General features: G+C 37.1%; 6 protein-coding genes across 6 annotated transcripts; 3 read left to right on the top strand and 3 right to left on the bottom strand.

Annotated features, from left to right (window-relative positions):
• Nucleotides 1–38,957: 38,957 nt before the first annotated feature.
• LOC148298035 (uncharacterized) lies at nt 38,958–40,387 on the bottom strand. Its single transcript, XM_088250429.1, has 2 exons — nt 39,304–40,387; nt 38,958–38,995 (listed from the first exon to the last, which is right to left on the bottom strand). Exons 1-2 carry the CDS (start codon nt 40,385–40,387, stop codon nt 38,958–38,960), a joined length of 1,122 nt encoding a protein of 373 aa, XP_088106555.1.
• A 3,345-nt stretch (nt 40,388–43,732) lies between these two features.
• LOC110766440 (Protein kinase superfamily protein) lies at nt 43,733–47,542 on the bottom strand. The gene is made up of 10 exons (XM_021969772.2): nt 47,099–47,542; nt 46,638–46,808; nt 46,252–46,502; nt 46,009–46,141; nt 45,862–45,925; nt 45,684–45,780; nt 45,438–45,540; nt 44,657–44,775; nt 44,474–44,563; nt 43,733–44,321 (listed from the first exon to the last, which is right to left on the bottom strand). Exons 1-10 carry the CDS (start codon nt 47,268–47,270, stop codon nt 44,160–44,162), a joined length of 1,362 nt encoding a protein of 453 aa, XP_021825464.1. The 5' UTR covers nt 47,271–47,542; the 3' UTR covers nt 43,733–44,159.
• Nucleotides 47,543–54,107: 6,565 nt separating this feature from the next.
• LOC110766418 (uncharacterized) lies at nt 54,108–55,254 on the top strand. The gene has a single exon (XM_021969750.2). The coding sequence runs from the start codon at nt 54,268–54,270 to the stop codon at nt 54,805–54,807; it is 540 nt and encodes a 179-aa protein (XP_021825442.1). The 5' UTR covers nt 54,108–54,267; the 3' UTR covers nt 54,808–55,254.
• A 1,926-nt stretch (nt 55,255–57,180) lies between these two features.
• On the top strand, nt 57,181–58,359 carry LOC110766388 (uncharacterized). Its single transcript, XM_021969709.2, has one exon. The coding sequence runs from the start codon at nt 57,376–57,378 to the stop codon at nt 57,916–57,918; it is 543 nt and encodes a 180-aa protein (XP_021825401.1). The 5' UTR covers nt 57,181–57,375; the 3' UTR covers nt 57,919–58,359.
• A 3,398-nt stretch (nt 58,360–61,757) lies between these two features.
• LOC110766419 (uncharacterized) lies at nt 61,758–65,221 on the top strand. Its single transcript, XM_088246498.1, has 4 exons — nt 61,758–62,351; nt 64,013–64,075; nt 64,298–64,429; nt 64,580–65,221. The coding sequence occupies exons 1-4, from the start codon at nt 62,013–62,015 to the stop codon at nt 64,835–64,837; spliced, it is 792 nt and encodes a 263-aa protein (XP_088102624.1). The 5' UTR covers nt 61,758–62,012; the 3' UTR covers nt 64,838–65,221.
• A 1,743-nt stretch (nt 65,222–66,964) lies between these two features.
• Nucleotides 66,965–71,029, bottom strand: ALF4 (aberrant root formation protein). Its single transcript, XM_021969708.2, has 13 exons — nt 70,682–71,029; nt 70,435–70,584; nt 70,257–70,329; nt 69,940–70,115; nt 69,776–69,835; nt 69,465–69,609; nt 69,288–69,347; nt 68,920–69,185; nt 68,737–68,808; nt 68,465–68,542; nt 68,160–68,360; nt 67,431–67,482; nt 66,965–67,272 (listed from the first exon to the last, which is right to left on the bottom strand). The coding sequence occupies exons 1-13, from the start codon at nt 70,904–70,906 to the stop codon at nt 67,052–67,054; spliced, it is 1,779 nt and encodes a 592-aa protein (XP_021825400.2). The 5' UTR covers nt 70,907–71,029; the 3' UTR covers nt 66,965–67,051.
• Between the last annotated feature and the right edge of the window lie 586 nt (nt 71,030–71,615).

Genomic DNA, 71,615 nt, shown 5'->3' with positions numbered 1-71,615 from the left:
TATTTCTCCTTTTCCATTCCATAAACCCAACCTTCATGACCTTGGGTGGGTTTTGATCAGATTCAGAACTTGGGTTTTGCTCACAACACAACAGAGCCACCAACCCTAGAATCTTTGTTCCTACACCGTATAGAGGAAATGGCATCCTCTTTTAACTTTAAACCAAGCCAGAGTCTCCACAATTTCTTCTTCGTCACGTCTCTATGACTATACCAATGATTGTGGTTGCAGATCCCATGAAGACAGATCCCATCAAAACCCCTCCTTTTTTTTTCTTCTCTGTCTATTTTCTAAAAACAGACCCCTAAAAACTTTTTACTGATAGGGAATAAAGGCAAGCATAGGTTTCAAAAGTTTTTACTGATAGGGAATAAAGGCAAGCATAGTTTCATACTGCTCATTCATAAGTTGATATAGATGTATATATGGATTGGTCAATCAAATTTGATGCTTCAAAACTGAGCTGCCCCACAAATTTTACCTGCAAGTTGCAACCCCTTTTTTGTGCTTAATATAAAGAGCTTAAAGCCTCAAGTTTTTGCAACTTATCAAACACATAAACACTACAGCACAAATACAAAACAGAGAGCAAATTGGTGGTAAAACTGAGCAACTCAAGTAAGGAAAATGTCATCAGTCAACCCAGAGCCAGAGAAGGCAATGAAGAAGAAGCCAAAGATTGCATCTGTGTTTCCAGCAAAGAGGACGTCAGTGAAAAAGATGATGTTTGATTCCATTGTCCAATCTGTGTCCTCTTCTCTCCCTCCTCTCCCCTGTTCATCAGATCCCAACAAGACTGATACCATATCATAGGACTAATTGTGTGTTTTACAATCAAAAATCAATAGAATTGTATATATACCAAATAAGTCCTTGCGATGGTCATGTATCAGAATTTGCCCTAATATTATTAAAAAGGGCATGTAATGTTTTCTTGTCTATGCTGTGTGTAACGAGAGTTTTAATTATTCATTTCTAATCAATTGCCCAATTGATATATAATGTTCCTAATTTATGTATTCAAATCGAAAATTTTTGAGGTATTAATTCATGCATGTGGTTGCCAATTTCAACTACTTGGTTATTAAAGCTATTTATTTATCTAAAAAAGAATATTAGCAAAAGAGAGGGAGGGGGGAAAGGTTTAGGTTCGGTTCTTTGGAAATTAAAAAGATGATTATTAATTTATTAGCATCTGCTGGGACCGTCAAATGTTAGAAATATTATGAGTGGTGATTTCCCCACTCCAATTTTATCCATTTACACTCCATTTTATAACTAAAAAAGAAGTGTAAGTGGATAAAATTGGAGTGGGGAAATCATTACTCAATATTATTCGTCTTCTTTTTTATTCTAACGCAAGTACACTTTCTTGCAACAAAAAAGAAAGTACGCTTCTACCTTTGACGCGTGTCCCCAAACTAAGTGATGCATTTCCAACAACCTTTCCTTTTGGTTGGGTACCGTACGAGATTAAGGTTTCCTTTTTTTTTTCTTTCTTTTTTTAAATAAAAGACGATATAGAAGTTTATTAGAGCAGACGGACAAAAAGAATACATAGGAAAAAGATGGTGAGGGGAGCCATTTCAAGCAATATGGAATACATGGGCAAAAATTTCTTAGCGTCTTAAGCTAGTCAAAAAACTAAAACGATCTGAAGAATATTGAATGCGTAAATTTTAAATACATGCAATTATTAACAAATTATATGATATTAAGTAAGTTCACGTAAAATTAAGACTTGCAATCCATATTAGAAATGAAATAATTGAACACGATTATTGGCGAAAGTGAAAGCTATTGATAAATTGAATTATAAATTTCTTACTTAAATATTTTGACGTAAAGTAAACTAGAACTCGTAAATACATTGATTGACAACATTTAAGATCAAAATAACAACTTACCCCTACCCTTTAGAAAACCTATGTGCTTAAAACAAGGTGCTCACTTTGGGAAATCCTGGTATGGTCTCAAACAAAGTAAAATATATATGACAGGTTTTAATTGTATGGTTTGTTGGCAAACATGAGATGAAAACTTAGTATGGTATATTTATTTGTGAAGCAAGCAGAATATGTTACTGTCCAAATACTATTTTGTCTTTCTATGATATGGGAATCAAGCATGATTCTATGAGATTGGGGTATGTTCCCCTGGGGCCTACAGAAAATCCAACATGACTGGAAATGACTGGCATCTGCTGTACAGGAAGAAGAATGACTAAAAGACTTTTAATTATTTTATTTTTACTTTTTAAGAAAAATGACAGTTTTCAAGATTTCCCCTTAATTTCTTAGATTGCTATATTCTTGGAAAGTGACTTCCAGTTGGTAACAATTATGAGATGGTCCAAGCATCTGTGGGCTAGCAATTTAGTCGTCTTCTTCTTCTCAATGCGAATGCTCTGATCTTCTGAAGATTTCCATGTCTGTTCTAAACCAGTCAAACAATTTAATAATTCATGTGGACTTGGGTCCTGGGAATATTGCATGGCTTTTTTTTTTGGGCTTGTCCAATATAGGTCCCTACGATTTCTATTTCCTAGACATATACCGATCATTCTATAAATCTATGTGTAAAACCCAATTTCAAACTTAAATGACCAGTAAGATATAAAAGGTCGTAGTATTCCTATGTTTTTACATCATTGCCATCATATTTCATATTTTATTTATAATTAATTCCAAGCATTTCATTAACTGCTACAATTGTAATTAAAACTCCCTATTAATAGCATATCAATCACCCCATTTCTTTTGGTTGCCATTCCCTCTAACATATCGCCCCCTAAAATTGCAAACCAAAAATATATATATGTAAATTACATGTCTAATAATGTACATATGAAAAATATAAATATAAATATATAGGTATATTATTTACCAATTTTTTTAAAAAAAAATAGGTCAGTTACTTTGTAATTGATATTTCCGTACATTTTTCATAAATTAAAAATAGATACACAATAATTTATAGAAAATAGGTGCGTTGTATAATTGAAATTTATACACATTTTTTTATAAATTAAAAATAGGTACATTATACTAGGTAAATTGTTTTACTAGGTAGTTGCGTTGTATAATTGAAATTTATGCACATTTTTTATAAATTAAAAATAGGTACATTATTTAGAAGAAAAAAAATAAGTTCATTATATACAGGTAAATTGTTTTACTAGGTATACATTATTAGAGAGAAAAAAAATAGGTACATTATTTAGAGAAAAAAATAGATACAAAATTTAGCGAAAAAATAGGTTCTATATACTAGGTAAATTGTTTTACTAGGTACATTATTAGAGAAAAAAAAAATAGATACATTATTTGGAGAGAAAAAATAGGTTCATTTAAAAAAAAAAATTGTTTTCATAAAACAAACAATAAAAAGATGATCAAATTATTTTTCATAAAACAAGTAATAGGTGCTTTATTTAGAGAAAAAAAGAGTACATTATTTAGAGAAAAAATAGGTTCATTTAAAAAAAAAAAAATTCAAAAAACAAACAATAAATAGATTATCAAATTATTTTTCAACATAATTAAAATGTACACTATTATTCATAAAACTATAATAAAATGGATTACTAGTCGTATAATTCATAAAAGGAAAACAACATTAATTTCTAAATTCAACATTGAATTTAAATTACTAATACGTTAAATAGATTACTAGTCGTAATTCATAAAAGGAAAACAACATTAATTCAAAAATAGATTACTAGTCGTAAAATACATTACTAATATGTTAAATAGATTACTAGTCATAATTCATAAAAGGAAAACAACCTTAATTCAAAAATAGATTACTAGTGGTAAAATACATTACTAATACGTTAATGTTGAATTTAATATTTAATTTCAAATAAGTTTCCAAATTAATTCCTACATCCATTACAACCATTTGGTGATCTTTCCAAATTCAACGTGTGTTATTAATTACACCCCCAATAACACATTAAGTCATAAATATGGGTAGTTTTGGAATCCGAAAAATATAATAAATCAGATTTTTAGTTATATTAGGTAACTTGCTTAGTTGGATCCTAGTCATCGGGTATTATTTGAAAAAATTGGGTATTTTAAATAGAAAACTAAAGGAAAGGGTTGTAGGTGATTTAAAAAGAATTTTATGGGTCTAAGCTAAATTTACTATTTTTTTTTTTTAGGTAAAATATTGCATGGCTTTCAGTTGACTAGCTAGGTCCAGTCGTGCAGTCAATGCTCTCATGGTCTGAATGCATGCAGTGACAGACCCATATAGGCGCAAGGCTGCATCTCCTCTTACTGGAAAATTCTGTGGAAAATTCTGTGGAGAGGCCGGACGCCGGAGTATGCCCTTCTTATCTGAGATGTGTTGCAAGGCCTTTCAAACGAGGAAGATGACTTGGGTTTTTTTCATTTTTCTGCAGTGCAAACAACGTCGTCTTCGCATTGCTTTTGTTTCCTTTTAATGAAACGCGCAGTATTGATGCAATTATGCCTTTGGCAAATTACTACTTTAACCTTTTTATTATGCTCCAACTAAAAAAACCTTTGTATTATTATCCCATGATCAATTAACAAATCTCTCAGAGCTTTCTCCGGTGCAAATTTAAGTATTCATAACGTCTTGAAGATGACAATTAGTATTTATATTTGATTATATTAAACTGGTGTACAAGGACGAGGTTATGAAGTCCAAAATGAGTATCCAATCAATCCTTCATTGTTTATATCATATAAATCGTCTGGAAAAATCCTTGGGCTTATATTTTAATGGGGTTGCTTTGATTTTGTACAAAGTTTCCTTCCTCCATTTTAATAAAACATATAAAATAATATCACTATGATTATATGCCTCCTTTAATTAATGATTAGTGCGGGGACTTGAATATAACATGAATTTCATTTGACTCAGGTCCACTCTTGTCATTCCATGAATGAATACATGAATTCAAAATGAACAAAATTGCACTGTAATTCCTCAAATTACCGAAAAAAAAAAACGTGAATTGGGAAAAGCACTAGAGCATCCACACGGTGAGCTGCAAAATTTAACATGTGGTTACTACTTCTAGAAGGTGTAGACTTAAAAGTAGGCTTTGGGTCTAAAAGCACTTGAGGTCATGATTAGAGGGTTTACCCACCCAAAATAATAAGGTAGTTGTAAAAAGATAAACCTGGTTCATTGTCTAGGCTTTGCAAATTTTCTTTTGTTATTCTTGTCTCGCCTTCCTTCTTTGCCCCTCCCCTCCCATTTCCCCTTTATCTTACTTTATTATTTTGTTTTGTGGTGTGGAAGTAGTCGTCGTGAAACACTGACGTCGCCGTCTTTTAACCCACATGCACAAGAATTTGACTCAAGTTATCATTCTTCAACATAGGTTTTAGAGCTGCAATGACGGGAATATGTTGGGTTGCGATGGGTTCATGTTTAGTCAGTATGACACTATAGCCTTAGCCGGTATGACGCTATTTCTCTCTTTAGGTTGCTCGTGAGGATGTAGAGCGGTGGTCCTTCTTTGTTTGTTTGTTTAATAATTTTCGACTTTCGATACGAATTTGTCATTTATGCCGTTGCGCTGTGGATTTGAATTGTAAGTTGTAGGGGTTTTTTTTTTCCAGCAGCCAGATGAATGGGCTTGGGTTGCTGTAAAGGATGAATAGATGAGATTGCCCCTGTTTCTAAGTTCAAAGACGGGGCTCCAAGAGAGTTTTGAAAGGAGTAGTGGCAACCTTAGAAAACACCTTGAATTCTTTCCACCAATACACCAGATGATCGTGAAAAAACTAGTGACAGTATGGCTTGAGGAGCTTGTGGTATGGGAGCTAAGCCTTCACAAGTTTAGCAATTTGAGAGAGAGATAAAAGCATGAATTCCTTTCAGGAGGAAAAGGTTCAGGGTGGAGAAAGGAAGATTAGGAGGACTTCTATCTCAGAAAGAGAGAAAACAACGATGGAAATAGAAGATGGGGTGTCTAGAGTAAATTTCAGTTTGCTTGACAAAGCTTGGTCGTGCTCTGGAATGGTGTGTTTTTCTAGGTAGAGGAAGCTCTCTTTTATAGGCATTTGGAACCCTAATTTCGTCGATCCTCCATTTCCACTTTTCCTTTGCTTCTTTCCAATTACCCCCTTCTTGTGAAATCTCTTCAACCAAAGTGCCTGGGTTAAAGGTTTTTTTGGGGTTCCAAGGTTTTATGCGGCTGGACCTCCTCATAGGGATGAGGCACCACCTTCTTTCTCCCTTGGTTTTCAAATTAGAGTTTGCAGAGGAAAAAGAGAATGGATAGAGTCGTTTGTCCAATGGGTATTCCCCCTACACATATGGATTTCCTTTGGTTCTTGCAATGGCTTCTTGTTGGCTGTTTATGGAGCTTTGTCAAGGGTGGAATACGATGCCAGATTTTTAACAAGGATCTGGGCTGGGCTTTGTTCACAGGTATTGGGTTATTGGTACTCTCTTTTCCAGCGGCTTGTGTGTTTTCGTTAAGCTGCTGGAAGTAGCCTATTTGCTTTGGGTGTTTTAATTAACGTGGGATTGCCTAAGTGCTACAGCAGTCTATGAAATGTTCTCCTAAGGCATTGGATCCCATTTTTCCCTCTCTCATGCTAACCCATGTATTTGGACCCGGGGAATGGGCTTGAGTTTTAGTGCTCCCGGCCTAAAACTTTCATTCCTTGGACCTTCAATGGGCCCTACGAATGCTTGTACCCATCCATACCACAACCTTCTCAGCAAGCCCCGGGTAATTACGTGGCTTGGGCCCACTTGAGCTTGTAGCATGGCTTGACGGCATTGCGTGTTTATTTATCGTGCTTATGCTTGAGTTTTATTGCGCCATAATAAGCCATGATCGGATCAAATAGCATTGGATAGGTTGGTGAGCGTGAATTTATAAAGCCGATGCATTTTTGGCCCTTTCGCGTATGCTTGCTTACTTGACACATGACCCACGACTTATGTAGGTGTGTCCTACAATTTCTCTTTATGCCCCGATTGGGCTTCTTTTGCGATTAATTATTTGTGCTGGGCCAAGAATAAGCTTGGGCCTAGCCCTTGGATTTTTGGGCCTCAACATAAGTTTAAGTAGGCGTGTTTTTTGTTGCTGAATAAGGGATTTTAATCAGTTTGGGGGTTGTGCGTGATTCTCTACATATTAATTCAACTTGTTGTTGCGTTTGGTCACTGGAGAAGATTTATCCATATTTGGAACCATAGTGGCTTTGTACTTGTTTATGTTCCTCTTATCAATAAAATATTATCGCTCTTTATAATCAATAAACAAATCTTCTTTTGGTAAAGAAAAATGTTTAAGTATAAAAAAACTCTAGCCGCTCTCTTCCTTTATAAGTCCCAAAGGAAAACTATATAGAATGGGGGAGGAGGAAGAAGCATCATTGCCCCTCCTCCTCCTCCTCCTCCTCCTCCTCCTCTCTTCTCGTATTTTCCTTCGGGTTATTGAATAAGTCCTGGGCGGTTTTGAATAAGAAGCCCCTTGTGAATATTTTTTCTGAGCCATGCTCATATTGAAGTTTCCCATCACCCCTTTAGGCTATGTTTTCAATCAAATCCTTTTCCCAAAACCCGCTATCTAACATTGCTCATGTTCTCTAAATTTGGTTCATTTAGGCTCAAGGGTTGCTTTAGGGTTTCAGTCATGTTAGGTTTGTGGGTTTTGTTTGGGATTATGGTCAATTGTGGTGATGTGGGCTTGTATTTTTAGTGCGGCTTGTGTTCGCTTTAGTTTAGTTTTTAACATGTTAGTGTGTTGCCCTATTGGGATTGATACTTTAGATGTCATGTTGATGTCTTTGATTGTATTGTTGAAGTTTATCTAATAAAGCTTATCTTTAATAAATTTAAATTTAAAATTAAAACTAACTGATATAGAGAGAAGGATCCTAACTTATCTAATCTAGAACTTTTATAATGATGAAGCATGAATTTTCGATCCTTCAACAAAAAAAAAAGTTTATATTCTAAGCAAGATATATACCATCTTTGCTTGACAAGTATGAGTAGACGGTAGTATATATGTGTTCAAGTTGTTTGCAGGATAACGAGAAATTGTAGAATGGTACAGTGTCGCCATATAAGCTGGTGATATTTCCACTCAAAATTCTCCAAATGTATAATTTATTGACAATTGGACTCACCACTCATTTTTACTCTTAAAAAATAAAATTAAAGAGGATAAAAAAACTTTAGAAAATGAAAAAGAAAACCCCCCCAAAAACCACATGCTTCATTGACGAACCCCCCACCCACACCCACACCCACACCCACACCCAAGGGCGGACCCAGAAAATTTTACAGGGGTGGATTAGTATTTTTTAATGGGAGATCCATTATATTACCTTTTTTTTCTTTAGGTTTACATGGTTTTTTTGATGAGGGGTTTACATGGTTAATTGGCTACAGGCTATAGGTTTTTTTTATATGTAAAAAAAATGAGTGGTAGCAACTATTCTTCAATTAACAATTTTTAAATTTGATGGGAGTACACATAGACGTAGGGAGTGCAGTCATCTAGATCTACAATTGCACAATCACAAGCTACAAGAATTCAATAAAACCTAGAGACAACTAGACTATATAAAAGCAGAGATCAAGTAATGAATAGATTAAATTAGAAAAATGACAAGTCATCAATAAAATCATAGCAAATAAGAAAAAAATTCCCAAAATTTAACACCCAAACTCTAAATCATAAAAGACTAACAATAACAATTGAAATTGGAAATTAAACAAAAAGTAAGTGAGAAACTTACTAATATTAAAGAACCCATTGGATATAGGTTGATACAATTTTAAAGAGGAGGAGACCTACTACTTCTAAGCTCTCAAGTTCAAATACAAAGTTATAGCTTACATGGGTGGGTAATAGAAAAACATGATTTTTGATGTGTGTGGGTGCCTCTAGAGATGAAATCTTACGGTTGTGATAGGCTAAATTCAACAACAAGGGGTGGACTATTTTTAATTAACTCGGGTTTAACTTATAAAATTAATATTAAATTATTTTCACCTCCAAATTTAGCACTAGGCTGGAGCCCACTCTAGCCATGCCTAGATCCGTCCTTGCCCACACCCACCATCTACCATGACTACTGCGTCACTCTTTCATAATTAATAGAAAATTTTTGATTCGGCTATTTATACATGTTGAATGCTATGCAACCAAGATTGGATTCCTATTCACCTACCTTATTTGCTTTTTTCTGTCAAACATCTCAATCGCCATATATCTTGTAGGACTTTGGAAACTTATCATATTCCTCAAAACCTTCGTATGAAATTATTGGATGAGGGAAAATAACTCTGAATTTAGCTCAAAGTTGAGAATTTAAGAGGGAAAATTGACAAATCTCTTGTTTGGCAACTTAATAGCGGAATTTATTAAATGATGAGGATAGGCTTCATTCCACAATTTCCATAGTGTCATTTACAAAATTCTGTCATTTACATAATCAACATACATAAATCCAAACACTGAAATCTTCAATTGCGATAAATCGAAATGATGAAAATCTAAATTCCGTTATTTTAGAATTCTATGCAATTTTCATTTTCTTCATCCAAACGGAATGTTAAAGATCATAAACCCACCCCCATCAAATCTACAATCTAAACCCCTTGAACCCTAAACCCATAATAGAGAGGGGAGGGAGTGAGACTTTTTTTTTAAAATTATAATTAAAAAAATGATGGGCAGCCATGGCAGAAAGTGGGGAGGAGGGGCTTTGGCGGCAAGCTCAGGTAAAGTGGTTGTTGGGGATTTTCATTATTATTGAGTTTTTTTTTTCTTTTCATGGTTTTAAATTAAAAGATTGAACTTTAAAATCCAACTGTATAAAAAAAAAAATCTTTAAAAAGTTATACACATGTTAAATTTTGAATGGAAGTATCACCAGATGACGTGGTTGTGTTTATGAGTTAATTGGCCTTTTCCGTCCATTTTTACAGGACGAGTTGGATTGGACATGAGCTCTTGCCGTTGTTTAATGGTGGATTAAGTGTGTCAAGTAATGAGATTCTGGTATTGGACGTAAGTCCAAAATAACTAAAACTCAATAATAATAGGTGTATGTCATGTTGCTTCACTGCCCCTAAGGAACTGTTTTCTTGACGAGGACTAAGTTTTACTCCCAGACGTAATATCATCGTTGTCCAAATTTGTGCACATACTAATTGTTCACACTAGGTAAGATTACTGCAAATGCATATATATTATCTTGGTTCAACATTGGCATCTCTCGTTCCCTTTATTCGAAAGAGCTAAAGACCAGCGGCACACCTTCTTTCCCCTTTGGCTGTTGTTGCTGTGCAAAGTTTTGATCAATTGGTGTTGGCCTTTCAATTACAATCCAAGCCAAAACACACACAATTTGCCACCTCCTCATTGTCTCTTGGAAGCTTTTTTTGTCCCTTCTCCACAGACTTTGAGAGTCGCGCCACAATGTACCTACCTAATCCACTCTAATACCATGATCGGTTGACAATTCTTTGTGGTTACTAAGATCCTCTATTGTCTTTGATTATTATTATTATGATTAGTTTTTTTTTCTTTTTTTCTTTTTGGTGAAGATTATTAATTTAATTTCTTTCTTTATGTGAAAAAAGTAAGTTAAATGTATTTATTGGTATTATGTCATGTCTTAATTATTTTGACTCCAAACTTTCCGTGTTACACATGAATGACGAGGACGCATACGCGCAAGAGCTAAGAATACTTTCTCCTAGAAGAAGACACGGACAATGTCAAATCCATGGCCCGCCCAAGCCTTTAATATAAGACTTATACTGCTAGGTAATTGAAGGCCACCAGGCAAATGACCCATCCAACCCTTAAAAAGACCTTAATTTGTACAGTCATGCGATTTACACAGTTTACATATTATGTTTACACTCTCAGTTTATCGTTTTGAGCTTTTATTTTATTATAGAAACAAAATATGCACGATGAAAAATTGGAATAGGATTACTTTTTCTACATTGTAATTCTTAGCAAGGGTGGGTGGGTTAAGGGTGTGTCCCTAATGGTCAGCCGGTCCACAATGTTTCCTTGCTTCCTTTTGTTGTGTAGTTTCCTAAAAATGCTCTATATAAACAGTTGCTGAAAGCCTCCATCACATTCTTGCAAACTCAACAACCACATAACCATAATCCATTGCAGAATTTTAGAAGATAACCAAAGTGGTGGAAAAGCTGAACCCATCTGAGGAAATGAAGAAGAACCCAAGTAAGGAAGTGGTTGCAGCAGGCAACAAAACAACATGCTCTAAACCAAAGACTTCAAATTTCGCAAGTGTGATTCCAGCAAAGAGGAGGTCAGTGAAGCGAATGATGTTTGATTCCATGGTCCAATCTATGGCCTCTTTTTTTCACTCTCTCTCCAACTCCAAGTCCAGTGAGGCTACAACCAAGAACACCAGTATCATATTTCCCAACCCATCCCAAAATTAATAATGTCTTTGTTCTCAATCTCAGGCTCAGGTATTGTTCTTGTTGTTGTTGTCACCTAGCTAGACTCAATTAATCCATATAGATATGGTCATGTCTCAAAATAATTATCGTGTCATTTTGAAATTCTTGCAGTATATTAGGATGTCTGGGTGGACATGTTTACTGGTTTCTAATTGTCTGTACTTGTCTTAATTTAAGTGATTAATTATTTCACAAAACAAAATTTTCCAGAGGCATATGCATTGACAAATAAGGGTATAGATTAATACTGGGGTTGCCAATTGCAACTATTTGAATTATCTACTAAGAACCTTACATTTGAGAGGTTATGAATATCTGCTACTAGGAGATGGTGTATATGTCAAATTCTTATTGCATGGTTAATCTTACATAGAGCGCGTCTAAAGTGAACATCCATAAACTGTTAAATTTAGAAACCAATGGAATTTGTTCGATTAGAATCAAAGGGCTAAACCGGTCAGAACCCATTTATTTGGCTGGAAAAAGTTTTTGCTTTGATAGTTAATATTCCTTGAATGAGCTTTGATTTCACAACCGAAATCTCTTTGAGCCAAACCAAAAGAATCTCAATTTAGTCAGAAAAGTTACAAAAATATATGCCATGTCCACGTTAGAAGCTACCTCACCTCAATCTTATACATTGGAAGAGATTCAACTTTAACCTATTCTAATTATAACTCATTAGTCGATCATGTGAACATGGGAAAATCAACGGAAAACAGAAGAAGATTGAGTATGTGTGCTATTTAGGTCTACATAAAATCTGGAATGAAAGGTAATTGCATCTGTGCAAGGACAAGGCTCTGCAGTTCAAGATGAGTATCCAATCAATTTGTTCGAGGATGATGTGTGTGGTCCTCCCAAGATCTTTTGATAGCCCAAAGTCCATGTCCAAAGAAGAAAAACACGGAAAATCTTTTGCTTTCATTGTTTTAAGATCACATAAATCTTCTGCAAATCTTTGCCTTCATTGTTTTATACGGTCACACAAATCCTCTGCAAATACGGTATCTTTGCTTTCGTTTTTTTAAGTCATACAAATCCTCCGCAAATCTCTAAAGATTTCTAAACGACTCTGGCTCTGTGGCCTAATTCACTACTAACTGTTGTTAATTGACTTTGCGCCATTTTCCAATGTCCAACAGGTCAAACAATATATGATTGTGCGAAAATATGATTTGAAAAGCTTATATCCTTTGAATAATGATTTATGTGCATCGGAATATTATATGATTTTCATTTGACTCGGGTCCACTCTTGTCTGGTTTGAATATCTGCATTCTGAATCGGACAAACCTCCATTTCCTCCAATAAACAGAAAAAGAACAAGTCAATTGGGAAAAATGTCATTTGCCATGCCGGTAGCTAAGGGTGATGATAGGGCTGCAAACACTGTTTTGCCCTTACTGTAGAGGAATCCTGTTTTCATCCCACCTAATTAACTAAAAAGAAAATGAAAGAAAACTCAACAAAGTCTAACCCAATGAAAAATACTCTTGCCTTGTAGATAAGTGTTCTCAGGTTCGAACCCCATAGGCTATGTTAGTGTGTGTGAAACTTCTCTTTCCCTTGTGATTTAGATTATCGCTTATATTCAAAATCATAATAATAATAAAAGGAAAGGAAAGTAATTCTACTCTATTCACCCACCTCTTTACATCCCTTAAACTCATGAGCATGCCCTATATATAGGCAACAACTCTCTTCGCGTAGGCGACTGTTGGGCTTCGACGAAGAGGAGGACGACAAGGGAGTAATTCAGTCTTAGAGAGACTTTAGGAAGCAGGCAGCTAGAACAATAAGCAGAGTTTTATAATCTTCAGCCAGCCCAGAATGTTTCCTTACATCTCTTTGTGTAGCACTAATCCCAAACATTTACCGCAGGTGGGCCCAACCCAACTATAGATATATATGATTTGTTAATCCGAAATCATTTAGTCATCCAACAATAACACAAGAAGTAGACAAATGTTTTCATTAAAATAATAACTTTCTATATAACGTGCTTTAAACCAAAGATTTCTAACTTTGCAAGTGTAATTCCAGCAAAGAGGAGATCAATGAAGCGAATGATGTTTGATTCCATTCCATGGTCCAATCTGTGGCCTCTCCTTTTTCTACCTCTCTCCAACTCCAAGTCCAATGAGGCTCTAGCTCTACAACCAAAAATTAATGGCTATGTATGTCTATGTGTTGCCCATGACCTTCAATGTCCTTGTTTACATGTTTGTACTGTCTTAATTAATTAAAGTTTTAACTTATTTCACAAAACGAAATTGCCAGAGATAGATTCATGCATATACTGACTAAAGAATAAGATTCATGCACATTGTCAGAGGTTTTTTTTTTTTTGGTGAAACATTGTCAAAGGTTATTAAAGTCAGCTAAATGGAGATGGTGATAAGTCAAACATAGGGCAGCTCATAGATGGCTTGGAAGCCAACATATTATAATAGAAAATATTGACATTTCCAGAAGAGGGTGAAACAAGAAACAACATTGAGTATGGTCACCTAAGATCTAGACAAAATCTAGCATGAGAAAATAAAATAAGCTTAATTACACCAATACCCTTTGAATTTGGAGGTGCATATGCACAGTAGATTTGATCGAAGTTTCAGGGATATTGGTGTAATTAAGCCAATAATATAGTATAAACTCCCAAATGAGCCTACAGTAATTTTTTTGGAGGATATTATAAATTATAATTTGTCACCCCCCCCTCCCCCCACCACAAAGATCTTTTAGTCAGCTCAAGTCCATGTCAAGAACAGAGAAAATGTTTGCTTAATTTGTTTTCAATGTTTTAAAGTCATATTAATCATCCTCTGCACTTTGCTTTCACTGTGTTAAAATACCATATTGGGGATCAATTCACTAATTACTGTTCTTATACCCCTTAAATTATTGATTAGTGTGGAATTAGAATATTATATGAATTTCATTTCACTCGGGTCCCCCTCTTGTCTGGTTGGAATTAAGATTCAGAATGAAGAAAGCCATTTCCTCCAATCACAGAAAAAGACAATTGGGAAAAGCAATTATAAATTTATTCTTAATTTACTTCTTCATGACAGAGGGCTTATAAGTTTTTTTTTTCTAAAAAAAAATCAAGCAGTTGCCTGATTGAATATATGTGAAAATTAATCTGCATTTCTTTAATTCCTTCACCAAGCAGGAGGCTGATTGAAATATTTTTGGAACTTCTACTAACAACTATAAGCATGTTATTTGTCTTGGCTTAATAGCAATTTACTGGAGGTATGGGATAAACAGGAGAGATCAATAATTCAATTTGAGACATGCCATTTGTTTCTAATGACGCTGAAGATCAAGAAAAAGAAAACCTTTCTGGTATAAAAAAACCAAGCGGCTAACAAATCATATAATTTCAAGGGGCCTTCGGCTATAAAGGAAATAGTCTCAAAAACAGTACATCTAAGGCCCCAACCTTGTCTCCAAGAAGGCCGGAAGGCCCACAAACTAAACGTGGGCATCAGAATCGAAAATGGTAAACCAAATTGAATCGGGCCTAAAAAAACTTAAAAAACTGTGTTGATTAGAAAGTCTTAAATAAATCAAAAATCAAAATCCATTCAAGCAACCAATTGAACTTCGATTTCGCCACCGAAAATCCTTCTAGCCAAACTAAAAATTCCTCAATTTTGGTCGGTAAATTTACAAAATTTATGCCCTGTCATCTTACATAGGTTTATAAGTTGAACATAATTGCACAACATAATAATGAAGCTTCTAATAAAAATGTAAGAATTGCATACGTGAGTTAGGAGAATAGGTTAGGGCAGTGAAATCTTTTGAGCTTGTCTCACTTGTGCTCTGCTTCTCTCCCAGTTTTGAGAGTCGGTGGCAACTTCCCACCCTTAATGGGTGTTTCTCTGAGCTCTGTCTCAGTAGTTCAGGACTTTATGCCCTTTCAGTTATGTTGTTTTTGTTTTCTCCTTCCTCTCCAACCCCTTTTAACCCTAGATCTCACATCAATCTCCAACCTTTTTATTAGTTTTTCATCCTCTTTCACCCCTTTGGTCCTCATCCCCCAGATCCCCCCCACTCTCACCCATATCACTTGCTCTACTTCTCTCCTTCCTCACTTGTTCCCACCTCAATCCAAGCTTGCAGCTATTCATCCTCTACACGTGTGTTCGGGTCTTATTTGGAAGATTGGTAGAGTTTCAACTCGGGTGCTCGCACCACCACCTTCCACGAATTGGTTCTTGTTGGTTCTGCTGGCTTTGGGCTGGTTTTGGCCTTTGGTTTCGTCTGATGCATGGCTGTTGTTCCCTTGGATTCGAGTTTGGGTTCGATGGGTGCGAAGTGTGTCGCAGTGGAGTTCGCTATTGGGGTTTTCTTGGTTTTACGTTTTTCCAATTTTAAGGCTTTGTTCCAGTGGTTTTGGGGTTGTTGTTTGTTGTGTTGGTGTGGAAGTTTGTTGTTTTGTTTTGGCCCTGGTTGGTTGTTGTCTGCTTTCTGCTTCTCTAGCTGCAGGGATGATGGCGGCTGCTCTCTATTGTTTTGTTTTAGTTGCTAGGGTTTTGTTTGTTCTGGGCCTTTTGATGTTTGCTTTGTTTGTAATCCTTACTTATGAATGAAAGTCCACTTTGACCCAAAAAAAAATAATAATGAAGCTTCTAGAGGAGGGAGACCGTGTGAAAATAGTTGAATAGAAAATAAAAGCATTTTTAATGGGGAAATGTAAATTCGAGAGTGTAAAGTTACATTTACATCATTTTTATACCTCGGGGTATGTAAATGTGGTTTTTCCTCCAATGAGTGAGATGAAAATTTAGATTTTGATACATTAATTTGTTTTTTGGGTTAATTTTTGTTGTGTGTTAACTATTTTGTGGTATTTAATTATATTGTGTTAGCTTCTTTTTCTTCTTTTTTTCAAACAAGTCAACTTAAATTTTTTTAAATTATGCATTAGAGAGTATCCGACCAAATCTTATACACCTTTAGATTGGAGATGCTCTATGAATCCCGCATTAGTAGAAATTAGTATACAAAACCGTATATTAAATTAGATTGGATTTAGACCTTGCTAGCTTCATATAAAAAGAAAATAATAATTTAGTTATATCAAGACAAGACCCAAAGGACAATGCCTTGGTCTCAACCTTTACTGGATAGAGGAACCTTTAGGGCTCGTTTGGTACACAGGATTGGCTTGGACTGGCTTGGACTAAATTTAGTACCATGTTTGTTTTATCTAATCCTAGTCTTAGATGGGATTGCTAATACCGGGCCCACCAAAAACACCTCCTTAGGAGGGGACTACTAATCCCATGTGAAAAGGGAGGATTAGCTAGTCCTAATGCTCACCAATGTATAAAATGCATATATTATATTGTAAAATTAATAACATATATTATTATTATTAAACTTACTTACACATATACTATGATGTACATATATACATGTATATACACATAAATATATCATATATGTATATATGTATATATATACATACACATATATACATATATAATATATATAATATACATATACATATATACATGTATACTATTATTATAATATACCCATATATACATATACATATTAATATTATAATAATAGCATATGTGTATATATGTAATATATATTATATATTATATATTATAATACATATATATATATACGTATATATATATATATATATATATATATATATATATATATATATATATATACATATATGTGTATATATATTATACCCATGTATGTATTATAGTATACATATACACACATATATACACATATACATTATATATGTATTATATATATTGTAATATACATATATACATGTATATACATGTGTATATATATATATATATGTATGTATGTATTATACCCATGTATATATTATAATATACATATATACACCTATATACACATATATTATATATGTATAATGTATGTATATATATGATATATATATATATATATATAATATAATATACATATATACATGGGCATACATGTATATACATATATACACCTATATACACATATATTATATATGTATAATGTATGTATATATATGATATGTATATATAATATACATATATACATGGGTATACATGTATATACATGTATGTGTACATATATATATACATATATATATATATATATATGTATTTTATAATATATATATATATATATATATATGTATGTATGTATATACATGTATGTGTACATATATATATACATACATATGTTCATATTATTTATAATATACATATATACATGTATATACACATACACGTCACATATATTATAAAATACATATGTACACATACATAATACATGTATTTATACATATATACATATACATAGATAGTTTTGAAGGAAAAAAAAATAAATCTAGTCCTAGTCCAAGCGTACACCAAACGCAGGATAAGTGTTATCCAACTTAGACCAAGCCAAGACAGTCCCTAAGCATAGTCCATGCCAAGACAGTCCTGTGTACCAAACAAGCCCTTAGAGCCTAACCTTTTCTGGATGGACTTGGACTGGCTTTTTTCCCCCACTGGATGGGCAGTGTAAATTCTAGGCCCTCTTCTATCCATCTACAAGAAAGAGATAAAAATGTGTGCCCAACAAACTGTGATTTATGTGTTGCCTAACTTTTAACACAAATTGTTAGTCGACTAGGTTCACAAACAAAATGTCCTTTTCTATAAAATGTAATTAAAAAAAGAAGTTTTCGATTTGGATGTATGAATTGAAAATTACATAGAATTCTAAAATGACGGAATTTAGAATTCTAAAATGCCGGAATTTAGATTTCCATCATTTCAATTTCTGCCAATTGAAGATTTCAGTGTTTGGATTTATGTATAACAAATTTTGTAAATGACATAATTTTGTAAATGGCACTATGGAAATTGTCAAATGAAGCCTATTTTGGTGGAAATTAAACTCGGAAATTTCATGTCCCAATTTCCACGATTTTTTTCACGTGTCATTTAATAAATTCCGTGCTTAAGTTGCCAAACAAGGGGAAAACCTAGCACCTCTCTCTCTCAAAACCTAGCGCCCCCTTTTTTTCCTCAGCGTCGCACGGCTCCATTGGGGGAGGAGGAGGTTTGTCCCTTTTCTCCCTCCCCCTTTTTTTCTTCTCCTATGTTTATGCCAGTTATCAACCTCCCCTGCCTTGGATTCTTTTGTAGGCTGGTCTTATTTTGTGTTTGAGCTTGTTTGGCTGTGTTGGTGGCTGTCTCTCAGAGCACCTCCATTTTGTGTTTGAGCTTGTTTGACTGTGTTGGTGGCTGTCTCTCATAGCACCTCCACCCCAAAAGACAAGGGCAAGGCAAAGATAAGGTAAGGTTTGGCACTATTCACATGAACAGTGTTAGCCTTGCCTTTTTTGGTTCCACCCAAAATGGCAAGTGTTAATGTATGAATTTTGAGTATTTCTTTTGGCTTCCCTTGACAATTTTGTAATAGGATTTTTATTGTTTTTATCAAGCTCAAGTTTAGATTAAAAATAGCTTCTCTAGGTGTTCTTAACTATCAACTATCCTATGGAGGTTCAAGCAAATTGACAAAGGTAAATTTTGCATTGCATTTTCCAACTTCTGAAGATTATGACTAGTCAACCTCTGCCTCAGTAGGAATTCCAGCTCACTGTTCCAGCTGGATCCTACCCATATGTTTTTGTCTTATTCTGCAAAATTCCCAGCTGTCATTGTACGTTTCTAACCTAGGAATTTTGGTGTAAAAGGAAACCAATTATTCTTTTGGTAGCCGTCACTTTTGTAGGCAAGTTTTGGAAAGTTTCTTTTGGAAACTTTTGCTTCTTCCTCAAGAACCATCTTCATATTTTTCATCTTTGAGTTTTCCAAATTGTTTCTTTTTGAAAACTGCATTTGAAAAATGAAAATCTGCATCTAGCTAAACACTCTCTCATTTATATCTAGGTCAGATTCAAGATTGATTTCTTCAAGACTATGGTTTCTTAAAGAAATTGGTCATTCTCCTTTGAATCCAAATTTGGTTTCTGTTTGAGTTGGAGCTTGCAAGCTAGTGCCATGGGATGAACGAGCTGGAGAAGGAGCTACCATTGCCATGAAGAACTGAGCTTCAAGCTTTGCTAAGTTGGAGAAGAAGATTGCACAAAGGAGGTATAGCTCATCTTCCTAAATAGATCTAGGTTTTGCTTGAGCTTGCTTGTATTCCTTTGTAAGAATCTTTTTCTACTTAGTGGATTGCCTGGTCGGTTGATGACCTCCAGTTTTTCCCAATGGTGGGTTTCTGGGTGAACAAAATCTGGTTTGCATATCTGTAATTTTCTGGGTTTGTGTTCTTGGTGGTTGACTAGTCATCATTATCTGCTGTTTGGTATTTACTTGATTATGATGCTTTCACACACTTTCACCATAGTTGTTGCTAGCACAGGGGATGCCTAGATTGACGGGTCCTTCTGAGTGCCTAGGTTGTCACTAGTAATTCTCTAGGCTTGTAGGTACATATTGATATGCTCTGTGTATGTTCTTGGTTGTAATTATTCATGTCTGAGTATTGGTCAAGGTCTAAAGTGTGTGAAGTTTGTTGTGTTTTTTATTTGAGTGTCATTTAATTTACCCTTCGTCACCTAAGTGCCAATTTCAGCAAGGGCAAGGGCAATTACTATTCATTTTAATTTATTTTATATTTTTTTATACTTAAACCATTAATTTTGGCATGAGAAGTGAAAAATAGGACTAGGTATTTATATATATAAAAAATTCTGAAAATTCTGGTATTTTTGTCAATTCTTTTTAGTTGATGATGTCAGCAAACCCAGGCATGTGGACCCCATCAACTGCCTGGTCTTGCCATTGTGCGCTGGAGCCAAAAGTTGGGCCTAGGCCCCCTCCTGCCCAGGCAAAACAGCTACGCTGGAGGTGCTCTTGAAGTTGGTAGCTGTCTTTGAGAATTAGTGGCTGTCTCTGAGAGTTGATTGCTTCTCCTGGTGACTGCTTGAGCCTTGTGCTCTAGGCTTAGATTATATGTCTCAAGCCGATTTTGTGTCCTCCTTTCTTCACCAAACACCCCTTTCAACCAGATTTGCTTCTCCCACAACATCCCCTCCTACTCTTGCCTTCTCCTTTTTCCAGATCTGGTTTCTCCATTGAGATATAACAACTACTTCTCTAAGCGCTTTGTCGCGTCTTTATCGGATTGTATATAGAGCTCTTGCTAAGGTTCTAGCTCTGGTGCTTGCACCAATACTCTCCACTCCCTTGATTTCGATCCTTTAGTATATACCACTCTGGTGTTGTGATTTGTTGTTGTTTTCTTGTTGGTGCACAAGCAGACTCGAGTGTGAAGCAGAAAATGACTCTTGAAGGAATGTTCTTGTGCTGATGTGTTTCTGTTTTTTGGGGAAATTTTTTTCTTGGCGTAAGATCGCTAGGTCTCTATGTGTAGCTATGTTGACTTGTGTGGAAGATATGAATCCCCTCCTTTGTGGCCATATTGGTGCGGTCTCCGGTCCCTTTGTGGCGATGGTGGCTCGGTTTTGTATTTTGTTTTAATTTTGTGTGGGGAAGATTAGTTATACTAGACTATACTGGTTCTTAGTATAATCTTCTTTGTGCTTATGGTACTTTGTTTCTGCATTTGGCATTTTCGGCCTTGTATTCTCTGTTTGTTTCCTTTCCATTTTTGGGGTTTTAATGAACTTTGATTGAACCCCCCAAAAAAAAAAAGTTGCCAAACAAGGGAATTGTCAAGTTCTCTTCTTAAATTCCCGAATTTTACTTAAATTCCGAGTTATTTTTTCCCTCATCCAAACGGAGAGTTAAGGTATTTCATATTAAAAACTATAAGACTTTTTCGTCGTGGACTCTATAAGACTTTTTACTACTAGGTTTATCAAGTGAGTCTAATTCAAGTATTTTATTATTTTAAAATATAAAAAATATGCAAATTTTAAAAAGTTAATAGCATTTTATTTTTCTATGTTGCAAAATTCATGCAACTTGGATTCGTGAATCGTGTCCTACGTTTTACACGAACATGCTGTGTAGTTTCCGAACCTCTTTTTTTTTTTTTTTTCCTGTCTATATAAACAAGTCCCCCCTAACACCATTGCAAAACTCATCAAACACGTAACACTTACACAGCCAGAAGATAAGCAAAGGGGTGGAAAATTTGAACACAGGACAGCAGAAGAGGAAATGAAGAAGAACCCAGGTAAGGAAGTGGTTGCAGCAGGCAATAAAAAAACATGCGTTCAACCAAAGACTTCAAATTTTGCAAGTGTGATTCCAGCAAAGAGGAGGTCAGTGAAGCGAATGATGTTTGATTCCATGGTCCAATCTATGGCCTCTTTTTTTCACTCTCTCTCCAACTCCAACTCCAAGTCCACCATTGAGGCTACAACCAAGAACTCCAATATCATATTTCCCCATCTCAACTCCAAGTCCTAGCTAGCATATTAATGTCTCTGTTCTCAATCTCAGCTTATGTTAAATAAACATGGTTTGTGTGTCTCAGTGGAAATGTTGTGGGCTTGATCAAATTCCATATAGATGATCATGTCGCAAAAAACTATCATGTCGTTTTGAAATTGTTGCAGTATATATAAGAGAAGTGTGATGTCTATATATGTTTACTGATTTCTGTAATGTCTTAAATTAAATAAAAGTTTTTAATTGTTTTAAATTGCTAGAGGTTCATGCAGATACTGATGTAGGACAAAATATGAGTCAATTATGGTGTGAAAAATTAATTAAAATAAAGTTGCTCAAAGTTGGAAGGAAATCGTGCAAGCACTACTAAAAAAACACACACTATGTACTGATCTAGATTTGTCCGCTAAGTTAAGTTTTGAGACAATAAATTGTCCCCATCAACCAATAGAGTCAGTATCTTAGTTTGGAGTTGCTATTGTTTTTTGGGTACCATTAATTGAGTCAGTCCTTCCCTATTTTCCATTAAAGAAATACCTTTTAAGATACAAGCCATTTGAGTTAAGCCAAGCCATGTTCAATGGCTTCAAGCTTGGGATCTGATATTTGGAATGGTGTCTATTATATTAGGCACTAATCATGATATATTAGTTTGCAATTGTGTACTCTTCAATCAAGACTGATCTTAGTTTTAGTATCTTCTCCCTTAGAAACACAAAAATACAGCAGTTCACATTGGTTCAATATCAGTCCCCATTGTATGAGTACCCATTTAATAACACCCTATCATTTATGTAATACACTTAAAACCATTAGTTCCCATTCATATATTGCTTTTAATATTCACAAGAATGTGTATTTTAATTTAATAATATGCACTTTTCAAATACGATTTGGGAGCTGATTTTCATATTATTCTATTGACTATATTTAATTCCTCAATCTTATGTAATTGCCTTGAATGAAAACTGAACACAGCAGCACAATATTTCATATTATCCAAACAACTTTTAATTATTAAACCCCTCAAGATTATGTAAAATTCTTTAATTAAATAGTCTTACGAGTCTTGTTTGTGCATCAGCTTGTCGTTGTTAGTTAAATTGTACCTTCTCAAGGTAGTTACATCCCAATTGTTCTTGTCTCTTCCCCTTAATGTCCAAAATTAATTCCATAAAAGGCCAAATGCAGAGAGATACCAGAAGACCATCTCTTGAAAGTAGAAGTACCATAGAGGGAGGAAGCTGGGAAGCCCATTGCATCTCTTGAAAGCAGAAGCACCCTAAATTGGAATAGAATGCATGTATGGTTGAATAATTCCACTTTATAGGCTGCTCTGCTTTTCAAATATGTGTGTGTGTTTACATTCTCCCGCCTGCTTTCAAATTTCATAGTCAAGGTAATAGGAACCAACAGGAAAATATGGCCCTTATTTTTGGACCTATTGTACTTCTGTCATCAAAGCCCTTTGGGACTACCCTAAAAGTCAGCAACTAATTTAAGCAACTAATTTAAGCCAGAAGAAGCTTCGAGTCAAGGGAAGCCAAGCTGAATTGGGTTATTTGTAAGTGGAGCCGATTGGGAGTGGGCTGACATCTTCTTTCAACATCATTTGGGACTGATAAAGAGGTCTAAATACTCAGTAAAAGTCTGAAATTCACTTTAATTGTATTAGACACTCATGTCTATGCCTAATTACTTTAATAGGCATGGTGGTATTATTAGTATCCACACAAAAATTTAAAGGCACTTATTTGAATTTTTCTCTCTATATCAATGGCTAGTATGTGATTTTCTAGTAGTGAAGAGAGGAAAATTTCAATTAAATGTCAATTATGGCGCTAAGGAAAAAAAGAAGGCGTATCTATAAAGGATTAAAAAAAGGGGTATGGGGATGGGTACGGGAATTTTTTTGGGTATGGTGTTCGGGGAGGGGCAGGGATGGTATTTTAATCCCTGACCCCCAACCCTCCTCGTTTAGAATATATATATTTTCTATTATTTTCTATTATATATTTATATAATTTATATGAATCTTAAGCCACACTACTTATATATTTAGTTAAGTTCTAGTCAATATGCAAACATTCTTATATTGTCTTATACGTATATATTATATATATATTCATTATCTTGCCATAATTCTATTTTTTTTTTCTTTCAACAAAGTAGGTTTATATTGATTTTTTCTTCCATAATGGGGCGGGTTAGGGAACCCATTCCCCAACGAAGGTGGGGATGGGGAATCCTCAATATGAATATTGCAGGTATGAAGGCAGGGATTAAGGAATATATATATTTTTGCTAAGGAATGGTTACAAGATTGCTCAATCCAATATCATGGTGAGTCAAGAAAAGGTGGAAGAAAATCTCAAAAAGGAAGAAACTGTGATGGATGCTGAATTAATTGAAGATCCAATAATCCATAAGATGAAGGAAGAGATTCAAGAAAAACAAGATATTTAGCCTATTGAAACTCCTATTGTTGTTGAAATATATATTTCAAAAGATGACGGCAACAATTGTAGGTTAACTGTAATGTTGTTTTGTTTCTATGAATTATGAATGACATTCGTATTGTTTATATTATAAGGATATTTGGTAAAGCTGTTAGCCTTTTAAAATTGCACTTCCGCTGACAAATTCTTGGTCCGCTAGTACCCACCATCTACCATGACTACTGCGTCGCTCTTTTAGAATCAATAGAAAAAATTTGATTCGGCTATTGACACATGTTGAATGCTATGCAACCAAGATTGGATTCCTATTCACCTAACTTATTGGAAGAGATTGAATTTAACCTATTCTAATCATAGCTCATTAGTCAACTATGTGAACATGGGAAAATGAACGGAAAACAGAAGAAAATGAGTATCATGTGCTATTGAGGTCCACATAAAATCTGGCATGAAAGGTTGCATCTGTGCAAGGACAAGGCTCTGCATTTCAAAGTCCATGTCCAAAGAAGAAGAACACGGAAGATCTTTACTTTCATTGTTTTAAGATCACACAAATCTTCTGCAAATCTTTGCTTTCATTGTTTTATACGTTGACACAAATTCTCTGCAAATACGGTATCTTTGAAAACAGGTCAAACTATAAATTATTATGCGAAAATATGATTTGAAAAGCTTATATCCTTTGAATATTATATGATTTTCATTTGACTCGGGTCCCCACTCTTGTCTGGTTTGAATATATGCATTCTGAATCAGACAAACCTGCATTTCCTCCCATAAACAGAAAAAGAACAAGTAAATTGGGAAAAATGTCATTTGTCATGCAGTAGCTAAGGGTGATGATAGGGCTGCAAAGACTGTTTTGCCCTTACTGGAGAGGGATCCTGTTTCACCACACCTAATTATTAATTGAAAAGAAAATGGAAGGAAAACCAACGAGATCTAGTCCAATGAAAAATGCTATTGATTTAAAGATGAGTGTTCTCATATTCGAATCCTCATAAGCTACCTCTGTGTGTGCGAAACTTCATTTCCCCTTATAGTTTAGATTATCCAATTGTATCCTACAAAATCAATGAACATAGTGCTTTAAGAAATTACTAAAATTTCAATAATTCAATTGAGTGGTCAAATGATATCGAGTTTAAGTGATTTTTTGTAGAGATATCTTTGAATGAGTATCTACAAAATAGACGGTTTGGATTAGTGAAATACAATATGAAGTGGGCCCTACAAGGGTGTCCTTCAAATAAGCACATTTGAAGGATCCCTCAACTGAAGCTCCATATATATATATATATATATATATATATATATATATATATATATATGCGCGCGCGCACGTATATGTTTGTATATCAGCTCCTCAAAACCGCATAGTCTTGCAAACTGATCAAATGATGATGTAGGACGAAATATGGTCACTTATGACACTAGGAAAAGAAGGAAGGCGTATCGTTGGGATTTTCTAATTGATTGAAGAAGAATTGGAGTGAAGAAGAATTGGAGCGAAGAAGTGAAAAGGGACATAGCAGGAATTTGCAGATTTGGCGTCCGAGCTTCGATTAGGACGCAAAATACCATTTCGGAAAGGGAACGACGCCACGAGTCAAACTCACAGCTTTGCTGTGATGTATGATGGATTTTGGCATTCTGAGGTCGTTTGGCCTTCCAAAACCGCATTCAAAGTTTCGTAGTTAATTTTCGGAATAAATTCTGTTTTTCAGTTTTAATGTAATAACTCCCCTAGCAGTTACAAGGGTTGAGAGTTGTGTATTTAGGCAGGTTTGTCTAACGTTTTTGGACACTTCAGATTTTAATACAATTAATCAAAGAGAATTTTCTCTCCAATTTCTTGGTGGATTCCAGATTATCGTTCTTTAGGATTTTCGCTTGAAAATCTATTTGCTTGTGCTGCGTCAAGTGGTATCAGAGCGGGTCTCTCCCGTCTCGGTATTATTGGCTTGTCTTATCAGAGTAGGTTTTGCCTGACTCGAGGTGCCTCCAATGGCTCGTCCAGACGAAGAAGATAGGACCCGTGGAGACGGGGAACCAATCACTCTTAGAGAATTTGATGTTGCAGTTGTTCCATACTTCATGGGGAGCGACTGCATCGAAGGCTTTCTTCAATGGGTTGCAGACATAGAGGAAATATTTGATTCAATAGCGATCCCAGAGGAGAAGATGGTGGAAATTGTTGCATCCAGTTTAGAAGACGATGTTGCTTTTTGGTGGGATCAGTTGCGAAAATCTAGGAAGCAACAAGGTAAAAATCCTATTAGTTCTTGGCATTGGATGAAGAGACTTCTTGTGAAAAAATTCTTTCCTTTTGAATATAATATATATTTATTAAGGAATGGTTACAAGATTGTTCAACCCAATATCATGGTGGGTCTAGAAAAGATGGAGGAAGTTCTCGAAAAGGAAGAAACTGTGATGGATGCTATATTAATTGAAGATCCAATCATCCATAAGATGAAGGAAGAGATTCAAGAAAAACAAGATATTGAGCTTATTGAAACTCCTGTTGTTGAAACATATATTTCAAAAGATGAAGAACAACAATTGGATTCCTCTGAAATTAAAGGCATGGATGAATCTGTATTTGGAGAAGAAAATAATTCATACAAGGAGTTTGATTCTCAACTAGCCTATTCTAATCTTGTTTATGGAATTAATTATATGATTATTCCATCCAAATATGAGCAAGTCCTAATTCTACAAATTGAAGAGTTTATCTACACATCAAGTTCTATGCCTACTCAAGTTCATTTTAACGAGAACTCGAGGTCGAGTTCTTTACAAGTGAAGGAGTCTGATGTAGGACGAAATATGGTCACTTATGACACTAGGAAAAGAAGGAAGGCGTATCGTTGGGATTTTCTAATTGATTGAAGAAGAATTGGAGTGAAGAAGAATTGGAGCGAAGAAGTGAAAAGGGACATAGCAGGAATTTGCAGATTTGGCGTCCGAGCTTCGATTAGGACGCAAAATACCATTTCGGAAAGGGAACGACGCCACGAGTCAAACTCACAGCTTTGCTGTGATGTATGATGGATTTTGGCATTCTGAGGTCGTTTGGCCTTCCAAAACCGCATTCAAAGTTTCGTAGTTAATTTTCGGAATAAATTCTGTTTTTCAGTTTTAATGTAATAACTCCCCTAGCAGTTACAAGGGTTGAGAGTTGTGTATTTAGGCAGGTTTGTCTAACGTTTTTGGACACTTCAGATTTTAATACAATTAATCAAAGAGAATTTTCTCTCCAATTTCTTGGTGGATTCCAGATTATCGTTCTTTAGGATTTTCGCTTGAAAATCTATTTGCTTGTGCTGCGTCAAGTGGTATCAGAGCGGGTCTCTCCCGTCTCGGTATTCTTGTCTTATCATGGGTGATCGTGAAGCTGATTTCCCAGCCACAATTACTCGAGCGGATTTGGACGCTCAAAACCAACGGATCGACAACCTAACCACCCAATTTGGGGAGATGCGAGAGTTGTTGTTGCAAGCTCTTGGTGGCAACCATAGGCGAGGCGGCAGAGATGACGAAAGAAGAGAAGGCAGGGATGACAATCGAAGAGAAGGTAGAGATGGCGAGAGAAGAGATAATAGGAGGCAACTTATTCCAGATAGTGAGTCAGAGTCAGAAGAAGAACTTGAAGAACCACCACCACCGGCTAATAATCCTCGTAATCGTAATCGCAATTACGAGAATTTTGGCGATTATCGGATTAAAGCAGAAATTCCCAACTTTTGGGGAAATTTGAAGATTGAAGACTTCTTGGATTGGCTTGTAGAAGTGGAGAGGTTTTTCGATATTATGGAGGTTCCTGAGCATAAGATGGTGAAGATGGTAGCTTTCCGTCTAAAAGCTACAGCGGCTGTTTGGTGGGATCAATTGCAAAATTTACGACAGAGGCAAGGAAAGCAGCGGGTTCGAACATGGCGGAAGATGAAGTCGCTGATGATGGAACGATTCCTGCCCACAGATTATGAGCAGATTCTCTACCGTATGTACCTAGGCTGTGCGCAAGGCACCCGTTCAGTTTCTGAATATACCGAAGAATTCATGCGTTTGGCGGAGCGAAACCATTTGACAGAGACTGACAATCAAAAGGTCGCGAGGTACAACAATGGGCTGAAGATTTCCATCCAGGAAAAAATTGGTATGCAGAATATATGGACTGTGCAGGAGGCGATTAACATGGCATTGAAGGCTGAATTGTTGGAGAAGGAGAAACGCCAACCCAACTTCCGCAGGAACACGATGGAAGCCTCTGAATATACTGCTGGTGCTTCTAGTGGCTCAGGAGATAAGGGGAAAGCACAGCAGCAGAATATTGGAGGATCGACAAAACCAGCAACAGTTGGCCAAAACAAAAATCCCAACGATACGCCTTCCTTCTTTTCCTAGTGTCATAAGTGACCATATTTCGTCCTACATCAAATGATTACTGAGGAAATGACAAGTCACTTGAAAATGAAGAAGCCAAGTAAGGCAGTGGTTGCAGGCAACAACACAACGTGCTTTAAACCAAAGATTTCTAACTTTGCAAGTGTAATTATTCCAGCAAAGAGGAGTTCAGTGAAGCGAATAATGTTTGATTCCATGGTCCAATCTATGGCCTCTGTTTTTCACCCTCTCTCCAACTCCAAGTCCAATGAGGCTACAACCAAGAACACCAATATCATATTTCCCCACCCATCCAAAAATTAATGGCTATGTCTATGTGTTGCCCATGACCTTCGATGTCCTTGTTCTCTCAATCTCAGCTTACGTTTGTTGTTGTTATGTATCAACATTATCATGTGTTATTCTGAAGTTGTTGCAATCTACTTAGAAACTATAATGTCTTCGTAGACATGTTTTCTGGTTTCTACATGTTTGTACTGTCTTAATTAATTAAAGTTTAACTTATTTCACAAAACGAAATTGCCAGAGATAGATTCATGCATATACTGACTAATACGTTTCACTTTGTTTTTTTATGGCGGTATGTCAAAGGTTATTAAAGTCAGCTCAATGGAGATGGTGATAAGCAAACATAGGGCAGCTCATAGATGGCTTGGAAGCTAACATATTATAATAGATTGAACTAAAATGGAGATATTGATCAATGTGTATTCAAGAATTAAAATTATCTTATGACAGCAGACGGATTTGGCCAATTGGCCACGACGGTGAGTTTGCTCCCCTTGCATTCAAGTTGGATTCCCCTTTTTGTAGATTAGAGTAATTTAGAATATCGTTTATATTAATATATATATATATATATATATATATATATATTATAAAACTATGTGCAAAAGATAAAATAAGAAAATTTTAAGTCGGATGGAGCACGCTTTCACATGTGCAAAGGGCTAGTAAAGCAAAGAAAGTAGAGCTTCTAAAGGTTATATTGTTTTACTCACCAAAAAAAAAAAGGTTATATTGTTTTCTTAAAGTACATCAATTCATAAATTTTGTAAAATCATTAGTTAATCTTAATCTTATATAGTTGAGCTTCTAAAAGAGGACGTTATCAAATTTTAAAGATTTTAAAACCAAAACCCATTTGAGAAATCAAGTGCGCTTCTATTTCATCATCGTAATTCCTCGGAATCAATCGAACCAAAAGTATCTCAATTTTGGTCCATAAATTTACAAAAATTTATGCCATGGTGGAATTTTAGGGCCCGTTTGGTATCGTTTTAAAGGGTTGTTTTCATTTTGAAAGAACCAAAATGAGGCAAAAACACGTTCGGTGGCCCAAAAACATAAAACGCTGAGAATGTTTTAATAAAATGAAAACAAGTTCATGTGTACTTGTAGAAAACAGAAAAAAGTTGTTTTCATTCTCATGGGAAACATTTTCATAAGAATAACTCACATATTATTATTTCAAATTGTACTACCAAACACGTTTTCATTGTTTTTGTTTTCTGAAGATGTTGTTTTCATTCTCATGGGAAACGTTTTCATAAAAATAACTACATATTATTTCAAATTATACTACCAAACACGTTTTTATTGTTTTTGTTTTCTGAAGATGTTTTCTAATTAATCTACCAGACGCATTTTCATTTTCTAAAAATGCAATTTTTTTTTTTTCATTCTCTGAAAATATTCTAAGAAAACATTACCGAACGGCTCTTATAGTTTGTCAATGTAAAGGTGTGGAGAAGTTGAGAGATAAAAGACACACGGTGTGTTTTTTTCTTGGGGACAGAGTTTTTTGTTTCTGATGGAAAATATTGACATTTCTAGAAGAGGGTGAAACAAGAAGCAAGATTGAGTATGGTCCCCTGAGATCTAGACAAAATCTAGCATGAGAAAATAAAATAGGATTAATTACACTAATATCCTTTGAGTTTGGAGTTGTAAAGTGAGATTTGATCGAAGTTTCAGAGAGCATTAGTGTAGTTAAGTTAATAAAATATTATAAACTCAAAAATGAGCCTACAGTAAAAAATTTGGAGGATATTATAAATTATAATTTCCCCTGTCAAGAACAGAGAAAATGTTTGCTTAATTTGTTTTCAATGTTTTAAAGTCATATTAATCATCCTCTGCACTTTGCTTTCACTGTGTTAACATACTACCATATGGGGGTCAATTCACTAATTACTGTTCTTATACCCCTTAAATTATTGATTTGTGTGGAATTAGAATATTATATGAATTTCATTTCCCTCGGGTCCCCTCTTGTCTGGTTGGAATTAAGATTCTAGAATGAAGAAAGCCATTTCCTCCAATCACAGAAAAAGACAATTGGGAAAAGCAATACAGCTTGCTTGCTTGGCCTATCTATAAATTTATTCTTAATTTACTTCTTCATGACAGAGGGCTTATAAGGTTTTTTTTTATAAAAAAAAAAAATTAAAAAATTCAAGCAGTGGCCTGATTGAATATATGTGAAAATTAATCTGTATTTCTTTAATTCCTTCACCAAGGGGCCTGATTGAAATTTCTTTGGAACTTCTTCTAACAACTATAAGCATTTTTTTTTGTCTTGGCTTAATAGCAATTTACTGGAGGTATGGGATAAACAGGAGAGATCAATAATTCAATTTGAGACATGCCATTTGTTCCTAATGACGCTGAAGATCAAGAAAAGAAAACCTTTCTGGTAGAAAAAGCCAAGCTAACAAATCATATAATTTCATGGGGCCTTTGGCTATTAAGGAAACAGTCTCAAAAACAGTACATCCAAGGCCCCAAACTTGTCTCCAAGGAGGCCGAAAGGCTCACAAACTAGAGGTTGGCGTAAGAATCGAAAATGGTAAACCAAATTGAATCTGGCCCAAAAAACCGTGTTGATTATAAAGTCAACTTTGGTTATAAAAAAAAACCAAACATGACTGATTTTATCCGGTTTCAATTCCGATTACAACCATAAAAATTTTAAATAAAAAAATAAAAAATAACTGGTTCGAACCGAACTGGAGTTGCTAAGACTGTTTTGCCCTTACTATCACACAAGGCCTAGAAAGTGTTAAGTCTCATGCCCAACAAAGTACTAGAGAAGTCATGCTAACCAATTTGATCAAACGGTTAAGAAATAGAGCTCTCACTATAAAATGTCACCTAAAGATCATATATAAGGCCCTCACTATAGAATATCATATTACTAGAGCTCTAAACCAAAATTCCCACACATGACCCAGACTTCAGCCCATTTGTTCACCCAGCTAGTCTTTTTCTTAGTATTATTTTACAAAATTTACAAATTTATGCCATGTCTGCATTAGAAGCTATCACAGTCTCATGGGAAGACATATTCTAATCATAACTCATTACGTGAAAATGGTAAAATCAACGAAAGGTACCAGCATCTGCGTGGTGTACAAAGGAAAAGGTTCTGGAGGACTTCATGTCAACTCCAATGAAGAAGAAGGCAGAAAATCTTTGATTTCATTGTTTTAAGTTCATATAAACCTTCTGCAAATCTTTGCTTTCGTAGTTTTAAGGTCATAGAAATCCTCTGCAAATCTTTCTATGATTGCTATACCACTCACTCTGGGGCTTAATTTTCCAATGTCCATTCTAATAAAACAGATCAAGCAATATGATGATGTGGACTTGAATATTATATGAATTTCATTTGACTCTGGTCTACTCTTATCTGGTTTGAACATGCATTCAGAATCAACAAACCTGCATTTCCTCCAATCATACAGAAAAAAAAAATTTGGGAAAAATGTCATTTACCATGCAAGTATCTAGGGTTGATAGGGCTGCTAAGGCAGGGGCATAAGCAGAGTTTTATAATCTTCAGCTGGCCCACTATGTTTCCTTGCATCCCTAGCAAGCATGTTGCCTATATATACTGCAAGTGGGTCTAACCATCAATGAGATTTGTTAGTTCGAATTGTTCAATTTTTAGGACCTTGTTTAAGGATTATCTTTATAGAAAGTCACTGAAATCCGAATTAGTTATCTAACAATAACACAACAAATGTTTCTATAATTAAAGAACAACAAGATGTTCTCGTTGGTCAAAGGATTTTGAGTTTCTACTGATGTTTTGTAGGAAAGATTCTTAGGGCCTGTTTGGTATTCTATCCACGTAGGGAATTCAAAAACTGTTATTTTTCTTAAAAATAAGGAGTTCTCAAATTCATTTTTTAAGATTCAAAAAGTTGTTTGGTATGCAACTTAAAAACTATTTTTGAATCTTTAATTTGAAAACTTGTTTTGTTGAATTCTTGAAAACAATTTTTTTTCCTCATTTTTTATAATTAAGATATTTTGATAAACTTATCAAAATTATATTAAACATACTATTTTAATACCATACATATACGATCGACAAACTCAATTGGTCTTCAATTCTTAAATAATACATATTAAATTCAAACATTCTAGACTAAATAAATTATAAGACTAATGATTCTAAATATAATCCATCCACATTGCTCCGGCAATGTTTTCTCTAGCATCACTCATTTTATTAGCATTGTCCTCATGTAAATGGATATGTTCTTGATTCACTTCAAAGCGTTCTTCATCTACCACTTGAAGATTATTGACTTGATATTGATGAAATATGATGTCATTATAAGATTTCAAGATGCTATGAAAGCTTGCATCCCAATACGGCTGCAGCTGTGTATATTTATATTGATTGCAACAGATAAGTACAAGTTTGAAATATAAGAAGTTGTTCCTACAAACCAGGCTATCAACTATAGAGAGTTAGAGTCCTATACAAAAACAGATTCCTCATTACAATCAACTAAAAGATAAATTATCACTATTCAAACAAGAAGATTTCAAATTCAAAATCACAACAGATTTAGCCACATCAGAACATGGTCTAACAGTCATTTCTCGATTGCATCCAAATCAGTTGATGAATCACTTTCAGAACTTGAACCATCATCTATAACAAAGACAAATATAACAAGGAATAAGAAAAACAGGGTAAACAAAGATAAATATCCTTTAACAGACCAACTCTATTGCGTGTGATATAGTAGTGACCATGTGTTTTGTGAATCAATGGTTCAATTATTTTTGTAAAAGCAAGCCAAGAATTGGTAAGTGCAAAGAAAATTAAAACAAGGTTGGTTCTGTGGCTCAAAGCAATAGCTGGTAAAAGTGTTTCAATATGCTGGAAGAACAAATTTCATCAGAAAAAAACACAAACTAGTATGTCCTCATTTAGTAAAAGTCTGTGTGGCCCTATAGAGAAGGCAATGTAAAGCAGAAGTTGAAATATGAGATTGGTCAAGTTGTACGACTTTCTTAGAAAATGACCCATTTAGGCAACTTCTGGCTCAAATTTAAGAGTCTAAGATTATAATTAAAGACAGCATTCTAATACTCAAAAAGTGTCGACTGTCAGCTTCAAAGGCTTCCAGTTGGGCAATTATCAAGTCAAAGCCACCCTCTTCAAATACAACTCTCAAAACTATTATTATTATATTATCTCTCTCTCTCATATTATTGTTATTATTATTATCCTCTTCACTGTCTCTTAGTCACAATTTACAAGATCCCAAATGAATCAAAAACCTCTGCATCCTCATTTTGATGTTTCTCCTCATTTGCTCTGGACTTTTACCACCAAAACTGCAGTGTGCCCGTAAGTTGTGGCCCGCAAGAAATTAGCTATCCAATCTACATCCAAGGCAAGCAAGAACCCCTTTGTGGGTACCCTGGCTTCCAGCTCTTTTGTAGGAAAGACTCTTATGGGGTTTGTAAAAAGGTCACTTAACTGGACAGTCCATATCACTGAAATACACTGCATATTGAGTCCCTAAGGCATTGTTTGCTGGGCTAGACTGAACTGGATATTTTCAATTAAAATGGACATGAGTCCTAGCCATTGTTTGGTGAGTATAAGCGTGTCTCGGACTGGATATGGACATGGGATCTATGTCCCAAATAACTATGGCTTTAGAACCCAAGCCCAGATGTGGACTACGTCATCCTTCATTTCATAAAATAAAGGGCATACCAAAAATCCCACATTTATCATATGATGACTCAGCATACTGTGGGTCGGGAATCACATCCCATACGTATGCCCCAGTAGTAGCCCTAATGAAATGGACATCCATCCGTGCATGCAGCAGCGATAGGTCTACAGCTTATTCAGTCACAACAGCATCCCAAATTAAACTCCATGTTTTGACTTAACGTCAACCCATTGTTGGATCCAACCGAGTCCCAATTTCTTTTTTGGTAATTTGAGTCAAAACTTAACTAGCAGGCCCAAAACCAGGTCCAATCAAAATATACATCATTGTTCAGCCATGCATGAACATCATTCGCTTTTGCTTGATAATCTCTCTCTCTCTCTCTCTCTCTCTCTCTCTCTCTCTCTCTCTCTAATCTTGAATGTTTCTACAATGATCATGAAATTGAAAAGCAGCTCACAGTCAGCCCACTCCCTCATTTCCTTCCCTTTGGTGCGACACAAGCACACCTTGCATGAATAAGCAACGAAGGCTATCAACGTATGGAGACAAAGACTTGAAAACCAGCCTAACCACTCGGTTCCACATCATTTCAAATCATGCAGCTAGGCACTATCATTGCCTCTCCCAGCCGAAAGCACAAGCCATCAATTGTTGACAAACAAATAATCCTCCACATGGGAGAGACCACTTCCACAGCCATTGTGAATGCAGAAAGCAAGCCACCAATTGAACATCCACCAACGTGTATCTCATGCACGTACATTTAGTCTACAATTCCATGTCATGATTTCATCTTACATAGGTTTATAAGTTGAACATAATTGCACAACATAATAATGAAGCTTCTAGAGGAGGGAGACCGTGTGAAAATGGTCGAACAGAAAATAAAAGCAATCTTTAATAGAGTTTAAAAGAGAGAGAGAGAGAGAGAGAGAGAGAGAGAGAGAGAGAGAGCCCTTAACAACACCATTGCAAAACTCATCAAACACGTAACACTTACACAGCCAGAATGAAGAAAATGGTATGTAATTGATTTTGTTATTCATTCAAGGGGCTAAGCCACAGACTTATAGTTACAGAAGTATCCTAATGTGGTTCCTACGATCAAGCTAAATCATTTACAAATAAGGAAAGAAGTTATATACAATATTGACAGAATCAACATTCCATTCTAAGCTTGATCTCCTTCAACACTCCCCCTCAAGTTGGAGTGTATGTTTATGACACCCAACTTGCTAAGTAGCACTTCAAACTGTGTCGAGCTTAATGGCTTAGTGAACAGATCGGCCGGCTGACTTGCACTACGAATATGAGCTGTCCGAATCATCCCTTCTTGAATTTTCTCTCGAACCAGATGGCAATCTATCTCTATGTGTTTGGTTCTCTCATGAAACACCGGATTCGATGCTATGTGTATGGCCGCTTGATTGTCACAAAATAGGGTTACTGGCTGCGTGTGATCAACTCCTAAATCCTTCAAAATGTTCTTCAACCATGTGACTTCGCAGCAAGTAGTAGCCATGGAACGGTACTCGGCCTCCGCACTTGAACGCGATACGGTTGTTTGTTTCTTAGTCCTCCAAGAGACCGGTGCTTGCCCAAGCAAAATGCAGTATCCCGTGATTGATCTCCTTGTGTCTTTACAACGTGCCCAATCAGCATCACAGAATGCCCGCAATTGGAGTGACCCTGTAGATGGTAGCAGGATACCTTGACCCGGTGTTCGCTTAATGTATTTAAGCACTTTATGGGCTGCTTCCAAATGTGGTTGCCGTGGCTTATCCATGAACTGGCTTAGTACATGTACAGCATAAGTCAAGTCCGGCCTAGTTATGGTCAAATATATCAACCTCCCAACCATTCTTCTATATGCTGAAGCATCATCTAATAACTTTCCATCAAATTGTGTGAGTGATAAATTCTGTTCCACAGGGAACCGAGAAGGTTTGACACCTAAAAATCCAGCATCATCCAAAATTTCCAAGGCATACTTACGTTGCGACAAACTGATTCCATGCCGTGATCTGGCAACTTCGATGCCGAGGAAATATTTCAACTGACCCAAATCCTTAAGCTTGAATTGGTTGGCCAAGAATAATTTCGTGTTCTCTATATCCTCCAAATTGTTCCCTGCCAGTATAACGTCATCAACATATACAAGCAACACTAGGAAGTTACCTTGACGACTTCGGACGAACAGAGAATAGTCGGATCGTGACTGTCGGAATCCCGCGGCTTTGAGGGCAGTAGACAGCTTGATAAACCATTGCCTAGATGCTTGTTTTAAACCGTACAACGACTTGTGCAATTGACAGACCCGATTCTCCCCCTTTCGTCCGAAACCAGGAGGCAAGGACATGAACACCTCCTCATCAAGGTCGCCATTCAAAAACGCATTGTTCACATCCAATTGGTGGAGATGCCAGCCACGCAGAGAGGCCACACTAAGGAGAATATGGACGGTCACCAATTTGGCAACCGGGGCAAAAGTCTCCCGGTAATCAACGCCTTCCACTTGACTGTAGCCTTTTGCAACCAAGCGGGCTTTGTAGCGTTCCACCGTACCGTCAGCCTTCAATTTCACCTTATATACCCACTTACAGCCGATCGGTCATTTATGAGGTGGCAACGGCACCAAGCTCCAAGTCCCATTAGCCTGTAGGGCATCAATCTCAGATTTCATGGCGGCACGCCATTGTGGAATTTGGACTGCCTGAGAGAAACTTGTAGGTTCTTTAAGAAGGGTAAGGTGGGCCAGATAAGTTTTGTGAGAGTGAGAAAGTTGAGCATATGACAAAAATTGAGAGAGTGGGTGAGCCGTACCTGAACGGGTGACCAAGTTCGTGGATGACGGTGGTGCGGTCCTTGAAGGGAGGCTAGTCTCGAGTTGAAAGTCCTGCAAGTAGGCCGGCGGCCGGGTGGAACGACCGCCGCGGCGCGGAGCGAGGTGGGGAGGTGTGGGCGACGGAGATGGGAAAGCTACAGGTGGCGGCGAAGGAGGAGGCAGATCGGGGAGAGCTGCGGCAGGGGAAGTTGTTGGTGAAAGGGAAGGAGCAACGACATGTGAGGGAGAGGGCAGATCAGTGAGGTCTGCATCAGGTGTGTTGAGTAAAGGGTGGGTAGGTGGGCTGGTGGGTGGATTTGGCCCATCAAGAGGGGAAGTTAGATGGGCTGTGGAGAGGGAGTCCATGTCAAAGTGTAAGAACGGGTCAAGGTGAGGGGAAGGAATGCTGGGTGAATTTTGATTAAGGGGTGACGCAGCGGATTGGTGAGAAAGTAGAAAAGGAAACACATTTTCAAAAAAACTCACATCACGAGAAACAAGCACCTTTTGTTTACTGAGATCAAAAACACGATATCCTTTCTGACCATAAGGATATCCCAGAAAGAGACACCGAGATGCTCTTGGATCAAATTTCGAACGATTCTGTGCATGGGTAGAAGTGAAACATAAGCAACCAAAAACACGCAAATGGGAATAACTGGGAGTTTTGTTAAACAGCTTTTCATATGGGGTTTTGCCATCGAGAAGAGGAGTAGGTGTGCGATTGATGAGGTATGCAGATGTGAGAATGGCATCCCCCCAAAAACGATTTGGAAGCCCAGCCTGAATAAGCAGGGCACGTGCCATATTTAACAAGTGTCTATGTTTTCGTTCAGCAACCCCATTTTGCTGGGGTGTGTTGATACAACTAGTTTGATGCATTATACCTTTATCTGCATAGAAGCTACCAATGTTGAATTCAGGGCCATTGTCACTACGGATGACCTTAATTTTGGAATCAAATTGAGTGGCAACCATATTGATGAAATTAACTAGAAGAGTCCTAGCATCAGACTTGTGTTTCATAAGATAAATCCATGTGCATCTAGTGTAATCATCAACAATGGTAAGAAAATATTTGGCACCCGAAAGCGAAGCAACTTTATAACCACCCCATATGTCAATATGAATTAAATCAAAACTAGAATGAGTAGAAATTGAACTTGAAGGAAAAGGAAGTTTCGTTTGTTTAGCCAAAGGGCAAATTGCACACTTGTCGGTATCACAAGAGGCATGTTTAAAATTTGAAAAAGAGAATAATGGAAGAACTCTGGTAGATGGGTGTCCAAGACGTTGGTGCCAAAGGGTTGTATTGGATATTTGTGCCTGATTGCATGTTCCTTTCTTGGGTCGATCGAGATAATAAAGGCCCTCCCGTTCAATTCCCGTCCCAATCATCATCCCCGAACGTAGGTCCTGTATGAGACAAAATTGGTTCAGAAAAACGGTAATACAAGATGAATTGGCTAACTTGCTAATTGAAATCAAATTCAATTTGAAAAACGGGACACACAAAACGTTCTCAAGAATCAAATTGGGGGACAAGGCAACTGTGCCAATGTGGGTCACTTGTGCCACGGACCCATTCGGCAATTCTACTGTGTGATTAGTGGCCGGCCTCGAGGTAGAGAACAGGTTGGGATCATAAATCATATGGTCCGTGCAGCCACTGTCTAAAATCCAAGTGCTTTGTTTGTCATTAGAGTTGAGGGAAAAGGCTTTACCTGAAAGTCCATCATGGGTTGTGGAATTACCAACATGATTAGCAGAGGAGGTCCTGTTTTGCAGCTCCTTCAATATCTGTTTGCACTCTTCAGCGGTAAATGGGAAGTTCATCTCCTTCCTCTCTGTCATACACGTTGCTGCTTGGTTCCCTTTGGAAATCATCGCACTAAACTCGGCCTCAGCCGCTGCCTTCTTCTTGCGGCAATACTCGGCTGTGTGACCCTTCCATCCGCAAAATGTGCATTTGAGGTGTGCACGACAATTCTTGGCAGTGTGGTTTGTTTTGTTGCACTTGGTGCACTTCATCTCACCCTTTTCTCCGTCGGATTCACGGCTAGAATTCTTCACAGCAAACACGGCCGCATCCGGTTGTGCCTGAGCTTTACCCGCTGTCACTTCCGATTGCTTCTCATGCCTCAGAACGAGGGAGTACGCCTTGTTCACTGTGGGTAAGGGATCTTGCAGCAAAGTGTTGCTGCGAACACTTGCATATGAGTCGTTGAGACCCATGAGGAACTTCATGGTCTTCTGCGTGTCCAAATATGCAGCCACTTCCTTGACGGATCCACAAGTGCAGATCGGGAAGGTGCACAAAGCATCACGTTCATCCCATAGTCCCTTCAATTTTGTGAAGTAAGATCCCACGGACATACTTCCCTGCACACAAGCATGAATCTCGTTCTCGATATTGAACAATTGAACCACGTTCACATGTGAGAATCTCTCCTGCAATTCCAGCCACATCTGCCGAGCATTCTTGCAATTAATCACGCTGCTGGCGATGTCTTTTGACATCGACCCTAGCAGCCAAGTTTGGACCAGATTATTGCAACGATTCCACTGCTGCCATTCATTCGGATCCCTTCCATTCGGCTCCTCGATCGAACCATCTATGAGTCCGATTTTGTTCTTGACCGTTAAGGTCATAGTCATGGATTGTTTCCATGTGCTGTAATTATCTTCGACCAAGGGCTGCGGCACAAGAATAGCACCGGGTTGGTCGGAATGATGAAGGTATAGTTGGTGGTTGGGATGATCCCACTTGGTTCCCGAAGCCGTGCCCGATGGGTTGGTCTCTGCCATGGAGGTCGGCTAGGGTTTTGTTGTGTTTTTGTGTTTTGTTTATTGCCCAGATCAATGCTCTGATACCATGAAGAAAATGGTATGTAATTGATTTTGTTATTCATTCAAGGGGCTAAGCCACAGACTTATAGTTACAGAAGTATCCTAATGTGGTTCCTACGATCAAGCTAAATCATTTACAAATAAGGAAAGAAGTTATATACAATATTGACAGAATCAACATTCCATTCTAAGCTTGATCTCCTTCAACACAGAAGATAGGCAAAGGGGTGGAAAAGTTGAACACAGGACAGCTGAAGAAGAAGGAAGTGGTTGCCTAATATTAAGTTGAACACAGAACAGCTGCAGCAGGCAATAAATAAATAAAAAACCCAACCCCATCTAATCTTCAATCTAAACCCCTTGAACCCTAAACCCATAATAGAGAGGAAATTCCTTGAAACCCACAATAGAGAGGGGAAGGAGAGAGACTTTTTTTTATTTTTATAAGGCTAAATTATTGAAATGCCCCTGTAACTCAATTTCAGTCTTAGTTTCCCCCCTGAAACTCTAAGTGTTTTACTTTCCCCCTAAAACTCCATATATTGTCTCACTTTGCCTATATTCCATCCAGCCCTAACAGAAGTCGAAAATTGGGGAAACAATGATGGGGAAACAGTGATGGGGACGTTGTTGAATGAGACTCTGGGGTCATAGGCCAAAGTGATGACGGAGAGGGAGCGGTCAGAGAGTAAAGTTGAGATCTTGGCACCGAAAGGCAGGGACTTGAGGGATCAGAGAGAGAAATAAGGGGGGATGATGTGGAATTGCAGGAGATTCAGCAGTGGTTGATCGGAGTGAGAGAAGGCGGCGTTGATGGGGGCGAAGATGGTGAGAGAAGGAGACTGGGAGAGGAGGAGGGTTTGAGAGGCGAGATCGAGGGTCAGAGCCATGGAGGTGTGGCCGAAATCTGAGAGGATTTCGGCGGTGTTGACGAGGGTTTGGGTGGGGAGGGCGGAGGAGAGAGAGAGAGAACTGAGAGGACGATGAGAGAGAGAAGGAGTTGGGTTGCCGCCATTGTTGGAGGTTGTTCTTCGTTTCTTGGAGTTTGGAGAGGGGTTTGCTTTTGTAAATGAGTCTGGGTGTAGTTGCAGATTAAGAGAGTATCTGAATTTGTAAGAGAAGGTTGTTTTTGGCGGGTTAAGATTTGACGACTTCTGTTAGGGCTGGATGGAATATAGGCAAAGTGAGACAATATATGGAGTTTCAGGAGGGAAAGTGAGACACTTAGAGTTTCAGGGGGGAAACTAAGACTGAAATTGAGTTACAGGGGGCATTTCAATAATTTAGCCTTTTTATAAAATGTAAATAAAATGTCCTTTTCTATCAAAAGTAAATAAAAAAAGAAGTTTAAGGTATTTCATATAAAAAACTATAAGACTTTTTTTGTGGTGGACTCTATATAAGACCTTTTTACTACTAGGTTTATCAAGTGAGTCTAATATTCAAGTATTTTATTATTTTAAAATATAAAAAATATGCAAATTTTAAAAAGTTAATAGCATTTTCTTTTTCTACGTTGCAAAATTCTTGGGGTGGCCAAGCAAATCGTGTAGGACATTTTCTTTTACACGAACATGCTGTGTAGTTTCCGAACCCTTTTTTTTTTTTTTGGGGGTGTATATAAACAAGCCCCCCTAACACCATTGCAAAACTCATCAAACACATAACACCTACACAGCCAGAAGATAAGCAAAGTGGTGGAAAAGCTGAACACAGGACAGCTGAAGAAGAAATGAAGAAGAACCCAGGTAAGGAAGTGGTTGCAGCAGGCGATAAAAAAACATGCGTTCAACCAAAGACTTCAAATTTTGCAATTGTGATTCCAGCCTCTTTTTTTCACTCTCTCTCCAACTCCAAGTCCACCACTGAGGCTACAACCAAGAACTCCAATATCATATTTCCCCATCTCAACTCCAAGTCCTAGCTAGTATATCAATGTATCTGTTCTCAATCTCAGCTAATGTTAAATAAACATGGTTTGTTGTGTGTCTCAGTGGAAATGTTGTGGGCTTGATCAAATTCCATATACTATAGATGATCATGTTGTCCTAAAAAACTATCTTGTCGTTTTGAAATTGTTGCAGTATAGAGAAGTGTGATGTCTATATATGTTTACTGGTTTCTGTAATGTCTTAAATTAAATAGAAGTTTTTAATTGTTTTAAATTGCCAGAGGTTCATGCAGATATTGAGACATGTATAATGACTTCTCTTTTTGTTTTTTAACGAACAAAGTCAATTGGGAAAAGCAATAAACGTGTAGAAATGGCAATGACATAGAGATGTTGATACTCAATAAAGCTAATTCCAAGTCAAAGGGTGAAAATTACCTTGGTTACCCAAATCTGCTGGGCAATTTACTTCACGTACCGGTAATTTTTCAGGGAAAAGGCAATGACAATGACATAGAGATGTTGACTGTCAAATTGCCATTTTCCATTCGAGTAGCTAGGGTTGCTAAGACTATTATCTCCTTTTTTTTGCGTACAAAGCGGGGCCAAGAGCCCAAAACCAAACAATTACGTAGCATATATATGCATTAACCTGGGACTAGGGGTACTGCTAACATCTGCAGCAATAATATCATTAAGGAAGGGGGGCTCCAACTCCAAAACATGAAAGGCCTAAACGGAATTCATAGCTCTTGGCAGCTAAAGCATCAGCAGCCTTATTTTGCTCACGGTAGACGTGGGATAAGGAGCAAGACCAATCACCATGCAGCTGTAAATTACAGCAATTGAGAAGACTAAACAGGGGATGAGAAGGAATGAGAGGGTTATTCAGGAGGGCCACCACCGAGGATGCATCACATTTAGTCTCCACAACTCTGTAGCCAGCCTCCCAGGCCAATTTGAGCCCACAGAAAATACCCCACAGCTCAGCTTCAAGGACAGACCCAAGATTGACAGCAAAGCCCTTGACCCAGGAACCAGAGGAATCTCTTAACAGACCACCCGCACCAATCTGACCAGTGTCAGAATTTCTACTGCCATCAGTATTGATTTTAACCGTACCATGCACGGGAGCAAAACCCTTATTATCTCCTCGTCTTGTAGGTTTCTTTTTCTTTTCTTTTTAAAATGAACTTGAGGGGAAAACCCCCAAAAAAATATTGGTGTTAAAAAAGATCAAACCTGAAGAGAATTAATTATAAATAAGACTTCTTTTTAAGAATAAAAACAGGATTTTCTCATTTATATATACTTTCTGACTCTCCACTCTTCAGGCTTTAAAAGACCTTTACTCGAAGTTCACTAGATGGACTCAGAAAGAAGTTGATGTTTGTAATCATAATATGGTAATATTTGAGGCTTTCCTTGACAATTTGACTTCATTTGCAAAAGATGATTGTTAGCTTTTACCTTCCCAACAGAACTCTCAGGAAAACAAACACAGGTCCAGACTCCAGAGGTAATTTTACCAATTACCACTGAAAATTAGCTGATTTCTTACACTGAAAAACAAAGGTCAAAAATGAAATTAGCTAGTGTTTCTACGAATGCCCTCATATGCACAAGCAACTTGAAACAAATTGATCTGATTTACAAATGCGATAGACGATCCCAATAGCTCTACATTCCTACCAGACCAACTTTCCTCCTCTGAAATAACTGAAGGCATTAACTTCCCAGCAAAATATAAGTAAGAAAATCACTGTGGGATTTGGAGCAGTCATTTGAGCAGCAGGAACCCAGAATGTTGTACAAGTGTCATCATACATGCCTTGTGCATCAATGACCAGCTGGGGGGCTCCCTGGAGCTGTAGGTTGTGTAACTCTTAGCGTCCCACCAAGTTCGACGGGAACAAGCGGGACAAGGGAATGCAAAACATCGGTTATCAGTGGGCGGTAACTTGGTTCTGGTTGCACACATAACACAGCTACAGCAGCAACCTGTGTGTAATGCATTGCAACTCATCAATTATACTACAGCATGAAATTTTGTGTCCATTCAGTACAAACAGAAGAATCGATACACATAGTCAAGCACGAGTCTATCGTAGAACTAATTGCAACCGAACATACTGGGTTTGTAATTCACAAACCTGGTATAAGTGCTTCAGATCCATTGTGTCTTTGATCACAGGATCCACAATGTTTGGAAGCTTTGATCTGTCAGTGAGCTGAGGCATGGCCTGTATTACAGCATTGAGTTTTGAAATATTTAAGTTTTTGACAGGAATTATGCAAATAAATTAAAATTGAGAGCAGTTAGGAGAAAGGCATACCCATGTGACTATAGATTGGCACTGAGTTGGTGCCAGTTTTTCTACAGGCCTTCTTCCTAGTAGAAGCTCCAGAAGCACAATCCCGAAAGCATAGACATCACTCTTGTCTGTCAATTTACCTGAGAAATCATAAGAGTGATTTGATTACCACCAAAACTTGTTTCAAATGCTATAATTACAAAAATGAAAGCTTAGAAGTCTGGTGCAGGGGAGCTCACACAGCTCTTTAGAAAATTATGCTATTTAGTATTCTCGCTGACCAAGTGGATTGTTGGCCATTAATATTTAAAATGTGTGATACTAACATGCATATGCCAAGCATGTCTATAAACAAAAATTTACAAATTATTAAGCTAAAGCTTATCTTCAAGGTGAATCCGAATTTTTCAGAAAATCAACGTGTCATCCAAAATTTGATAACTATCAAGCCGTCCACCTCTCCCTTCTCTCAAGTTCAAATTTCCACATAAATGGCTTATAACATCCCTAATTTCAGTTAAGCTTGAGTATAACAAGTAGTTCAGGGATTTCCTCTTCCAAATCAAAAATGGTATATGAACCCAGTGGCAGAACATGTGCAGCTACGGCCCCTAGATAACTTAACTAAAAGATACGTACTTTATTATGAAGATCAAACGCAGTACCGTAGTAGTTGTCAATGGTCCAAAGAACAATTAGATTAGATTTAGCTTAGGGAAAAGAAACTATAGTTTAGTAGACACAGCAACCAGTGAGAATTAAAGAATACACCTTGCAATTATTACAAGTTTAGTTGGCATACCATCTAAAAGATACTCTGGAGCAACATAACCCAAGGTGCCAGAGAGCTTGATGTTATTACTGTTTTTGGCCCCATCAGCCACAGCAAGACCAAAATCAGAAAGCTGAAACAAGCCACCATGAGAGAGAAAATAAGCTTCAGTGAATTTAGTGCAAGAGGATAATAATGCATAATTGAAATATTTTAATACAAGCTCAATATTTTATAAGGAAAGATGAGACACTACAATAATTTATATAATCATACCTTGGCATTGAAGTTGGCATCTAAAAGAATATTAGATGTTTTCAGATCTCTATGGATCACTGGAGGGTTGCAGTACTCGTGCAGATGTTCTAATCCTCTGGTCAACAGTACCCAATATGTTAAAATGTAAAAAACCCATAACAACCAAAGGACTCCACAACTAGGAAAACAAGCTCACCTTGCAGCATCAAGAGCAATTTTCATTCGCATATGCCATGTTAGTGCTGAACCATTAGACGGTCCTGCAACAATAGGACAAAAATATATATTTCATGATATTCCTTTTTTAATTTTTAAAAAAATTAACAGAAAATAAATGTATTACCATGCAATTGAGTTTCCAGAGATCCATTATGCATCAACTCATAAACAATGAACCTTGTGTCACCATCAGTACTACAACCCAAAAAGGAAATTATATTTGGATGCTGAATTTTATGTAACAACTCCACCTCATTCTGCAATTTGAAGTGATAATTCAAGATAGACACAATAAATACATCAGATAAGATTTACAATAAATACAGCATTATACAAAACTACAACTAAAATTTTGAGCAAAAGTTACCTCAAATTCTCTCTCAGAATCCTGACTTGCACAGTCTAGTTTCTTGACTGCAACAAGCAAATTATCATCCAACCGAGCCTTATAAACACATCCAAATCCACCCTCACCAATAATGTTGCTGTCCCGGAAATTGTTGGTGCCTTTTTCGAGTACTTTATATTCAATTACTGAAACAGATCCTTTCTTAGAAGCCATCCTTATGGAATTGAATTTACCCATAAATGGACCCAATGCAAGCCCCTTCTCAGCATCTTCTTACACAAACCAACGAAACAGAACGAAACAGAACAAAAAATCTCAGAGAACAACAATTTACAAGTATACTAAAACCCACAAATTGAAGCAAGATTTAGGGGGCAAAAAGTGCTTGGTACAAATGAAAGTACCTGAGCTCTGAGCACTTTTCTTGTGGGACTTGTGTGGACACTTCTTGTGATAAACCCACAAGCACAACAATGACAACAAAACTACACCAAGTGCAGTGCAGGTGATAATGAGAGCAATTAGCATTTTCCTATGTGGCTCCATTTGATGCCCTTCACTTCCTTCTTGAATTTCTGATTACACATGAAATATATAGAGGCGTGTTTCAGCAAAAATTGAGCAAATGGGCAATATCTCATACATTAAAACCAGGAGATTTTTGCACCAACATCACAGAAGTTGATAAAATCAGAGAAATTGAATTCAATATATCGTAGTAAATGCACGCAATTTGGTGGTCATTTTTGAAATTCGAATTTTCGAAGTGGTGCACCCGTGACCCAATTAAAACCCCACTTGCTAGAAATGAAAAGGAAGAGTCTTTAGTCTATGGAGAGCAGAGCAAAGCATAAGTATTAAGTACCTGGAGAGAAGGAAGCCATTGATGAAGCAATTGGAGAAATGGGTGAGGAAAGCGGAGCCAATATGGAGGAAAAAAGTGGGTCAGGTGTGGCACCAACACAAATGGGACATGGCTGATTTTGGTGTACAAGCAGCAAAAGCAAATTGAGAGCAATAACAAGAAGAAGCTTCATTGTTGTTTGCTTTTGGTTTACTAAGTTTAAGAACACATGGAAATATAGATTGTGGGTTCCAACCAATGGAGGAGAGAGGGAGAGAGAGAGAGAGAGGTGTTTGGGAAGCCTAGGAACGGTGGGGAGGTGTGTTTTGGATCTTTCAGTCCTTCTCCTTGAATATTTTGAATTCCGACTCTCTCTCTCTGCCTCTCTAGCATGTAGCCATTTTCTTTTTAACTTCTTTTTAACTATCTTTCCATCTGCAAAAGGTGAAAGGGTAAACAAAGATGCAATTGCAGGGAAAAGCTGTATTTTATGTTCTGGGTGGGGACAGTGCACACCAATCATGTGGAGAGTCATAAACCATTAAACATCAGCCATAATATCTTTTCCAAACCACAAAAAAATAAAATAAAATAACACAACTAATTGATGTGAGTGAGACCCATAATTTTTATTTTCTTGTCACTATAATCACTATAATCACTCTCTTCAATTTCTTTTTTTTTTTGGGTATACTTTTCAAATTGTATAAATAATAGAAAAATACGTTCCTTCTTTAAAATATCCATATATTTATAGAATATCAGATGTGTGCAAAACAAATATAATGAAAAAAAAAATGATATAATTAACAACAATGAAGATTCACATGAAATATATTATGATGGAGTCATTTTCATAGCAAAACTGGTTGTATCTCTACATTCCACAACCCCAATGTGAGTTCTTTTTTCTCTCTAATATAAATATAGTGAAAGATACTTTATTCATTAAACAAACCCATCATATAGCCATTTTTGGTGTGAAAATATTCCCATCCTCAAACTATCATATATGTTTGCAACACAAGTATGAAAACAAATAAATGCTTCCTTTCTTTTTTTTTCTTTTGCCAAAATTAGGAATGATAGGGTGCGATAGGGATTCGAACCTATTCCCTATCCCATTGATCTGCAAATAAATACCATTTTTCGCTGGGCGGGATTCCATTGAAAATGTTTATTTTTCCTTTATCAAGGCTATGAGATTACCCATCTAGTTCTTCTTCTTTTTTTCCTAACGGCCTTCTAGTTCTAGTTGCCAAATTGGAAAAATCAATGATCCAATATTTCATATAAACAAGGACTTGTTTGTCACGTGTTTGGTGAAAAACAGGTAACATGTATCTAGTATTCGTATGCACCCATGTTAGTCCTTTGCTTATTCTACGGGGACTTTATTTCTTTTTATTTTTCTTATTTATAAATAATAAATAAATAAAAAATAATTGGTAAGGATTATAGGGAAGGAGACCCACATGCGATGAACAAAATAGTCAAAGATCTAAGGGTGGGTAGAGTGTCTCAGTCAGACCATTAGGTCTGATCCTCTCTTTCTTTCTGCATGCAACAGCTGACAATTTGTAACATTACAAATTGCTTGCTTCTGCTTCCAATGTTCATCATCATCATCATCAAGCAATTTGGTGCAATTTGTTGCTCTTGGTTTCTTCTTTTCTTTTTTGTTGTGGCCTTTTTTTCTAGGTGAGACCCAAGGGCATTCACCGCCTACAGTAGTGACTAATCTCTTTCGCCGCGGGAGCTCTCCCAATTGAGGTAAACGGCTGGCCACGAAATGCGCTTCATTCTCATGGGCGGGGATCGAACCCCCAACCTCATGGTTAAGGAATGAGGTGTTGTGGCCTTTTTAGCTTTGTCTGCATGCATGTTGTTTCTGTAAAATTATTTAAAATAAGATGAATGATACAAGACCAAGACCATAAACAAACATCCCACTCATTATTTCGCTTTACCAATTTGAGATTGAGAGTTCTTTCGTTTTTAATTAAAAAGATAATTGATGATGATTAATTAAGGAACTATTTTGGATAATATTATAGCATGAATTGGAATGATCACCCTCATTATTATATAAGAGGATTTTTGTTCTCTTTTTTTCTCTATTTTATTGGTATGGGGGTAAGGCAATTGATTGCATGAGTTACTTGTGAAACCAAACAAAAGTAAATGTACTTTAAATATATTTTGTGAAGAAGAAAAAAGGTGGATTACATATAATTGTTAATGTAGATTATAAGAGTGCACTCGATTATTGTTGAGTTTCAAACCCATTATATTAAGAAAAGTAATTATGCCATCAATTATTCAAATTAAACATCATCATCTGTCCATATATATTATATAATATATTGTTGTCTATTAACCCATTGGACCTAAATTAAGGTACCAATTAAGATTCTTCAGAGGAGAGAAAAAAAGACATGCTCCATGAAATATCAAAGTAATAAAATTAACGGGGAGTTCATGTTAGATATGTAAAATTGTATTTTTCAAAATCTTTCTTAATAATGAAAGCTATATAAATTATTTTAAAATTAACCATAATTATATTTTATTTTATATATTTTTTAGGCGACAGAAGCATATCTTTTAGGGCCAGTCCAATTTTTTCCATGGCCCCAGGCTTATGACCAAACGCAAAAAAGAAGTTTCCAAATAAAGTTTCACGTGCATGCAGGAGTGCGGGACCTTCTTCTTCTTCTTCTTCTTCTATTTTTATTTTGGGTGCGTTTCTTATTCTCTTGTTTGGCCATAACTTTTTTCCTTTTTTATTCGAAAAAAGTGTGAAAAGATGGATGTCTTCTAATTAAAAGCCAACTTTCTTTGGAGATGACCCCATTCATTTTCAACATCCTAAGAACAATTTTGTAATCAACTTTAGTAACTTGTTGGAACCAATGGCAAAACCATCAACCGCTCACACAGAATGATGAGGCCGCTCAACTAATTTAAGAAATAACAATTGTTGTTGAGGAGGAAAAGTAAGTCTTTTTACATTTGTAAACAAGCAACTATCAGTCAACAAATTTCATATACTCAATTTGGTAGCTAGCCGTCGGGTACTAAATACAAGCGACTATTCTAAATTACGGAAAGAGGAATTTGAACTCGGATACAGAGTGAAGAACAAATTCACTCTAGCCAACTTGGATAAACTCATGTCTACTTTAATAGAGTCGTATTCATTATTTACTTGAGGAGCAAAGAAAAAAAATGATAAAAAGAAGAAATGCATTTGCGTGGGGTTCTTTCTTTCTGCAAAATGGGCCACATATGCCTGCAGATAACTTGCCGAAAGAGCAACCTCTAATTGGTTTTTTAATGTGACATTAGCAATGAGAGTGATGGGAGATAAATTATTAATTAGAATGATAGAATCTAATTCATAATCATGTCTTTTGTAATTGTCAACTAATTTATTGAATATTGATGTGAAGGTGATTATTATTATTATTTTTGAATTAGAAGCTCTACTTTAGCTCAGATTAATTACCACTCTAGCTAGTGGTGTCAATCTTATGTTCAATCTCTTTGCTCCTTTATTCCAACATTTGATTGACATTAAAGCTTATAACAAACCTAATCATTTTACAGTCTTTGTCCTTTGTTCTCTTACAAATGTAAATTAAGTAAATTGACCACAACATTGAATCTGTCATCTTTGCCCAAGGACGGAGCCACTTAAAGACCAAGATGGTCCTGGACCCCTCCCTTATCCCCTCCCAAGTTTCCCCATATTTCCCTCCATATGTCCCCTTATTTTCCCAATGTAGGTCCCCTTTTTGGGTACTATGCATCCGTAATCCGTCATTGCATTGCATATGAGTTTGATTATAGGTTAAAGTAATTGAGATTATCGTTTGTATTTTAATTTTAAATTTTAAAAAAAAAAAATTGTTAATCTCTCTTTGTCTCTCCGAGCACGTGGAGCACGTGTGCACAAGTGTTGGGAAAAGTCTATATGTCAGTGATGTTGGAAATTGTATAAATATATGAAATTATAAAAGATGTACAATCTTCAGTTTTGATCAGTGTGGCAGCAGCCAGTACACACACACTCAGAAAAATTAGGGATTAAAATTATGCAGTGATCATTGATTTCGTTACCACCGACATTTTTCATTTTCGACCCACATAATAATAATTCATATAAATACATTGTCCAATCCAAACTGTTATTGCGTGACATGAATATCCAGGACAATTATTGCCATCCTTTCTATTAATATATTCAAACATAATGGGACATAAATACACATATAATGAAATTTCGCTCCATCAAGTATCACTTTGGGCCCTCTTGCTTGCCAACGCAACCTTCTCTCATTGACCAATTAAAAAAACCCAACCTTCTCTCAACTTACAGACCATATATGGCCCTTTGCTCGACATGCATTATCAGTCATGTTCACCTGCTCGTCATGGGGCGGGGAATTTGTCGTCACCCACTCCATGTAGTAGTGCGGGTGAATGAGAATGTGTACAATATTATTTCTATATGATTTTCAACCCTTTTTCTTCCAGACAAGGAAATCATATTTTGTCTATCTTAGGGAAACTCCTCATTCAAGTTTAAACCCCAAAGCCTGGGTGATATGTTTACCAAAAACACAAGTCTCCAAGTTGTAAGATCATGTACAAGGGCTGGCGCATGCCCAATGTCGGTGGTCGGAATAAGTAAAATAAGGTGGTGTATAAACAGAAACTTTTAGTTTGTAATTTTCTATTTTCTATTTTATATTTTTATTTAATTTGGAGAAAGGAACAATGCGGGCCAAGTTGTAACACAATTATAGCTTACTAGAGTTATCCAATTCAATCCAAATTAATTGTAGGCACCAAACCTGGTATACAAATCTGACAAGTTTGACACAATGGGTCTTGTAAAATTTGAGATGCAGACAAATTGGCCCCAACTTTGACCAAATCCTTTTTTAGAATCATAGTCCAGAACAAATTGGCCCATTTAGTTATTAAAAAATTAAAAAAAGCAAAGGCTTTTCACAACCCATTAGCATTCGATGCAAGGGTTATGTGAGTGGGCCAAACTGCCCGGATTTGTTCAAACCGGTTTAACCAAACTAAACCAATTCAAGCTGTTCGATTCGGCTGTTGCAGTAATCTTTAGACGTAACCGCACCAGAGCAGATGCCATCCTAAGTTCCAGCTTGGCAACAGGTTATAGAGAAATGGCGGGCCAGTTGGAGTTGAAGGCATCCTTTGCAAGTCGGTTGGGCGCATCTGTCCTCATTCCACGTCTACGCCATCCAATTAAATATACGCGTGACACGTGGACCTATTGATTTTTTTAGGTTCGGAAATGGACTGATATGATATGTGCGTTTGTTGTCTAACATTTCTTTTATTTTTTTGGGCCTGATGCTTTTGTTGTCTCGAGCACACGGGATTCTTTCTTATTCCCTTCCTTTGTCTTTTGGCTTCTAAATGATTGCCTCTCGTTTTGGGTTTAATTACCAAGTTGGACCTAGTTTCCTGAATTTGGGTCGCTGACTTGTCAAAAAGACTCGTAACCTTCGTTGTGCCGAAGTTGACTGCTGGCCAGGGCGGTTTGAAACTGAATGTGTCTTTGAATGAAAATCAAGAGGTCAAAGGTCAAAGGTCAAAGGTCAAACCAAATTGATTGCATATTTTTATGGAAGGATAAGCTAAACACATTTTTATACCACATTTCTAAGAAAGATGGAGCTCGCCAATACAATATGAAAATACTTCCTCCTATCACCAAAAAAATACATGGAATATTCAAAAAGCATTTATCTTTTTTATATTTTTCCTAAAAAAAAGAGAGATGAAATTCATTCATCTCACAAAATGTTTACATCCTTTTGAAAGAAGCACTGTAGCGGAGGCAACCGATCCACTCACAAGCACCAGAAATTTTGAAGCAAACTTAGCGATCTTTAATTATAAATATATGTGTCAACATGTTAATGGTTGAATAAAAAGGCATTATGAGCTGCAGTACTTGATAAGATGCCATTTGTTATGTGAATTGGCGTCTTGTTATTGGTACAAGTGTCACTGTTGGGCTCTAGACACGTGTCATCTGTTTTGACTAACATTATTCAATTCCTAATTCACAACAAGGATTGAGTCTTCTTATTTCGATTGGAAAAACGTTTTTATTTTGCAATGCTTCTAGTACGGGAATTAAAAGAAAAAGAAAAAGAATATTTGATAGTGGCATTGTGGTAGTTCCCTACAAAAATAAGGCGCAAGAATTAAGGCCGTGGATAATCATGCCAGCGGTGGTTTCGAACCCACGTCAGACACGACCGTCTTCACGAATTAAAGCAGCGTTTTAGGTTAAAAGGGCCTTCAATGATACTTCCTCCTATCACCCAAAAAAAAAAGGAGGGAGCTATATGTCTCCTACGCGCTTCAGATCACGCGCATAATCAATATCATGTAAATCGTGTTTGGATTTGATGGAAACAAACAAGTTAATGGAATTAATATTTAGTTGCTATCGAATATTCCCAAAAATAAAAAAAACACATGCCCCTATAATTATCAATCTCACAATAAATTTTCAAACCAATTAAACCTTCCATATACGTATTTTAATTGTGGATTATCAAAACATCATAATGTAAAAGACTTGTAATTCACGTGATTATAAATTCAATTACCATGTACATTCGAGGTCCACCAATAATAATAGTATATAAAATATAACGAATTTTGATAGTACATTTTATGTGGTTCCAACTAAATAATAAAAAGTTGGGTCCTTCTACTTCTTGAAAAAGGAAACTTTGAATTAAAAATCACTTTTAAAAAAAGTAGTGTTTTAGTTTTAGGAAACCCACCTAAATTGTTTTCCTCAAAACAAAAAAGAAAAAGGAAACCTAATTGTTGAAGGGAAAAGTAAATCGAAAACAATGAGGAGAGTGGGTTTTATTATACTCTACCGCCTTTTGTCGCTTTCCCTACTCCAATTGCCTTTTAGGTATCTTCCCCTTCATTTCCCTATAAAACACAGCCCTCCCTCCTTCCCAATCTTCACACCGTCTCATCTTCGTTTTCCATTCTCTCTGTAAATTCCCCTTGGCTCTCAAGAGCCCCCAAAGTTTGTAATTTTCTCCTTCTCTTTCGCTGCAAGAGCTCGAAAAGCTCGAATTTTTGGATCTGATTTTGTGAGATTTTATATGGGTGTTCAAGTTTTCAGTCCCCAGAATTGCCTCAAAGACTCTGTCTCACCTCAAGCACTGATGAATTCCAATCGGAACCCTAACCCTAATCGGGTCAGAACCTCCCCACAAGCCGACCGGAGTAAGCGAAGGCTGACTAGGCCAAACAACAACCCAACCCCCCCGGTCCAGAAACCCGCTGCCCCCAAGAATGTCGTCATGGGCCAGGTCAAAATCCTAAAACGCGGCGAGGAAATCCCCAAAGCGGCCCCGATTCGGCCACCACAGAAGCAGAATCTCCATCCCCAAGTTCCGGATCTCGGATCCACCAGCCGGATGGGTCCTGACCCGAATATGGTTCCTATTCGTCCGAAGCAGACCAAGCTTCCGGAGCCGAACTGGGCTTCCGGGTTCTACGCCGGGTCGTCGTCGTGCATAGCTGCGCCTCCCCCGAGTTCCGTACCTCTGCCGTCGTTCTTCGCAAAGAAGAGCGCCCCTTCAAGCACCGATGAAGCTGCAAGCGTGCTGCTGAAGCTTCTGCGGCTGAATTTGTCGTAGATGGGTGGCGATCCAGTGGGTCGTGGGTCCATGGCGGACCAAGCATGTGCAGCAGTGTAGAGACCGCGTTTGGCTAATGTTCGTGTTGTGTGATTATCGCCCTTCCCCTTATTTTTTCGTGGGAAGATGGATGGATGAGGTCACAATTCGACCTAACGCTTTTTCTTCTTTTTAGATTAATTTCTGGGTTAAGGATTTTAATTATGTGCAGCAGTAGTTGGTAACTTGGGTTGGCTCCAATTTTTAGTATTTTATTTTTTGTTTAGTTTTCAATTAAATTTGGGTTGGGTTGCTTTTATTTTTGTGTCTTACTATTTAAGGTTGAGAGGTATAGTTTTTTAGGAGATGTTTCTGTTAAAATAAGGGTGTATTTTGTGTACATGTATCCACAAGTTTTTACGATATAGTAGCAAAGCAATTTATTAGTATAATTTGGTATTTTAATTCCATTGGTGTTTTGTCTACTCTTAATTTCCTTTATCTTGTTGTGATTAAATTGGGGTTTGGAGATGGCTGTGTTTTTGTGTATGTATGAGGTGTTTGATGGAAATTTGTGGGAATTGACTTCTGGGAAGGTTCAATTGCTGAGGGATTATGATGAACATGGGTTGTAACTTGTACCTTGTTGGTGAAGGTAGTAAAATCAAATGGTTACCTCAGAATTTCACTGGACTCTGTATAATTCTTGAGACTTTGTGGTTTGGGTGGGTTGGCTTGGCTTGGACTTGGAGCTATCAAAATCATTTTTTCCTTCTCAAGCCATTGTTTGGTTGGATCAAAAGATTTGATGGGGAATCATTTCCAATGTCTTTTTTTTTTTAAAAGGGATGAGATATAGATGATTCATTTCCTATGTTTGGTAATGTTCGGAAAATAATCAGAAAAAATCATTTAATTTAGTTTTTCATGATTGGTGTATGAATGTAAAACAAATTTAGTATAAATTATATGCCCATTTTGAAAATATGAATTGAATAAAATAAAAGAATGGTCGAAGTGGTAAATTATGAACTGGACAAAATGGTCATAAAAATGTGCATTTAATGTTGACCTTAATGGGTGGAGAGTTTTATTTTTCCCTAATTTCTAATGTGTTAGGCAACCATTTCCCATTACTTACCAAACATGGGAAATCATGATTTTCTATTCCAAGCCCCATTTTCCATCAACCAAACACACCATAAGGTCCCATTTGGTTCAAAATTTAAGGGCTTAGGAATGAGTTTGAAATTGCATTAGCATGTTTGGTAAGTGCACTTTTGGAGCTCATGAGTATTGACTTCCCGTGTAAAGGGAATTTCATACCCTTGGCTGAGTTTGGGAATTTGTTTCTCCCCACATGGGAAAACATTTAATTCAAATTTTTATGACTAACTTAACTGTATTCTATTTTTAAAATATCATATTTTATCCTTAGAAAAACTCTTCATATTTATTTATCTTTAATTTTTTTTTTTTTAAGGATATTGTTAGAAAGGTGAACAATTTTAATTCCTAATACTCCACAAACAAAACCTGGAAAGGTGATAAAATGAATTTCCTTATCCTCATTTCTCAACTTTTCCAAACATAAGAATGAGCATCCTCCATTCACAATTCACATATGACTTCCCTAAAACATAATCCATGTCGATGGAAGGGTCTGCAACTAAGTACTGGTTAAGCGGAAGCTCCTAAATTGAAACCCATGCTTTGCTATGGTGGTTGTTATTGGTCTTGGATGCTGAGCTATGAGAAGCATCCAAAGAAGTTTTTAGATTTTGTAATAATATAAGGCTTGCAATAAGTTTTGTAGTGAGAAATTTTGTTAAGGAGGGTCAACTTTAAATAATTATGATAATCACGTTGTAACATTGGATGAAAATTATTTTAGAACTCCGATAATAAAAGACAAACCCTCATGCAAGCTACCTAAAAGCAAAAAGAAAAGCTAATAAATCATATTTGTAAATTACGTAATCATCCATAGATTTTTTTAATTACTTTAAAAAAGGAGTTCTCATAAACACAATAATAACGAATTTTGGTAACACATTTTATGTGGTTCAAATAATAGGGTTACACACATTTAAAAGTTCAAAAAGAAAAGTTTGAATTTTAAATCACTTTAAAAAATAACAAATGTGTTTTAGGAAGCCTAAAAACAACATAATATCTAATTTGGGGCACTTTCTTCTTCACTAAGAAAAGTTTGAATTTTAAATCACTTTAAAAAATAACAAATGGTGTTTTGGGAAACGTAATTGTTTTCCTAAAAAGAAAAAGAAAGGAAACCTAATTGTGATTCGTGAAGGGAAACAATAATGATGGCTAAAACCAGTGTGGGAAACCCCCAAAGGGGGTTGATGAAAGTGGATTCTATTATACACTACCGCCTTTTGTCGCTTTTCCTACTCCTATTGCCTTTAGGTCTCTTCCCCTATAAAACTCAACCCTCCTTCCTTCTCAGTCTTCACACATTCACATCTTCGCTTTCCCTTCTCTCTGTAAATTCTCCAACTTTCTCATTTCTCCTTCTCTTTCGTCGCAAGGGCTCCAATTTTTGGTTCTGATTTTGTGAGATTTTAGATGGGTGTTCAAGTTCTCAGTCCCCAGAATTGCCTCAAAGACTCTCTCTCACCTCAACAAGCGCTGATGAATTCCAATCGAAACCCTAACCCTAATCGGCTCAGAAGCTCTCCCCAAACCGACCGGAAGAAGCGAAGGCCGACCCGGCCCAACAGCAACCCACCCGCTCCGATCCAGAAACCCGCCGCCCCCAAGAATCTCGTCATGGGCCAGGTCAAAATCCTAAAACGCGGCGAGGAAATCCCCAAAGCGACGCCGGTTCGGTCACCACCGAAGCAGAATCCCAGTCCCCAGGTTCCGAATCTCGGATCCACCAGCCGGATGGGTCCTGACCCGAAGATGGTTCCGGTTCTTCCGAAGCCTGCCAAACTACCGGAACCCAACTGGGCTTCCGGGTTCTACGCCGGGTCGTCGTCGTGTATAGCTGCGCCTCCCCCGGAGTCCCTACCTCTGCCGTCGTTCTTCGCAAAGAAGAGCGCCCCTTCAAGCACCGATGAAGCTGCAAGCGAGCTGCTGAAGCTTCTGCGGCTCAATTTGTCGTAGATGGATCGCCGGTCCATGGCGGACAAGCATGTGCAGCAGTATAGAGACCCGGTTTGGCTCAATTTGTCGTAGATGGGTCGTGTTGTTTAATTCTCGCCCTTCCCCTTATCTTTTCGTGGGAAGATAGATGGATGAGGTCACAATTCGACCCAACGCTTTTTCTTCTTTTTAGATTAATTTATGGGTTAGGGATTTTAATTATGTGCAGCAGTAAGTACAAGGCTTAATTTTTCTTGTTTCTTTAAATTTGTTTTTTGTTTTCAATTAAATTAGGGCTTGGTTGCATTTCCTTTGTGTCTTACGGTACAAGTATAAGATTAGATTTGGGTTGGAAGGCATAGTTTTTCAGGAGCTGTATCTGTAAAATTAGGTTATATTCTGTGTCCTAAGTTTTTACTTGTAGTTGCAAATATGTTATTAGTGAAATTTGGTTTTTAATTATATTGGTGTTTGATGGAATTACAAATTGAAACAAACAGAAATGTGGTTTGATTTGTGGTAATTGACTTCTGGGAAAGTTCAATTGCTGTGAGATTATGATGAACAACATGGGTTGTAAAGCTAGTAAAAATCAAATGGGTTACAACAGTGCTTTTGGTTGGAGCTATCAAAAGCAAAAGCAAAAAAGCAAGTCTCTATTTTTCGTTTTCTTAAAGGTAAAGAAAAGCAGATGGCTTCGCAATAAACAGAATCACTTTTTATGTCAGTGGAAGGGTCTGCAGCTCAGTTAGGGACAACTATGGTGACTTTTACTGGTTTTGCTTTTGGTCTTGGTCAGGCCCAAATGTTGGATGCTGAGCTATGAGCTTGCTGGACCAAAGCTTCAAAAGACGTTGGCAGAACTTGTTTTCAGTTTCAGAAATTATGGAGCTTAAAGGGAGGAGTGCAAAATGTTTCGTTCATCCAAAATCACTCCCAAACGAACTCTATTTGAATGAGTAAAGGTCAAAAAATTTATAAAAAAAATAATCATTAATATGGAGGTGTGATATGTTTTCTTTTAATTCATATTTAGTTTTATAGCTTTGTCATATTTAGGTTATGGGTTAGGTGCACCAGCAATTAGTGTGCGAATATGTTTGGTCCATGAAACTTGGTGATGCAGTTTTTGCAATTTGAACATGAAAATACTAGTCTGCAAGTTAATGCTCTTTTTCACTGGACTAGACTACACTCCGTTGTACCACGCGATGTTTATGGGCTGGCAGGGGTTGCTATACGTTTATTTGGGTTTACAAAATCTTTCTTGGACAGCCTAAAATTTGATCAGTGCATCAAGAACCCCTAAAATTTTTTTTAAAAATAAAATAAAATCCGTAACCTAAGTTCTAATACTTTTCTAGAGTGTATTGATCAAATTAATAATGAAATAAAATTAAAAGAAAAAATAGACTTTCAAAGCAAAAGTTGGTACTGTGACAGATTAATATCACATAAAGTATTTGCTTGGGCAATAAAAGTTTTTATGATATGAACGAGTCCAAATGAAAACGGCCCTGTATTTTGATAGTCCAAACTCTTTTCTGAGGCCACGACCCACATTAAGGCCGTGATTAACGCAATCTCCCAATAACTCACACTTGCTGCCTCAAATTTATTTTGGATCCAGCAGCAATATAAAATTAGGTCCTGCATTTTTTGGGTTCACCAACTGCATTTTCGAACCTTGAATATCCTTTTTGGACGGATCCTTCACCAACTGGATTTATGATATCCATTCCCTAGAGGGCTGAAGCTGGCTCCCAGAAAAGGGCAAATGTTTTCAATGTTTCATTACAATTTCGAGGGTTTCCATAAATATGCAGCTGATTTTGAATGGTCCTGCAGAATTTTCATCGAGCCCCATGATCCATTGGCAAAAAGAAACAAAACGGAGAAAATAAAATACTAACTCTGTCGTCCATCGTTCTAGTAAAAACTTATTTCATGTTTGTGCTTGTATTTTGTTTAGACCGTTTCGTACTTGTACTAAGGGGCGGAGCTAGAATTACAAGGTTTGGGGAAAGGGGGTGGTGAAATAGATAATACGAGTATATCAAATGCATAAGTTTTCAAGAGTTACATATTAGAGCTAAAATATTTCTAACTTAGTATGCATAATTTGTTTTAGATGAGCCATTAACTTAAATTACAAATTGTCTATTACTCGTTGTGTAACATATTAGATGAGAGATGTGGAAAATTGGGGGGTCAGTGCCGCTCTTGGCATAGGAAGAGTGGCTCCACCACTACGTGTACTCGTATTTGATGTGTTAGACATTTCGTATACTTGTGTAACACCCGGTCTAGTATACCGCATTCAAATTACGTTGGTGATAATCCGACTTGTTTTACGCTTCTAGTGGAAATTTATGACCTAGAAAAGAAAACAGTATGAAAGTATAGTGTGATTGAGAAATAGATATTTCCCGCCGAATACAAGATTAGATAAAAGCAGCTGAGATTAGGCAAGAGATAAACCTCCCCCAGTTCACGAGCCTAATAGTAAAGTTCAGATACCCAAAAAGGCAACCTTATCAATAAGCTTGCTAGCTTTTTGATCATGCAGAACATTTACTTGCAAACCCTTCTGAATGATGCCGATGAACATTCATGAATTTTCTGTGATGAAACAGAGCAGATCAAATTAAGTTGCTGATGTTTTATTTGTTCATATTTAATTACAAAAAGTGATAGATATACTAAAAAATGACAAATTGTATTATTGATAGCTAAAATTTGAAAGAAAAAAAAAAGTAAAGGTGATGATAAGATCAAAGAATCTTTAGAGTTACTAGATGTGGTAAGATACTTATGGAAAGGCAACAACTTTGCCTCTGGATCGATTGTTATATTAAGTGATTAGTATAACCCTCATGCTTAAACATTGTCCACCTAACTTTCTAATAATGGTTTTCAACTATACTAATTAGTTTTATAATTCCTTTCGTTATGGATTTCGAACCTCAATTATACTAAATAGTTCGGCATGATGTATTAACAGACTAATAATTTAAAATATTAATTGTAACGCGTGGTGCCAGATTAACAATATACTAGTATAAAATGCTAGAAAATATTACCTTATAGAATATAATAGGGGAGTGCTATTTGCGCTTCCCTCTTGTGTTCGTTCATTCAAATAAGAGTGACAACAAGAATTTGAAAAGCGCAAACAACACTATTTGATATGTAATAATTTGAAATTAAAACTCTCTTTTTTCTTTTGTTTCTTTCGTCAACTTACCTAAAAGTGTCTTGACATATTGCGTATTAATGATTTAAAAAGGAGTTCCTTGTGTTTTAAACTTGAGTTAATTTTAAGTATATGTGTGAATTGTGGAATTAGAGAGGCTTGGATTGGATGTTTTATTCGATTTAGCAAACACGTTGAAAAGAAAGTTGAAAGATAGAGTTGGAGACGGAAATTTGAAGCAAACATTGTTTTATATATTTGTTAGGCTAAGCATTTTTGGATTTGGTAAAGTAAATTAAAGTTAAGTTATATATATATACTTATAGGCCGTAAAGTTTGAAGTGGTCATGCTCATGCCCTTTTCCCCTTTGGCGCACAAAAGGAGCGCATCACACAAAGCAAAGCAGTGGAGGAGCAAGCGGATGGACAGCAAAAAACGCTGTCGTTTCGTTACTCGTTATCGCAAATCCCCCAATTCAGATGGGCATAACCCAATAATAATAACCCATGACAAATTGAATCTTGTCAGCGACACACGTCACCATGTGGGCCCAGCACTTAAAACAGGAAAAATTAAAAAAATAAAAGAAAATAAAAAAGAAAGAGCAGAAAAAGAGTCGGACTCACACACACAGACGAGACCCACCCTAACAACAACACCAAGCGAAGAGAAGGAGAAGAGAAGAAGAAACAAAAATAAAAATAAAAACTGAAGAATCAATTTTTTCCCACTTTCTTCACCACATACACACATATATATTTAACGCCACCACCCCCTCTTGACCCACCCCCCATATATATTTTTTCAAAACCCATCTCCTTTTCTTCTCTCATTCATTCATCCGCCACCCTACTTTCTCTCTCTAAAGCCTTTTCTCTGTCTCTGTCTCTCTCTCTCTTTCTAGAACCATTTGCTGAGATGATGGTGGTCAAAGACGAGTGGATGAGCGCGGCGATGACCGACGACATGCTCGTCGTGGAGCTTCTGGTTCGGCTCAAGCAGTCGCAGACGGCCGCCTCGTCTTCCTCGTCTCCTTTGTTGGAGTCGATTCCGCTCAGGTGGGGCATCCGCCTGCCACGCTCCAAGTCGGCGTCCAGATTCGACGGCGTCGTTTCGCGGCAGAGGAACATCAGCAAGCAGGGCGCTGATTCCGCCACTAGATGCAGCCCCACCACGCCGCTCTCCTGGAGCGGCGGCACCGGCTCCCCCTCCGCCACCGCCGACGGCTTCGAAGAGTCCAGCTGTCCCAGATCCAAGGTCTCCATCTCTCTCTTTCTCTGCTTTTCGCTTTTTTGCGCTTTGGATTTCCCGCTAGCTGATCTGTGCTTGCTGTGTGTGAAGTGAAGACTCTTCGAGTCTCTTTGTTAATTGACGGAAATACCCACGGCGGTTGTTCGTATTTGCGGCTCGTTCTGCTTTCTGCTAATAAGCAGAGACCAGAGCCGCACGAGCCTCAGTGTTCACGAGGCGGCCGAGGCTTTTAGCGTGTGTCGTCGACGACACGCGCATTCATGGCTTCTTTTTCACTTTACCATCTTCGGCCTTCTTCCTCTACCTAATTTACCTTGTCATCAGTTTTTCCGTTTTCTATTCTGGATTTCGAAACCGACGTTTCTGATTTCCTATCGCGTTTCGTTTGTCATCTCTTGAGCTGCTAATGCTGACGAGGTCAAATTCGTCATTTCGTTATCTTCTTTGGATTTTTCCTTCTTTGGTTAGCTCGATAATCGCCGGCGGTCAACCCTCGGTAGCCGCCGTATACGACGTCGTTCGCACACTTTCATGACCAAAATGCCCCTGACCCGCGTGTGCCTTTCCATATCCCTCACGTGATGTAGCAGATCGAGACCTCCTTCACGTTTTCGTCTCGCTCCTTTTGCCGGTAACCTGCCTTTCTTGATTCGCCTGCGAGATTTACCAAACTACCCTTCCAAACTCCCAACGCAGAGACTAAAAACCGCGAAACTTCCCTGAGACGACGAGCTTACTCATCTGATCCCTTTTCGCTCACGACAAAAGTCGCATCTCGCGTCGAGTCGAAAGTACGAATATAGATGGGCATAGCAAACAGCGGGAGGGCATTTCGGTCATAGTAATAAAAGGGGGGTAGGGTGTGGTGGTGACGTGGGCCCTATCTTAAAAGCTTGGTGGGGCCATTTGGGGGAAGTGAGTTTTGCTTAGGGATAGGTCCGCGTTCGGTTTGGTGTGGCGTTGTTAGTGGGGGTTGCTGGGGTAATTATCCTCTGTGGCGCTGGCGCAGCCAGCGGCTTTTATGGACCATCATCTCCTTTGATTACGCTTTTCTTATTCTTGTACTTTCTGGAGATCCAGAGGAACTCGATGGGATGGTTGTGGGCCGTTGATTGGGGGATTGAGTTTTTTGGGTATGCGAATCTGACGGTCAAGTATGGTTTGGTGAGAGTTGCGGCTGTGGTCCTTGTCGCTTATTTAGTTTAAAGAATTACGATATATATTTTTATGTTTTATTTTTAATTTTTGGACGAGGGGTTTGGGTTCAGTGTGGAAGGAAGCGGGAGGCAATGTTTGTATGGACTATGGAGGAGAGGAGGCCATGGGAGGAGAAGCAGGGCATGTGAGCAAGTCACGTGAGGAATAAAATAAGGAGCTTGTACTGTGTGTGGCCACGTGGATATTCATGATGTGAATTTCCAAATGGGTTTAAGCCTACTCATCATTGGGAATAGGGAAGCTTTATCCAGAGTCCAGAGAGACGGTAAATTTAATTGGCAAAGGAATAATTATTGCAGGCTTCCACTGGATTGGTGAAAGTTTTTGAGATTTAAAGAAAAGAAAAGAAATTGGTTTTTGGATGTTTTTGGTGTCCTTTTATGATATGTCCTCTTTTTGCTTTTTGTGGGTGTATTTGCTGAAGTGTATTTTGCATTTATGTCTCTCAGGGAACTGCTACGTATGAATCCACCAGCACCACCACTGCCACCAAGAGGGCAAGAAGAAAGAAGGTAAAACCCAAATCTTCTTTTTGGCACCCACTTGGTTTCACGTTCAAGATAACAAACAACAATTATTTAAAGGGATGCAATGAGAATTGATAATTAATTAGATTTCCAGATTGGTTTTGATTCTTTTTTTTTTTTATATTTGTTTAGTTACTGTCATTTTCTAATCTGCAATAGGAGGCTTTTTAACTTCGATCTGATATGGACTTGGATGTCATTTTTCAGACATTTGCTGAGCTTAAAGAGGAGGAAAGTTCGTTGTTGAAGGAAAGGACATATTTGGAAAAGGAAATAGCGACCTTACAAGCAACTTTTAAGCAACAAAGAGCCAAAAATGAGAACTTTAAGAGAATCAAGGTGAATTCTGCTGTTTTTTCTTCTAGGATCCTATCTCGTGGATCTGCCCTTTTGTCCTTTAGATTGGATACAATTATTTGCATCTGCATTACGATACGGTAGTTGATATGGGCTTTTTTTTGCTGAATACCATATAATTTTGTTTTGCAGCTCGACTTGAACATGCATCCTGCTAGGAATTTGAGTGCAAACTTTGATGGAGCAGGGAAAGCAATTTCCAGTCAACCCCACGAGAGAACAGCTTCGAGCACTCCCTCAAATTTGGCTCCAAATCCAGAAGTGCAATTCGATTCTTACAGTGAACGCGAGGCTGTTTCAGCCCGAGACAATTCTTTCTTGCTTCCTGATCTAAACATGGAGCCGTGCGGAGAGGAATCTGGTTCCGAAACGCTATACGGGATGAGCTGAGGAAAGCATGGGTAAATGCATTATGCTTTCAATGAAGAAACTGATAACATAGCACATTCCAGGAACTAGCTCTTCATAAGTACTACAAGTAGAGGTCAGTCGGGGAGAGTATCCAGTGAAGTTACAGATATAACCTGATCTGGATCCCTTTTACCTAAGTTTTGAGGGTTTTTAGTAAATTAGCAGTCATAGCCATTAGGCTGTAGAGGCTTTTGTTTATGTCACAGCTGTTGCTGCTTTCCTCTGGAAAATTCTTTGGGGTAAACCCTCGTTACTTCTAATGATCAAATTATTTAGATCATAAATTTGTATCATTCTTTGTAGGTTTAAAAAACCCTATCTGAAATCCAAGTTAAAGTTTTCAGTCCCCACAATTTCAACTTACAGACAGGTGTCAATGACTCATTGTATTATTGATTATTTTTAAGTTTTCAAAATTTTGGTATTTTTATTTTTATTTTTATTTTTATCTGACAATATTAGTCTGTCAATTTTTGTGTCCATAAATTTGATGTCAATTTTGTGTACTTTGGGACATCCATCCACGCGCCATAATTATATATGCAGACACGCGTCCCTTAAAGTAGAAAGCCATGATTATATTATTATATATAAATAAGCACTTTCAACTTTGACTTTATAAACTCGTCCGCATGCCATGCACCACACATAAGGAGGGTGGGAAAGAGGTTAATTTTGGAGTGCAAATAACATTTAAATATGTATAAAAAAAGTCAATCATAAATAAACCATCTGATTGTGCCTTTTTTTTTATTTAATTGTTGTCAAAATGGTATTTTAAATCAGACTAGGTGTATTAAATGTGGAGCGCGCCTGTTAAGACAGGGCCTAATCCACATCTGCATCTAGTTTTGCATTTTTACCCAAAAGCAAAATGTGATGATGGACGCATGAACCACATTCCGAGCCATTTTGCTGAAAAGTCTAAAGCAATCACATTTGGTGGTTCTTTTTGGCATCAAGTGAACAACATTTGGTCCTTGAATAGATAAAGTGCTTATGATATCAACTGCTCAGATCATGCCACGTGGCATGAATTGATGGCCAAGAGATAGATCCTTTGCTTGAAACAAAAATAGATATTTATAAAAATACCCAATCCTAGACATGTATTTATAAAAATACCCAAGCACTATTTAAACATAAAAACATACCCAAAATGGGTTTTTTTTTTTTTGGTCTGAACCATGAGGTGGTCCTGGATGGGCCCCAACTATGGGTGGCACCTTTAAGCCTTAACCACAACCCAGACTAATCCTCACTCACACCGAGTCGGCCCGTAAGGGGTAAAATATTGGCTAAAGTGGTGACTCCGTACGAGAGCAGGGATCGAACCCCTGACCTCTCTTAAGGAATGAGAGTGCCGAACCACTCACACCAACCACCTTGGTTATCCAAAATGGATTTTGGGTATGTGTGTAATGATGGGTTTTGGGTATGTTTATAAATGGGTTTTGAGTGTGTGTAATGATGAGTTTTGGGTATATTTATAAAGTGTTTTGAGTGTTGGGTATTTTTATAATTTCAGCCCCCATTTTGGGTATTTTAGTGAAACTCCCAAAAATAGATATTTATAAAAATACCCAATCCTAAACATGTATTTATAAAAATACCCAAGCACTATTTAAACATAAAAACATACCCAAAATGGGTTTTTTTTTTTTTGGTCTGAACCATGAGGTGGTCCTGGATGGGCCCCAACTATGGGTGGCACCTTTAAGCCTTAACCACAACCCAGACTAATCCCCACTCACACCGAGTCGGCCCGTAAGGGGTAAAATATTGGCTAAAGTGGTGACTCCGTATGAGAGCAGGGATCGAACCCCTGACCTCTCTTAAGGAATGAGAGTGCCGAACCACTCACACCAACCACCTTGGTTATCCAAAATGGATTTTGGGTATGTGTGTAATGATGGGTTTTGGGTATGTTTATAAATGGGTTTTGAGTGTGTGTAATTATGAGTTTTGGGTATGTTTATAAAGTGTTTTGAGTGTTGGGTATTTTTATAATTTCAGCCCCCATTTTGGGTATTTTAGTGAAACTCCCAAAGAAAAACTCCTATATATAAATGGAAGAGTATCTAAAGCTGAAATACAAACGAGAGATGCTAGCCCGTGTAAAAACTTTGGATCTAAAGTTCCATAAGTGGGTTTTGAATTTACTAGAAAAACACATGCCAGCGATGGCAACTTTTATGCAGAGTGTTGTTTGAGCTGATCTTCAACAAGCTCAATGCAGCGGTACAAAACTAATTCAATTGGGTTTAAAGTACAAAATGCGTCAAGGGAAATACCACAATCATTCTTGTTCTCTGCCATTATGGCTGTGACCACAGTACGTAGGGGTAGAAGCCACTCGTTATAGGCTTTCTGTAAATTGCTTCTGGACACCGCCCCGGTGTAGTTTGTTTTTCCTGTGCCATTTTTAATCAGGGTAAAAATAGTAAAAAATGAGACTCGTAAACAAGCATTTTCTTTCTAAAGGATAAAGTAGAGACTCAGAGACAAAGTATAATTTGCTGTAATGTTTTCCACATTTGCTATTGCTTTAACTCAATGATGAGATATTTACCTGTCGATTCTGTTATTAATACAAATCTGTACAGGTTGAGTGCAGACAGAACCTATAGAAATTGTACAGAACTTGTCAAACGATTTAGAACAGGTTAACCAATAAGTATCAAGCAGCCTAAACAAGCTACTGAGTCTTGACAATTAAGACGTGTTTTTGTCATTTTGTTGCCTTTCATTGACATATCAAATTTGACCTCAAATATCTTTGACAGAGACAAAACCTAGATACTCAAATATCTTCATGTCAGTTCATTTCATGAGGGATTGGCCTATTGTGCAACTAAAAACTGCTATGCAATGAAATGACATACAGCAACAATTGTGCAAGTGAAGAATATATTCCACATAACATGGTGCCATTATTGGTAAAGATGACAATATGTCCAAAGAAGTGAGGGAGGAAAAGAAGATAAGTTCAGGAATCCAAGACCTGCAGAGATTTGAAGATTTGTATCTGTAGCAGTTAAACAAGATTATTGGCTGGTTATATTAGGCAAATCTATGGTTGCACGAGACCAATCCTAGTTGAAAGCAAACAAAGCATCCCTAATTGTGGGACAGCTAAGGAATTGTAAGACATATCTTTAGATGCTATTGCAATCTTAGATTTGAAGCTTATCGACATAAAATAATATCGTGCATAATATATTGGTATATCAAACATAGAGAATTCAGAATTATAAGAAAATTTATAAAAAGAATTTAACAAAGCAAGTGGAAGAAATACCGCATCACTATCCTCAGGAAAGGATGGAGGTCCCCCCTCTGGGGGTCTTAGAATCATCTCCACCAATGCAAGGACATTGGGAGTCCAAAGCACTGTATGTGGATGTGATTTATACTCTGCTTGCAGAACTTCGTCATTTCCTAGTCTATGGCGACTTTCCTTGTGCATTTCCCCTTTAACAATATCTAAAAGGATTGCAATCTGTATAAGGTTGAAACACCCACATTAGGTAATGTCGCATCAAGTCTAATTTGACAAAAAAAGGAAGGAATACATATAAAAAAAACTGGCGCCCAAGGTTTTACCATAGAGGAAGAATCACTTTTTGTGATCAAAGCCTTTAAAATGTCAAACCTCTGAGAAGTTGGAATATCAGCAAGAATCTGGTTTTGATGGTAAACATAAGTAAGTATTAATGTTAATTTACTCTAAACCAAACGAAGTAGAGTACATTCTATACAAAAGCTTACTACTAAATGACCATAGGCTGAGCTATTACTCGCTAATTAAAAATGTGACAGAATACATATATTATAGGTAAACGCAACACCGAGGAAAAAATAACACAAATCCTCACCCTTTTGAATGCTTCAAAGGCATTCTTCCGGAGCACTGTATCTGATGCATATATGATGACCATTTGCACAGCCTAAAATGTACCATGCCCACAAGAGGTGAAAAAAAAAAAACAAAGATTAGACTCTTTTCCTCTTTGATAAATATGAAACTCCTGCAACGTATAATGATGGCAAGAGGCAACCTGCAGAGCAGCAAAAATGCTAGACATATAAGATGAGAAGTCTTCATGTTCATCATAGTGGGAGATATTTCCATCTGTAACGCAGAGCAAGAAGTTGATGGCATGTTTTTTAAGTTCCCATGGCAGAGTGACAGAAGCTAGTATGTGCTTTTGCATGCCAACAGCTTGCCACCTTTTAGTCTGGTTATTCTTAAGTTCATCCCTGACAGAGGCCAAATCCTCCTCAGCAGCTCTAACAACCTCATCAGAGGCATGGCCCCAGATCACTTCAATAAAGCAACAGAAAAAACCAAAGCAAAACAAAGTTTCAAGCTAGAAAAAAATTGAGACAATAAGAAAAGGAGCAATCAGCATTCGGAAACATAAACCTGAAAGAGATGCCCCATGCTTGACATCGGATAAATTACTCATATAATCATCTTCATCCTCTGAGTGTGCAGAAATTAAGAACAGAAAAGAAACATCAAGGTCTAAAATTGGATAACAAATAGAGTGAACTAACATATAATACATGGGCAGGAATAGTAGTGATTCAAGGGATATACCTCCAACTACAGTCCTAGATATTATGTCAACAACAGATCCAGTTATTACACCAAGATACGTCAAACCACAAAATGGGAAGAAACTAGACAGTTGCAATACAAAGGGCTGAGAACTTGAAACTTTGTGATTCATGCTGACAAGAGCCTGCAGATCAACAGTGTTTTTAAAAGAAAAAACATAGCAAACCAAATTCGGGAGGCATGATATAATAGAGTCTAGATTGATTTTTTTTTTTTGGGTAGATATATAACACAGATAAAAAAAAAAAAAGAACAGTGAAACGAGAACTTAGATTGTATGGAGGTATGACCATAATCTGTAAGACATAAAGACCAAGTAGTGCACGAAGCTTGTCATTTGCTCCACCTTCCTGTTGCATAGAACAAAACATTATTAGGTTCTGATAGAGAATATGTTGAGAATCTCAGCATAGTCTTTAACCAGGAATAACCATTGCATCAATTTGTCACATACCAACTTTACACAAACTGCACGTATGGAATTAGCAATGCTCATAGCTCTGTCAAACAAATTCTTAAATTTTGGATCTTCATCTTCCAACTCCAAAGACCTGGCCTTCAAAACTTTAACGATAATAGGAACTGCTACTTTCACTTGCTCAAAGTGACGCCTCTGAAGGGAAAGAAACACTGAAATTAACAAAAGAAAAAAAAAACATAAAATTAACAAAATAGTGCTATCATCAACTCAATTGGCAAAATTCAAAATCCATCTATGACATATACAATAAATCTGATAACAATACCATTAGGGAAGCTCATATAAGTTACCTTTTGAAAGCCCATTTAGAAGAGGCGCAACATAACCAGAATCCCTGATGGTCTCAATTGGGGGAGCTAATGCCTGACCCGAATACAATATAAAAAAATCATCAAAGAGCTAAAAACCCAACAGAACAAACAATACAAAAAGTTGAGGTAAAAAGCACTAAAAAGGCAACATTCATACCTCACAAAGAATTGAAAGCATGTCTCGCGGACTACACAGTGATATAAAGCGATCAATAATGCTCTCAGCAACCTCCAGGCATCTCTCAGAGACACCACCAAACTTGGAAACTGCCATTGGCAGCTCAAATGAGATTGAATCAATGATCGCCTGGGCAAACCAACAAACAGTTTGTAAACATCAAGCCATACAATTTACAAAGACTGGAAATTTAAACAAAATGAAGATGAATTTGATGAAATGAAACCTGGTCCAGTGACGGGGAAGAGATAAAGTTGTGAACTTCGGTGAGAGCTTGGAAGGCATTGGTTTCTGCATTTTCGTTGTCTGGGTCTGATAGAGCAGCATCTAGGACTGAATCGAGGAAGCTGGTGAGCTCTGAGACTGAGCTTTGCGGTTGATCAACTGATTTGGACAACGAGTTTAGGATCTCTTGAAGAAGGGGCGAGGACTGTTGCAGACGGTCCGCCATGGTGTCGCTGCAACTTCTCAATCTAGAAGAAGATGAGTTGGTGCGTATTCTAATTCCAATTCGGTTCCACTAGGGTTTTGTTTCCAAACGGCCCAATAAGGCGCGAATGCAATCTCGCTGCCCTTTTTTTTCTTCAGTTTTTATAGCTTTTTTGGGCAATATTATATTTGTCATTTTCTAAATTAAGTAATTATAAAACTTTAGTTTAACTTGTATAGACTATTGCAAACATTGAATAAAGTTGTCACATATGAAACCAGTGCTTGAGTTTAACTTCTATTTGTAAACATAAATGATTGTTTGTCATCTAATGTGTTATAATAGAAGTGAATTGATAATATTATGTTGCGATATTATAAATTATAACCACACAACTGTTACTTTATGTTGCATTGAAGTTATAACTTATATAGAAAAAACATATATATGTCATATGAGCTGATGAGACATTTTGCATTCAATTTGCACTTTTGAATTTATTAATGAGGTTTAGAGTATAGACATTAAGTAACAAGTTGTTGAAATTATTATTTAGAGTGTAATTTTTATTTTGGTCTGAACCATGAGATGGTCCTGGATTGGCCCCAACTATGAGTGGCACCTTTAAGCCTTAACCATAACCCAGACTAATCCCCACTCACACCGGGTCGCCCCGTAAGGGGTAAAGTGTTAGCCAAAGTGGTGACTCTGTACGAGAGCAGGGATCGAA

The sequence above is a fragment of the Prunus avium genome, chromosome 1 (genome assembly GCF_965620075.1).
Source record: "Prunus avium chromosome 1, drPruAviu1.hap1.1, whole genome shotgun sequence".
NCBI classification, from domain to species: domain Eukaryota; kingdom Viridiplantae; phylum Streptophyta; class Magnoliopsida; order Rosales; family Rosaceae; genus Prunus; species Prunus avium.
Note: the sequence above shows the minus strand (reverse complement) of the source record. Positions and strands in the feature narration are given on the sequence as shown.

Coding starts and splice junctions, on each gene's coding strand:
- LOC110766388 (XM_021969709.2), top strand. CDS start 57,376: ATGGGTGTTCAAGTTCTCAGTCCCCAGAATTGCCTCAAAGACTCTCTC.
- LOC110766440 (XM_021969772.2), bottom strand. CDS start 47,270: ATGAAGCTTCTTCTTGTTATTGCTCTCAATTTGCTTTTGCTGCTTGTA. Junction 46,503..46,637: donor GAAAAGTGCTCAGAGCTCAG/GTACTTTCATTT, acceptor TTGTGTAAGAAG/ATGCTGAGAAGGGGCTTGCA. Junction 44,322..44,473: donor ATCTGAAGCACTTATACCAG/GTTTGTGAATTA, acceptor CATTACACACAG/GTTGCTGCTGTAGCTGTGTT.
- LOC148298035 (XM_088250429.1), bottom strand. CDS start 40,387: ATGGCAGAGACCAACCCATCGGGCACGGCTTCGGGAACCAAGTGGGAT. Junction 38,996..39,303: donor AACCCATGATGGACTTTCAG/GTAAAGCCTTTT, acceptor TGTCTCATACAG/GACCTACGTTCGGGGATGAT.
- ALF4 (XM_021969708.2), bottom strand. CDS start 70,906: ATGGCGGACCGTCTGCAACAGTCCTCGCCCCTTCTTCAAGAGATCCTA. Junction 69,610..69,775: donor TTTATGTCTTACAGATTATG/GTCATACCTCCA, acceptor GTTGATCTGCAG/GCTCTTGTCAGCATGAATCA. Junction 68,543..68,736: donor CCTTTGAAGCATTCAAAAGG/GTGAGGATTTGT, acceptor CATCAAAACCAG/ATTCTTGCTGATATTCCAAC.
- LOC110766418 (XM_021969750.2), top strand. CDS start 54,268: ATGGGTGTTCAAGTTTTCAGTCCCCAGAATTGCCTCAAAGACTCTGTC.
- LOC110766419 (XM_088246498.1), top strand. CDS start 62,013: ATGATGGTGGTCAAAGACGAGTGGATGAGCGCGGCGATGACCGACGAC. Junction 64,076..64,297: donor AGAGGGCAAGAAGAAAGAAG/GTAAAACCCAAA, acceptor GTCATTTTTCAG/ACATTTGCTGAGCTTAAAGA. Junction 64,430..64,579: donor AGAACTTTAAGAGAATCAAG/GTGAATTCTGCT, acceptor TTTGTTTTGCAG/CTCGACTTGAACATGCATCC.